The sequence below is a fragment of the Triticum dicoccoides genome, chromosome 3B (genome assembly GCF_002162155.2).
Source record: "Triticum dicoccoides isolate Atlit2015 ecotype Zavitan chromosome 3B, WEW_v2.0, whole genome shotgun sequence".
NCBI lineage: Eukaryota > Viridiplantae > Streptophyta > Magnoliopsida > Poales > Poaceae > Triticum > Triticum dicoccoides.
The window spans coordinates 433,805,931-433,875,262 of NC_041385.1; the positions used below are offsets into that span (position 1 = coordinate 433,805,931).

Here is a 69,332-nt window from a genome sequence, read left to right on the forward strand (position 1 = left end):
GTTTGCTCTTCACTCGGTAGGATTTTTGATAACTTAGGCGAGTACTTAGACTGCAGCTAAGCCTCCGAGTGAAAGTCTGGCTTACCACTCGGTAGGATTTTCATAACTTAGGCGAGTACTTGGACTGCAGCTAAGCCCCTGAGTGAGAGGTTTGCTCTTCACTCGGTAGGATTTTTGATAACTTAGGCGAGTACTTGGACTGCAGCTAAGCCCCCGAGTGGAAGTCTGGCTTACCACTCGGTAGGATTTTCATAACTTAGGAGAAACGGATTCGCAGCTAAGCCTCCGAGTGGGAGTCTGGCTTACCACTCGGTAGGATTTTCATAACTTAGGCGAAACGGATTCGCAGCTAAGCCTCCGAGTGGGAGTCTGGCTCACCACTCGGTAGGATTTTTTACAAACTTAGGCGGAACGGATTCGCGGCTAAGTCACCCACTGAGGGGGGATTTTATTGGACAAAATAAAAAGTGACAAAAATTATGGAGGAACTATGACACTATTATTTTGAGGTCCATGAACTACAGAAGTACTTTATTGCAACTCATCCGAGTGATAAAACTTAAGTGTAAAATGGGCGGAGTAGTTCCGCGTTCCAAGCACGGGGCTCGTCGATATTATGCTCGACGTTGTAGAGACGGTACGCCCCGTTGTGGAGAACTTTGGTGACGATGAAGGGTCCTTCCCAAGAAGGAGCAAGCTTGTGTTGTTTCTTCTGATCCACTCGGAGAACTAAATCTCCTTCTTGGAAGGCTCGACCTTTCACATTTCTGGCGTGGAAACGGCGCAAATCTTGTTGGTAGATGGTCGACCGGATCAGAGCCATCTCCCTTTCTTCCTCTAAAAGGTCGACTGCGTCTTACCGCGCTTATTCAGCTTCTGCTTCGTTGTAGATTTTAACTCGAGGAGCATTGTGGAGGAGATCACTCGGCAAGACTGCTTCAGCTCCGTAGACCAAGAAGAATGGAGTTCTTCCGGTCGACCGATTAGGTGTGGTCCTCAGTCCCCAAAGCACCGAGGGAAGTTCGTCGACCCAAGCTCCAGCTGCATGCTTGAGATCACGCATCAGTCGGGGTTTCAGTCCCTTGAGAATCAGGCCATTGGCTCGCTCTGCTTGTCCATTCGACTGCGGATGAGCGACTGAAGCGTAGTCGACTCGTGTGCCTTGAGAGTTACAGAAATCTCTGAATTCCTCCGAGTCAAAGTTCGACCCATTATCCGTAATGATGCTGTGCGGGACTCCATATCTGAATATTAGTTCTCTGATGAAGCTAACAGCAGCACCGGCGTCAAGGTTCTTGATTGGTTTAGCCTCGATCCACTTGGTGAACTTGTCGACTGCCACCAGTACATGCGTGAAGCCACTTCGCCCTGTTCTCAAAGGACCGACCATGTCCAACCCCCATACTGCGAAAGGCCAGACGAGTGGAATGGTCTTCAGGGCTGATGCAGGCTTGTGCGACATATTCAAGTAGAACTGACATCCCTCGCACTTATCCACTATCTCCTTTGCCATCTCATTCGCCTTTGGCCAGTAAAATCCGGCTCGGTATGCTTTGGCCACGATGGTCCGAGAGGACGCATGATGGCCATAGGTCCCCGAGTGGATATCATTGAGGATGAGTCGACCTTCTTCTGGTGTTATGCACTTCTGACCAACTCCAGTCGCGCTTTCTCTGTATAATTGTCCCTTGATTACGGTAAAGGCCTTAGATCGACGGACGATCTGTCGAGCCTCTTCCTCATCCTCCGGAAGCTCTTTTCTCAGGATATACGCGATATATGGAACTGTCCAGTCGGGAATGACCACCAAGACCTCCATGATCAAGTCGACCACCGCTGGGACTTCAACCTCAGTCGGATCTGTGGCACTCTTGGGCTGTGGAGCTTCTTCGGTGAAAGGATCTTCTTTGACTGACGGAGTGTGTATATGCTCCAAGAACACACCACTCGGAATGGCTTCTCTCTTGGAACCTATCTTTGCTAGATCATCAGCTGCTTGATTTTTCAGTCGGGGTATATGATGGAGCTCCAACCCCTCGAACTTCTTTTCCAGCTTCCTCACTGCACTGCAGTATCCAGTCATGGCTGGGCTTCTCACGTCCCACTCCTTTATCATTTGGTTGACCACTAAATCCGAGTCGCCATAAACCATCAGGCGACGGACGCCGAGTGAAATGGCCATGCGCAACCCATATAAGAGGGCATCATATTCTGCCTCATTGTTGGAGGAATCAAAGTGAATCTGGAGCACATATCTGAGCTTATCTCCTCTAGGGGAAACCAGGACAACCCCAGCACCGGAACCATTCAACATCTTAGAGCCATCAAAGAACATGGTCCAGTGCTCCGAGTGAACTTCAGTCGGCTGCTGCTGTTCAATCCACTCGGCGAGGAAATCTGCTATTGCCTGGGACTTAATGGCTTTCTTTGCTTCAAACTTGATATCAAGGGGAAGAAGTTCAATCGCCCATTTAGCTACTCGACCAGTTGCATCTCTGTTGTGCAAAATCTCTGATAGTGGAGCGTCGCTGACGGCTGTGATGGAATGATCAGAGAAATAATGAGCAACCTTCTTTGTGGTCATGTATATTCCATACACAAGCTTCTGATAATGAGGATATCTCTGCTTGGATGGAGTCAAGACTTCAGACAAATAATACATTGGGCGCTGAACTTTGAGAGCTTTTCCTTCTTCTTCCCGCTCGACCGTAAGCACAGTACTGACGACCTGTCCTGTGGCTGCGATATAGAGCAGCAGAGGCTCTTTGCTGATTGGAGCAGCAAGCACCGGCTGGGTGGAGAGCAGAGCTTTTAGCTCGGCAAACGCTGCATCAGCTTCTGGAGTCCACTCGAACTTGTCTGCCTTCTTCATCAGTAGGTAAAGAGGCAATGCCTTTTCACCGAGTCGTGAGATGAATCGACTTAATGCGGCCAAGCATCCAGTAAGCTTCTGGACATCGTGCACTCGCATAGGGCGTTTCATTCGGAGAATAGTGCCGATCTTCTCTGGATTAGCTCGATTCCTCGTTCGGAAACGAGAAAACCGAGTAACTTGCCACCAGGAACTCCAAATGTGCGCTTTGATGGATTGAGCTTGATATCATACCTTCTGAGGTTGGCAAATGTTTCGGCGAGGTCAGCGAGCAGGTCGGAACCTTTTCGTGACTTGACGACGATATCATCCATATACGCTTCCACATTCCGACTGATTTGAGTGAGTAGACACTTCTGAATCATTCGCATAAATGTGGCTCCGGCATTCTTGAGGCCGAATGGCATGGTGATATAGCAGAAGCACCCGAATGGAGTGATGAAAGCTGTTTTTATCTCGTCGGGTCCATACAGACGGATCTGGTGGTACCCGGAGTAGGCGTCTAGAAAAGACAGTCTCTCGCATCCCGCGGTCGAGTCAACAATTTGATCTATGCGAGGGAGAGGAAAATGATATTTCGGGCAGGCCCGGTTGATGTGCTTGAAACCAATGCACATTCGGAGTGATTTGTCCTTCTTAGGAACCATGACGACATTAGCGAGCCACTCGGAGTGGTATATCTCTCGGATAAATCCTGTCGCCAACAGTCGAGCCACTTCCTCACCAATGGCTTTTCTCTTCTGGACGGCGGACCGCCGAAGATGCTCTTTGACTGGTTTTGCGGATGAGTCGACTCTTAGGCGATGCTCAGCCAGTCCCCTGGGAACACCTGGCATGTCAGCGGGCTTCCATGCAAAAATGTCCCAGTTCTCACGGAGGAACTGGATGAGCGCTTCTTCCTATTTCGGGTCGAGTGTTGTGGAGATGTGGGTCGGAGCTGCATCGGGGTCGGTCGGGTGAATGTGAACAGGCTTCGTCTCACCGGACGACTGAAATGCAGACTCTGTGGCGGGTTTCTTGGATCGCAGCAAGTCACTCGGATCTGCGTTTTGCTTGTATTCTTCGAACTCGACCGCTGTCACCTGGGAATCAGCAATCTTTGAGCCTTTCTGGAAGCACTCTTCTGCCTTTTTCCGATCACCGGTGACAGTGATCACTCCTTTGGGGCCGGGCATCTTCAATTTGAGGTACACGTAACATGGTCGAGCCATGAACCGTGCATAAGCTGGTCTCCCCAAAATGGCATGATATGCACTCTGAAAATCCACGACCTCGAACGTCAACTTCTCTTTGCGAAAATGTTTCGAATCGCCAAACACCACGTCCAGAGCTATTTGGCCGAGTGACTCGGCTTTCTTTCCTGGTATAATTCCATGAAAGCTCATGTTACTGGTGCTTAGTCGGGACATTGGAATGCCCATTCCTTTCAGTGTGTCTGCATACAGCAAATTCAGCCCACTACCACCGTCCATAAGCACTTTTGTCAGTCGAGTGCCTTTAACAACTGGATCGACCACCAAAGCTTGCCTCCCAGGGGTGGCAATATGAGTTGGGTGATCAGATTGGTCGAAGGTGATGGGTGTTTGGGACCATTTCAGATAATTTGCTTTTGCTGGGGCAACCATGTTCACCTCACGGTTAATAACTTTCAATCGACTCTTGCTCTCCACATCTGCAAAGATCATCAGAGTAGAGTTGATATGCGGATATCCTTCCTCACTGTCCTCCTTGTCTTCGGCCTTGTCCGACTCCTTCTCCTTGTTATTAGACTGTTTTCCCTGAAACTGCTGGATCAGGAGTCGACATTGGCGAGTGGTGTGCTTCGGGTAGATGATATTCCCCTCTTCGTCTTTCTTCGTGTGGATGTGACACGGCATATCCATCACGTCGTTCCCTTCTTTATCTTTTACCTTCTTAGGGTTCCAGGATCCTTTTGGTTTCCCTTTAAACTTTCCCTGAATCACGGCCAGAGCCTCTCCAGGAGCTGCCGGTTCAGCCTTCCGCTTCTGTTTCCGACTGGTGTTTCCCTTTTTCGACTGACTCGGCTTGTGCTTGCCGCTTCGGAGTCGGTCTTCTTCTTCACCGTTGGCGTACTTGGTAGCAATCTCCATCATCCGACTCAAGGTCATGTCACCAGTTCGACCAAACTTCAAACTCAAGTCTTTGTTCTTGACGCCATCTTTAAAGGCGCAGACTGCCTGATGATCAGACACATTCTCCACAGTATGGTGCAAAGTGATCCATCTCTGAATATACTCTCTGAGAGTCTCATTGGTCTTCTGCACGCAGACTTGCAACTCTGTCAGTCCAGCTGGTCGCTTGCAAGTTCCTTCAAACGTTCTGATGAACACTCGGGACAGATATTCCCAAGTGTAAATGCTGCTAGGAGGTAATTGAGTCAACCATGCCCTGGCAGAACCTTCCAGCATGAGAGGCAAATGCTTCATGGCCACCTCGTCGTTTCCACCACCAATCTGAACTGCCACTCGGTAGTCCTCGAGCCAAGTTTCAGGCTTAGACTCACCAGTGAACTTGCTGACTCCTGTTGCCAACCTGAAATTGGGAGGGATAACTGCGGCTCTGATAGCTCTGCTGAAACATTCAGGACCAGAAACATGCACTCGACTGCTTGTGGGCGCATCTCTGTCGAGTCCACCTCGATGGGCTCTGTTTCGGTCGACCAAACCTTGCACGATAATGGATCGCGCGTCGAAGCCTGGTTCTCTGGGGTCGACTGGAACTCTTCGCCCCGCACTGAGCTGACGCCTGTCATCTTGCTGCCGAGGAGTGTAAGACCCACCCCTCGGAGGGGAATTGGGCACTCGACGCCTATCATCTCGGTCGAGTCGGTCACCATATTGGTCTCGCCGATTCTCGCGCCCTTCACGCCGCGGAGGCGATCTGGGGCTGTGAGCCGACTGAACCGTATTCGCAGCGACGGATCGACTGTGAATTCTGTTGCGCGACTGCGACACGGCCGAATTCTGATCTCCTGCTGCCCGGAGCAGATCCCTGATCTGCATCAAGCCTCTGCCAGCTTCCGACTGAGAAGGCTGGATAGACTCTGCTATACGGGTCGCAGCTGCTAAATTCTGGATTGGGGTTCGATATACCTGAGTCGGCGGGAAGAGTTGACGTCGACTATTGTCGGGAACTCGTTGCCGCGCGCGCTCGTCGAGTGCTCGCTGAAGATTCTCCAGTCGAGTGCGTTCGGCCAAATTGGCCAAGCGTGCCTCCTCCAAGGCGCGAGCCTCGGGGGTTTCTCCCGCGATGGGAGTACGTAGGGCATCCACGTCCCTGCGGCGAAGCTCCTCTCTTTGCAGAGAGTCGAGTGGCTCGGGCTGGTACTCTTCATGGTCTCGTGCGGGGTCGCCTCCGTCGACTGCTCCACCATCACGGGCGAAGCCAGGGGGACTGCGGGGCCCGTCGACCATCAGGATTTCCGCCGCTGGATCACTGCTATCGCACTCGGATGCGGTCTCTACGGAGCCAGTCGACAGATCGAACAAGTCGTAGAGAGATTCGTCGGGCTCGATTGCCGCAACTTGGGTGGTGGCCGACTGGCGAGCCACCGCGTGCCTCGCCCACCGCTGAAGCCTCGACCGGCCCGAGCGCTTGCGCTGGCGGAAGACCGGGAGGGTGGCCGATGGGGGAGTCGACCGATACGGGGTCGACGGTTGCCGCAGCAGGACGTCGCGGACACATGCGCGAAAATGCGTCGCACCGCGGACGGGGAGCGCATCAACGTCGAGTGGAGCCTCCTGGAGCCAGGCGGAGTCGTCGGCGATGAAGGTGAGAGCGCCGAGACGGATCTCTCGACCCCCGACCAAAACTCCAGCAGCCACCATGATGAAAGTACTCGGAAGAATCGCAACTTCCCCACAAAATCGCTAAAACACCTGCCCCACGGTGGGCACCAACTGTCGTGGTTCTAAGCCTGACAGTAGAGTGGGGGGTAGGTATGGAGAGGCAAGGTCCTAGCTATGGAGAGGTTGTAAACACAGGGGATGTACGAGTTCAGGCCCTTCTCGGAAGAAGTAAAAGCCCTACGTCTCGGAGCCCAGAGGCGGTCGAGTGGATTATATGTATACAAGTTACAGGGTGCCGAACCCCTCTACCTGTGGAGGGGGGTGGCTTATATAGAGTGCGCCAGGACCCCAGCCAGCCCACGTAATGAAGGGTTTAAGGGACATTAAGTCCGGGGCGTTACTGGTAACGTCCCACATAAAGTGTCTTAACTACCATAAAGTCTACTTAACTACAGGCCGTTGCAGTGCAGAGTGCCTTTTGAACTCCTGGTAGTCGAGTGAGTCTTCGTGGTCGAGTCCTTCAAGTCAGTCGAGTGAGTCCCTCGTTGGTCGACTGGAAGGTGACCTCTTCTAAGGGTGTCCTTGGGCAGGGTACTTAGATCAGGTCTGTGACCCTACCCTAGGTACATGACTCCATCACCATCACCTCCCAATTGCATTGGAATGTGTACAAGGACAAAGTAGATGCATCACAAGACAAGTCTCTTGAGATATTTGCCACAGAGGTTGATCCTCCTCCTCCCTTGCAAATTTATTTGAACCGCAATGTATCCTCCCCAATACATGATGGTAGTGCCGAGGTGTATGTCCCCAATTGTTCTAGCCAACCACCAAGTAGCCAACCCAATGAAGATCATATCAATGCTAGAGCCATAGTACTTCGACTTGATGCTATTTCTCTTGTTCAAGAAGATGCTAGTGGTCATGTTGATGATGATGCTATTGTTGCTCAAGAGGATGCTTACGCGGAGAATGAATAGATTCATTACAATCCCATACGTAACTTGGATGTCATTGTGCGGCAACAAGACATGGACCGTACCCTCCCTTATAACCGTATGTGTGGGTATGGCTCGGATGACGAGGGTCCGGAGGAAGAATTGGATGAGGATAGGTTGACGGTGCAAGAAAATCAAATCTACAAGAAAAGGTGACCGGCAAGGAAAGAGGGTCGTTGTTGTTTAGGGATGTGAGTCTCGCGGACAAGGCCGTTGTTGACGGTGGGATGATATTGGGGTTGTTTGAGCCAACACCGTGCCCCAAGGTCGATGATCCTCGACCACAAAATGAGGATGAGAATGCTCAGTTGAAGAAAGGCATCAAGTTTGGTTCTTTGGTAGAGTTCAAGATATGGTTGTGTGACTACACCATTAGGAACCATAGGCCATTTGTTGTTGGCCATTCCAATCAAAATGTTTGGTACACAGTCATATGTGACCAAGAAGGTTGCCCTTGGAAGGTCCGTGGTAGAAAAATCAAAGAAACCGGGCAGTGGGTGTTGAAGAGTTGTGTTGCCACTCACACATGTGGTTCATGGAGTATGTGAGGACAAAAGTGATTGTCAAGAGAGAGGCATGCATCATCTCGGATCACCATCATGGGATTCTCAAAGCAATAGACGTTGATATTCCAGGTCTTCCAAAGCTTCAACACCGTTGGTGCATGATACACTTTGTGGCAAACTTTTACCGGGCATGCAAGAGCAAGGAGTTTTGCAAAGACCTTACCCATGTTTGTGTTGCATTCAACACCGACACATTCAAAAGCCGATATGATAAACTCCTCAAGGAATTGGGGAAGAACAAAGGGGGGAAGAATTCTTTACTAGGCACGAGCCGGATAAAGAAAAGTGGTCACGCGCTTACAATGAAGGAGGTATGTGATATGGGGACATGACAAGCAACATGGTGGAATGCTTCAACAATGTGTTGAAGGGTGTCCATTCCTTGCCGGTCACCGCAATACTCAAGTACACTTTCATCAAGCTCAACGAGTACTTCCTAAAGCATTCCAAAATCGCGGCCAAGTGGATTGGCGAAAAGATGGACTATCCATTCAAGGTTCAGGATTGGTTGTTGCATCAAGCGCGCAAGTCTTCCCACCAACAAGTGATCAAATACAATGAAAAGAAATGATCTATCAAATGGATGAGCCGGGTGCGACAACAAGGGACGGTGCATCCACGGTGGAGTTGCGTACGAGGTGCACATCAAAAAATGGTGGTGCTAGTGTGAGAGGCTACACAAGTATCATTGGCCTTGCTCGCATGTGATGAATGCAACACGGGCGAGAAGCTTGCCCGTATCCGATGGTACAACAGTGCGGTTGCACGAGTTCACATTGGAACGAATGAGGTTGACGTGGGTGCCTCGGTTTAATCCTTTCCTTGATCCATCATAGTGGCCTGAGTATGATGGCGCACACATTGTGCCAGATCCCGCACTAATGGTGCCTATGAGGGGAAGAAGAAGAAAGAAGAGATTCAGGAGTGACATGGATGATCTAGCTGGTACACCGGAATGAAGTAATTTGGTACTGGTCATTTAATGGAGGCACCGAACACCAACAATTGGGGAGAATGCAATGAGGCGGAACACAATGTTAGGAGATGCACGAAAAGACCCAAAACCAACACGAGCACTAGTCAAACACATGGCGGTAGAGGAGGTTCCGCCGACACACGAGGAGGAAGGACTAGTCTTCGAGGGGGCCGTGGAGGAAGGACTAGTCTTGGAGTGGGGCGCAGAGGAAGGACTAGTCTTCAAGGGGGCCGTGGAGGAAGGACTAGTCTTAGAGGGTGTCGTGGATCGGGTGGCTCAAGGACACGTCGGGTTGATAGAGGAAGGCCTATTGATGTGTTGCTAAATCCGGATGGTTGAAATAATGTGAATGGTACTACTTGTCTTCTTTCATGTCAATTTATTGATATATTTGCTTAACATCTTTAATTGTTTGCTTCTTTACATTTCAATGTGTTCATATGTTTGACTTATCATCTTTAATTGTTGTAGGCATGGCTTCATCCGTTTCCATGACGAGGCCACCGTGTGCTAATCAAGAAGACATGCCGAACAAGTGGGACAACGCATCTTTGGACAAGGTGAAGGAGAAAGATGTGAAAATCCCACCATGTTGGTGTGGAGATGTTTGCAAGGTGAAGGTTTCCACCGAGCGAAAGAAGTCATGGACGGAGGGAAGGAGAGGTTTGGGGGCATGATATTGGTCCTTTTGGTCATCGTTTCGAAGAGGTTTGGAGGAGGAGCATCGCCAGAAGGAGAGGTTGGAGTGGAAGAAACGAGAGGAGGAGAGGGCACGCCAAGCGAAGCTTGCTCGTGAGGAGGAGAGGGCAAGAAGGCTTGCAAAGGCTCACGAGGTGCAAGAGGAGGATGAGGCACATGACAAGAAGGGGAAATGGCCTCGTATGACTCAGTAGGGCCTTCGCTTCGGTGGACTTGTCATGTAACCGGATGAAGCCATGCCACATTTATCATGAACTATGTACTACTAAGGCAAGAAGCCATGTGTCGTGAACTACCTCGTAAAACTAAATTTGATATTTGTAATGAATTTGTCATCAAAACTATCTCGTAGACCAAACTTTGTCTTGAATTTCTTTGTTATTTGTCATGAATTTATGTCATAAACTTTTTGTGCACCGTGTGAAATCAACAAAGAACGAAAAACAGAGTGGCTGCTTTGCTTTCTAACCTACCGCCAGGCCGTCTGGCGGTAGGGTTCTCCCCTTTGCCTGTAGCTTCCTGTGACCGATCTTGGGGGTTGTCTGGCGGGGGTGCAGCAAATTGTTGTGGCCGATATGAAGGCTTTTCTGGCAGTAGGGTTGGCTACCCTAGCGCCAGACCCCCTGGCGGTAGGGTTCCAACCCCCCTCATTTAGATGTTGTGACCGGTCTTGGGGGTTTTCTGGCGGTAGGGTTGGCTACCCGACCGCCAAACCCCTTGGTGGTAGGGTGCCAACCCCTCAAAGTAGGGTTATTTCACCCCTTTTTTACAAACTTCTATGAACTAAACATCCACAAATGACATCCAGAAATGATCAAGTAGCAAATACATACATAATTGAGCATAGTTCATTACATCCACAAATGACACTTGTTCAAATGACTTAAAACATCTACTGATTCAAATGAAACTTGTTCAAATGACTTAAAGCATCTACCGATTCGAATGACATGAGTTCAAACTACAAGCTCAAGCTCGAGCAATACATTTTCTACACCTAAAAATAGCTCTAAAACGTATAAGACGTTCAATTTGTTCGCCACGCTCACGATTAGGCTTCAGTTGAAAATGCGAGGATCCCGCCCAATTCTCGAACACACCATTCGTTTCGCGGAACCAGCCCCATCGAGCACGGCGGTCCGGAATCTCTGACACGCCTTGAGTGATTGCCCATCCAATGACATGTCCGGGTTTGTCAAGTCCAGCTCCCGAAATTCTTCTTTGTTGACAGAGAACCCAACCTCCATTGCCAAAACATGTCTGCAAGCATATTCCATCTCATGGAGCTCATGAAGCATCTTCTTTTTTTCTTTCACAAGCCTCCGGTAGACTTTTTTCTCCTTAGGAACACAAGGTTCCTTGATAATGTAATACTTGCTAAAATCCATCATGGCCACATTTGCATCATCATACTTTAACCATGCTTCAAGCTCCCTCGTCATACCATGCTGTCGCTCCGGTACAACTTGCTCACACACTACACCCAGACTCATAGCTACAATGTCCATACCAAATATACGGGTTTAAGATGACAATCAACAAAATAAATCAAATGGACCACAACACTTGGTTACTATTAAGGTGATCTTGATCTTCATTATTTTCTTAAGCCTAACCATAACCCCAAAGATGACCACTAATCATAGCACTAGATCTAGATACACAAACAATTCTACAAACAATTCCAGGCACATAATACATAAGCAAACATAACCCCAAATGCATCATACTAATTGATTTGACCACACCAAAATGATGAACTAGGGTTTGAGAGGTTATGAGCTAATGCGCACAAAACCAAGATTTTAACCAATCAAAATGAGGGGAACTGAGAGAGGTACCTTGGATGATGAAAGTGCTACGAATCCAGCGGAGAAATGTCAAGCAAATGAGAGAGATTTGAGAGGATCTTGAACTCGGTGGAGAGGTGAGGTGTGGGGTGTGTTGAATGAGTGTGTGTGGATGGGTGGGGGGCAAAGGTCCCTCCTCCCAACCTTATCCACCCTAGAAGCCTACAATCAGGACCCTGGCGATAGGTGTTAGAAGCCTACCGCCAGGGTCCCTGGCGGTAGGCCCCTTTTTCACGTCAGTCAGAGCTAACGGCCGTTAGGCGCCGTGCCGTCACCTACCGCCACGGCACACGGCGGTAGGTTGTGGGGCCTACCGCCAGGACCCTGCGATAGGCAAAAGAGTCATATTTCAAAAAGAAAACATGGGTCAGATCCTTAAATAAGACAAAAAAGTCAAAACACGAAATTTTGCCTATCAGTGACAACACGGACGGCTGGATGATGACGAGGGGCAAGGTTGGTTCGACAGCGTGGGCGTCCGATTCGACTCGACGTCTGCCGTCTGCCCTGTTCCACAGAAGCAGGAGGGGCGAGCAAAGGACGGCACAAGAGGAGAAGGAAAGCAAAGCCGCCGCCGCCCGCCGATTCCTCCGCCTTTTCCACTGATCCCCTCCAACCCGGCGACCGCGCTCCCTCCGATGGCCGTTAGCTCGCGGCTACCCGCCCCTCCCGCGCGCGGCCTCCTCCGCCGCTCACCGCCGCGTATCCTCCCTCCGAGGCGCCTCGCTTGTGGTGCCCGCGCTGTCTCCGGGAGCCCTGGACCAGGCGGATCGCCCCTGCCCAGGCGGCCGCCGGCGCCGCTAGACGCCGCGGCAGTCGCGCCGCCCTCGCCGGCGTCCTCCGCGGCCTCGTCCGCCGCCTCGGCCATCGATTTCCTCACTCTCTGCCATAGCCTCAAGGTAAACCACGCCATGCTTGCTCCTTCCTTTGCTGGCATTACGTGCTGTACCATCAGATTAGTGATACTCCTAGGTCCTAGCCAAAAGAGTATACCTATAATTTTGATACACCTTTGCTAACTTGAGCTAAATACCGGGGAGCACACAAAAACGATACTCGATCCGAGCAGGGCTTCATATATGCAATTTTTGAAACGATCAACTCGTATAGTGAATTGGTGATTCATGAAGTCTCACTATGGCTGCTCAGCTAACAATGTCTAATAAGCAGTATATGATGTGTAGTGCCTGAACATGGACTCCGTTTTCAGTTCATGCCTTCATGCCCCCAGATCTCCAGCAGATCACCTATCCACTACATAAAAGCTCTCAATAGTCGAGTATTTCTTCCTCCAACAGATCCCCTATATGGCTGCCAATGCCTAAAAAATTTAGGCGGCCAACTAAAAACCAGGCCCAACCTCCTACATGTAGGGGTGCCCCCTCCCTTGGTGAGCTGAAATTTCAGCCCCTAGTGGCTGAGGGCCATTGCTGCCTCTTGCTGCGCGCTGCCTTCCCCAGCTATCTGCCACCACCAGAGCTCCGTCCACCACTGCACCATCCCCTCCTCACCCCTGCCACCTGTTTCTCCAGGGTGCACCGCCTTCTGTCCCCTCTGCACAGCCACCGCCTATCCGTAATGTGTGCGCTGCCGTCCTGTGCCCGCTGCTAGAGCTACTTCATGTGCTATTATGGCTCCCTGTCCCCACGTTGCCTCCCCTCCACGTGGGCCGAGCTTGGCTGCTGCAAGTGGCAACACGGCTGCTTCGAGCTGCAGCGCTGTTGAACGTGCTCCAGAGCATCCCAAAGGTAGGGCAGAGCAAGGCGATGGACAACCGGAAGGTGGTGCAGGGCACTGCTAATGGAGTGGGTAGGAAAAATAATAATTCACCCCCTGACATGTAAGTGTGTATACACAAAAGAGGGGTGGGTTTTATTAGGTACTAGTCTGTTCGAGGAGGTGCACGAAAAAGGCTTTACCTGAACAGAGGGAGCCCCAAAGTGAATTTTTAGAAAGGGGTGGGGTGGGGTGGTGTTTTTAGGGATCTGCTGGAGATGGTATCCATCATATTGCACTATTCTGAGGTTTATTTGGTTGTTCCTTGCTCTGCTCTTACCACAGACCACTAAAAGGAAAGGCTGGATAAATCACAGCATCAAGGGTCCCGAGTCTATTGCTGATCACATGTATCGTATGGCCCTGATGGCTTTGATCGCTGATGACCTACCTGCTGTAAATCGAGAAAGGTTAAGTTTTCTATGTTTCCCCCTTTTAATACTGATATTAAAGTGACATTTTTAGGTGCCATTTTCATTAATCATTACTACTCTACCTGCTGCTGAAGGAACATTTATTTTGCTGTAACAGGTGTATCAAAATAGCTATCGTTCACGACATTGCTGAAGGTAGGCCAATAAACATATTTATATTTACTTGTTGATTCTGTGTGCTGTCCTTCACCTGCTCTTTTGTTAGCATCTTTCAGTTTTCAACCAAGTGCTTTTCAACTATTCATACCTTATACCTTATTTTATTAACAGCTATTGTTGGCGACATCACTCCATCTGACGGCATACCTAAAGCAGAAAAAAGCAGGCGTGAGCAAGAAGCTCTAAATGAAATGTGTGAAGTTCTTGGTGGTGGATCAACAGGTATGTCTCCATTTGTGACAAGAATTTTCAGCTCTTAAATGAATGTTCGATAACATTGTGTTAATATAATTGACCGTTTTCTAGCTGAGGAAATTAAGGGGCTGTGGGAAGAATACGAAAACAACTCCTCTGTTGAAGCCAATCTCGTAAAGGACTTTGATAAAGTAAGCCTGCCATTATTTTCTTAACTTCATTCTTTGTTAATAAATATTGGTTCTGCTTTCCTTTACACGTGTTGTCTAATTTGTATCATATATATCAGGGTTATCATTTCTTGTTGCCATGCAAGTTTCTTTAGTTTGGGTTTCCTTCCAGACATGCGAAGCACTTGAAAGCATTTAAGTTATTTAACGGATTTTCTCCAAAAGTTTTGTCTGATGCAAACATGTTCATGTGTATTGTTATGGTTTACTCTGATGCACATTCTGTTTTGTTTTCTTTGTTTTTATGTTCTGTTTGGTCCAGCTTATTTCATCTGTTGCTATTTTTTTTTTGTTTCAGGTGGAAATGATTCTTCAAGCGTTAGAGTATGAGAAGGGTATTAACTTCTGCCATAGTTGATTTGTCTACATTCAAAGAATGAGTCACTTGCTAATTTTAAATAATTTTCCCATATATACGAACTCTGGCACGGTGTGCATTGGTTCTTTATTCTGAAACAACCTGCCCTTATCAATAATATGCGTCTAAATCATCATGTTCTTATTGCATCTTTGTGATCCTTTGATATTGATAATAGTAAAGTCTAGCTAAACTCATGTATACCTAGCTTCGGCAAGAACATAGTTCGAATCTGTTGCTACCTTGTGGACAATAACAGGAAACTACTTGATTCATACGGCCAAACTTGTTTTTGCTTCCAGCACTGTGCAATGTATCAATCCTGCGTGCATATGTTGCCATCTTCCTCTTCTGCACATATGTAATGTACTGATCCATTTATGCTGACTCTGCACATCTTGAAAATTGCAGAGCATGGAAAAGTGCTAGATGAGTTCTTTCTCTCGACTGCTGGTAATGTGATTGATCAACCATATAGACCGTAAAAAGTTGAAATTGCTTCCTTTTGCTAAATATACTTTTCAAACATGTTATTGCAGGCAAGTTCCAGACAGAGATTGGCAAGAGCTGGGCTGCTGAAGTGAATTCAAGGAGAACCAATGGATGTGGACAGAACTAGGGGTAACTTGATGTTTGGTGCTCGATATAGACTATGAAATTTTCATGATGGGGTGGTGTGGTGAATCTCAGACTCCAGATTCAAGCCCACTTCGGGGCAAACATAACCAATTTGCCTCAGCTATCAAGGTGTTGGTAAGGAATAACGGAATGGCATTGACGAAAACTCGGGGATCTAAATTTGGTTAAGAGCTCAGTGGGCTGAATATGCACTGAGACTAGTAGTATGTAGTAAGCAGTTTTTATGTATGCTGTTGGTTAGGAACTTAGATCCAGGAAACACGTTTTTGTTGAGTCAGGAAATAAAAAGGCTGGGGTCGTTCTTGATTACCACCTTCCTTCGGTCGAAATTGATCTCTCTTATCGCTCTGGCCAAGTCATTTCACTCTAAACTTTTTGTGTGATGGATGCGTCTGATGGAGTGAGGGCACATATCCGGAGCCCAGACTAACCAATACAAGCTCATGAAAGTGAATCATCAGCAGTCACTTTGGTTGTCTAATTTACAGCAAATAAAAGAAATTCCAACTCAAAAACGAATGACTTTGACTAAAAGCTCCCACAGTCGCCTTCATAGTCCACAGGAACGTCTCCTCCCACTGAATGCACATCACGGAAGGACCGAAATAAATCCAGAAAAAAGCAAGCACCAATGCCTGGTAATCACAGATTGGTCATAGTGTAGGTGAATACTATTGGTTCCACAAGAGATGAATTACACAACAGTACGTCACTTCCGCTTTTCACTTCATGGCAGACAGATTATAGTCTCTAAGATCTTGACTAAGTTCTACAATCACGGAGTAAATTACAAGAGTTACTACTCATCACTAGCTATCATCAGCTCAATATCGCAAAAAAAGAGACTAATAACAAGTCACTCACAAGCTGCATCTTTGCTAAGAAAAAGAAATCTCTTGGGTTAACTGTGAAACGTCACCAAAAACATTTATATTCCTTTACATGACCACCGGCACCATATCCAGTCTACCTGAACCACCATCTCATACCAGCGTTTATCGGGTCATGAAGAAAAGGGGTGTAATTGCTGATGTAAGGGTTAACTGTCCGGCCAATTTTTAGCCAGATAGCTCTGTGATAGCCAGCAGTGAAAGGAGAATGATACATTAGCTTCAACAACTGCAATTTCCGGATAACCAGAGTGAGATATGAATTCACCAAGACAAGTATTCTGTTAATATAGTAATAAGTTCGTCTATAATCTGAATTACAGGTGAAATATCATGCAAATTCCTCTTTTGTCCTTAAACAAAACAAAATGTTACTTGGGCTAAGTAGATGAATACTAATAGGGCCTTTATGAAAATATTATAAAATGCAGCTGATGGTACCACAAAAGACATTGTCTGGCTCTATTAACATGCAAGTCTCGCAGCCTAAGATGCTGGGTTACCACTTCCCAGGTTTAAAATTCACTAACCAAAAGCAGTTACGCGCTATACTGCTATTTTTGGGCATACAACAGTCCTGACTATACAACCAATCTAACTGAGTTTTCAACAGATTAACAGAAGCAACACCCATTGCCTAGGTCCTTTTCTAAAAGGAAGCGGCAGTGTTTAGTCAAGTTGGTGGCTTAGTGCAGCCATTGTAGAAATTTCTTGACTAGTCTCTTTAGATTGCTGGAAGATATTAATTCTGGACTATTTCCCATATATTTGTCATGTGTGTACCCTTACATGGGCTTCAGCAAGCCCCATGCTCCAGAAGGATGGGCGGCAAGAGAGATGCCTTAGGCTTTGTACAATGCTAGGTGCTTAGTAAAATAAACCGGGTTTTTCTGGAGCACCGGTGCCTATTTGTATAGGAGAGACGCCTAATTAAGCGTCTACCCTGTACAAATAAGCACCGGTGCTTAGAGAAACACTGGTTTATTTATCTAAGCACTTCCCCTAAGCGTCTTGCATTGTACAGGGCCTTAGAGGCTTAGACAGCTGATAAAGCCTAGTTATTTCCTTTCTCAACTAAGAAATTAGTAAAGTAATTTCCTATTGTTAGAGCATGTCCAACCCGAATGGGCTAATTTGGTCCGTCCCCGGACGCGCCTGCTTTGAACCCTCAATTGTCCGCCCGAGCAATCGTGTCCCTCAAATTGTCCGGATGCATGCATATGATTGGTGGGGATGGAGAGAGAAAGAGAAAAGAAAGAACAAAGAAATAGAAAAGGTGGTCCAGTGTGACATCCTGGCTTAATAAGAATGATAGACTACTTATATCAACATGGTGCGCTATCTTTTCCGGGAGCCCATTCTCAAAGTTAAGCGTGCTTGACTTGGAGCAATTTGAGGATGAGTGACCGACCAGGAAGTTGATCCCTGGTGCGTGACAAAGTGCACAGGAAAGACTAGTGTTGGTCTGTGAAGCCAATCTAGATCCTAGGTGGTAGCCAGGCACAACGGACAGGAACCGGTGGGTTTGGCCGGGGCGTTACATCCAGGTTGGGCCATGGTGGACAGCTCGGACATGCCCGGACACCCTCATATTGAGGGTTCGCAGACAGCCCGGACATATGAGGGCGATTTGAGGGGTGCGGTTGGGTGACGTTTTTCCTTCTCTCTCCTGTCTGGGCTGTCCGACCGGACATATAGGGACAAAATGGAGGGTCCGGTTGGAGATGCTCTTAGGCCATCTCTAGCAAATCCCGTAAAAGTGGTCAAACCTACAGATTTACGGTACAGGCTGAAAAAAACGTACCGAATAGATCCTGTAAAATAGCATATCCCATAAAAAAATTGCAGGTTACCGTATATTAGAGCTTCCATCCATCATATATGAAGGATTTGAGCCGTTTTTTGAGGATCCTGTAAAACCGGTCAATGCCGGAGCAGGGGGCCTGCGACGCCGCGCGCGAGCAGCGAGCAGGCGGAGGAGCTCGCCGGTGGCTGGCCGGAGTGTCACCGGAGCAGGCTACGGGCCGGAGCGGCGCCGTTCTGGCCGGCCAGAGTTCGAGTTCGCCCATACGTGCGTCTCGGGTAAGAAGAAGCGTGAGGAGAAAAGGAAGAAAAAACTTTTACGGTACGAGTTTACGGGATCTGTTCTGCCCAATGCCTCGAGGTACCGTAAATTCGTTTTAGAGGGTCCTGTATACTGTTTTTACAGGTGATCTGTTTATGGGATCTGCTAGAGATGCTCTTAGGATTCCGTGTAATCAGCTTCCCCTCCCTTATATTAAAGGAGTTTGTGGACATCCCTACGTAATAGGACGTGGCCATGAGGAACAACCAAACAAAAAATAAACCAATCTAATCCCAATTCTCCCTCCTTGAGTCCTCCTTCCCCTGAGGCCCGACTGCCGACGAGGTACCATCCCCCCTCCTGCGGTCCAGGCCAGTATCCTACTGTAATTATACCAGTATAGGTGATATGCGGGTCAATACAAACGCATTACAAAAGTAAGTGTGATAAATGTTTAATGTGTTGTAGAACTCAGTGAGAGCTTACTATTGTCAAAAGCTGATTGGACAATTTTAGTGTGATGGTAGAATTTACAGATCATAGTATTATGTGTGAAAAAGCCAACAACCCAGTTAACAGTAAACAAGAAAGATCATTTGGCGAAGCCAATCGATGTTAATCAGAAACTAACCTGCCAGTACATGAATGTTTGCATAGCATTGCGTTGTTTCCTACAAAAGTAAAAGAAAAATATAAATGCAAGGTTAAGTGGCCACTGGAAGGGAGTTAATGACAATGAACAAGGCAGGCCTACTGACGAGAACAGGGATAAGATCATAAGAAAGCCCAACAAAATCTCTGCATTTGCAATCAGAAAGTTGACTGCAGTTGTGTTTGCCTCCACCCATGTGCAAAGCGGCTCCAGGTATGCCCTACAAATTAGCAACACGACAGTTATAATCCATTTTGCCAGCATGTTCAACGGGCAAAATATTGTAAACTGATAGCAGATTCAGTTCATACAAAATGACTATTCTGCATTTATCGGCTTGTTACCATGCAATTTTAATACAAACAAAACATTTCTATTTTGTGTTTGACTACTGATGGACCAGGGCTTGCTCATGTGGTCTGTTAGCCATTGCACAAAAAGGCAACAAAGAGTACTTTCAGGGGTTGAGGCTCAGAGAGATGAAAGCATATAACAAAAAAAGCCAAGATAATAACCTAATGGGTATGGAGATCATGCCTAAGCTATTGATTCTTTATGCGCAAAGCTGGAATGATAGCATGCACTGTGTATGCATAGAAGGCAAAACATGTTGTGCCTACAAGTCTGTCAGGTTCATTTTACCTGTAGAGAGAGGAATTGGTAAAATGGCGCCGTAGAAATCTGGCCACATGTTCAAGTGCCCAGCAAATTACCGGTACCAAAACAACTGCCACAAAGGGTTAACTCATCATGTGCAGGAAAGCTGAGACGTTTGGGTAGTAACATGAAAATTTTGATCTAAAAGATTAAATACTTCATATGCTTACGCTTCAAGTGTAGTTTAGATGTAACAAACATAAGGCAGTACATGAATGGAATAAAATCCTTTGATGAAGTTACATGGTGGCACCAGGCCTGAACAGCCTGTGTGTTCCCTACTCTGGGTAGCTGATAGGAAGGGTAAATGTTAGTTAAGTTGTGCAGGGTATCTGAAGTGGGAGGAAGAATAAAAAAAAGTAAATACCACACTCGATTTCATGTTACTGACCCCATAAAGAGCAAATATGGCATAACCTGTGGTACAGGTTGTGCCAAGAAGTGACAAACGATATCCCTTGAGTTGCAGTTGTCGTGTTGCCAGTGGAATGATGCCGATCAACGCAACAATAAGAACCTATAAAAAGAAGTGTGTATGATAAAGAAAATGTGATTTGCACACATCAACAAAAAATCTCCCGTTGCTCATCATAATGCATGCAAGCTAAAAGAAAGCATACAAGATTACACGTTCCACAGACTAACGTAGGTACTATCAAAAGTTGGGAAACTGATACTATAAAGTATAAAATGGATGGTTTAGTTCAATTTACGCAGGGAGGGCACTAAGATCTTGTTTGTACAAAAACCAAGGACCAATCATCCTTGACTACTGGTGTTTTGGCGAAACAAAACTTAAAACACTGTGTTAATCTGCTCTAACATATGCCTAATTCTGTAATAATCCTGACCATCCATTCGCTTATGATTTTGTTTGAAACTAAACTTCCATTAGGCAAATGAAGGGTCAAGATGAAGGTATTTTCATGAAGACCAGCATGCAGGCTTGGCTAAAGCAAAATATGCTCGGACTAGCAGTTAGTCTGATTAATCTCACTTACAGAAGTGAGCTGTTGTTTTACACTCCATTCAAGTAAGCCTAAAAATAGTTATCTGGTGGAGTACAAGATTGAGATGGATCTGACACTTTTAAGAGATGCACCAACTTAGACAAGACTAAGATATTCAGCAAGGATTGATGTTGACATACATATAGAAAAATTACATGTGATACAGTAATTGCTGACAAAGTACATCTGTCCATTTAAGCCATTTACCCAAGCATTAACAGAAAAATGTAATGACCGCTGATCCAACTGAAGCGAAAGTCTGCTTTGTGCTGGTCCAGCAGAATCAGCACCTACAAAATCCACGAAGATCAGATTGACAGGTGAAGATGGCTACAACTTACTAGGTGTTCAGTGTAGAGAGATGATACGATACGAGAATATGCTTGTTATCACCTGGATCATGAGGTATTGCATTATCATTAGCAGCTGTAGATTCTCGCTCTGTTGATGCTGGAAACTGAGAAGAGCTGGCTGAGGACATTCCTCCAGCAACAAAATCAGGACCCTATAACCAAACACAGGATAAGAAACAAACCTAAGCTCTTATAAAACCACGTTATGCATATAAAAATAGAAGTATACCCCAAAAAGGAGACAGAAAAAACATATTAAGGCAGTCACCATCACAGCTTTAATAGCAGTGGAATAATAAAAGGAAGATGGTTTGTGAAATTACAGCAGATATCAGTGACATGATTTGGTTGGAACAAAATAAAAAGATACATGGGAAAAACGTTACAGAAGGTCTTCCTTAAAGAAAGAGGCCGTATATAGATACAACGATTTCAACAATGTAGGTAGTCCTAAAACAAATAAAGCCCCAATGTAGAACTTCAAATTTTATTTTACTTTTTTGCGAGGAAATGTAGAACTTCAATTATTTTGCCCTGCTCCCTATTTCGTACTGCAATAATTTAATCAATTCCTTGCCATTTACAACTTTGATGGCCGTATGTACAATGTTCTAACTAGCACACTGGCAGAGGCCATAGAGTCAAATTGGGCAGAGATCAGGATCGCTCAAATAGGCAGAAACAAATTAGAAGCACAAACAGCTAGACCAACTACGCGGACTGATTACTGAGCATTTGAAATAGAACTAATCAAGCTTGTATGAATCTCAAGGAGTGAAATCCAAAAGGTGGGAACCGTTTGGCAGCTGCGGTTTTGTTCTAGACAAGTTGAAGGGCGAGGTTAGGTCTGAAACAAATCACCGAGGAGGCAATAATGAGGTGAATTACTTGAGGGGAAGAAGGAGGCGAATCTTGGCGACATTGCTTAGCCACAAGCTGAAAACCGGCGGTAAAGGAAGACATGAGCGCAAGGAGGCGAGAATCTTGAGAGACCCTAACGAATTCCACCATAAGTCAGGCACGGCCTAGTCCCACAGCACTCAGTATCCCCCTCGCATCGCACATGTTCATCATCTATTGTCTCTCTCGCCAGTGAGCTGAAACTTTGAGCTCATGGCCAAACAATCTTGGGGGGTCATGTGGCGGGGGCGGCAGCAAGCGGGGCGGTTGTGTGCAATGCGGGGAGCCAAATCGGGTGTGGGGATTAGCGAAGTCAAATGAAGTAGAGCTCCACTACAGAACAGAAGAGAAGAGAACACCAAGGGAGATGAGTAGTACTAGTAACTGGTAGAAGCAGAGGCAGCAGCAAAACCTAACCTGCGTAAAATAATCCAGGGCCGCTTGGAACGGAGCCGGTCGCGGATTCCGATACAGTGGAGCCACGGGAAGGGGAGAGAGAGGGAGGGAGGGCGAGGGAGCCAGCCCTCCTCGAATCTAGACTTGGGCAATCTCCGACGCGAAGGCAGCAGCAGCACAGGGACAGAGGAAGAAGACTGACCCCCTCCCTGCCTGCTGTCTCCTTCTCCTCCCCTTCTTTTTTTTCTCCTCTGATTTTTTTTCTTTTCTTTTCTTTTGCAATGCAAGCCATTGGTTATGTCGTTATGACGAACGCCCACTGCCCCACACGCCACGAAAGCGACCAGTGCGGGGGGCCCGCGACTATCGACGGACAGTTCAGGGGCGACATCGCAACAATGAAGGGTTCCGTGGTGCCAAGTGCCAAGATGCCCCTTTTTCCTTTCTTTTCTTTTCTTTTTCTGTGACCGATAAAAAGACGTACACCACGAGTAAAAAGGGGGGAAATTCGAGTGGGGAGGAGGAGCTAAAGCAAACCGCACCAGATCTCTCTGCAGTGCGACGCCAGATCTGCGCACCCTCAATTAAACTTTCGACCTATTTACAAATGTTTCACGGGACGCGTTTGCGGGATCTATTTCGTGTTGGAGGACTCGCTTTCTCGCAAATACAATAATAAGCACATATTTATCAAGTTCGTTAAGACAAGTTCATCATCATATATATACATGACTAATTGATCATCATACTAGTTCATCACCTCCAAAATCATGCGCAACAAATGAGGTATCAAGTTTAGGTTCATGAATGCACAATAGAACAAGGCAAAATATGTTCAAACGACATAGATCAATCAAGCAACATTCTCAATGTTGCGAAGAACGTCGCCACCAACACCGCCCCTAACACCTTCATCACCATAATTCAAATTGACCGGAGAGCTCGCACCACCATCTTCATGAACTTGAACCGGGGAGCTCGCACCATCATCTCCATGAACTTGAACCGGAGAGCTCGCACCACCATCACCATCATTCTTGGACCAGAAAATTGAGCACGACCACCATCACCACCATTCACTTGGCTTGCCAAAGCACCACCTCCCATGCCGAAGCCACCATCACCGCCGCCACCACCCATGCCGAAGCCACCACCACCATTGCCGAAATAAAAGCCCCCTACAAACCCAACACCACCACCGGCCATAAGATTTTGGAGCTCCGCCTTCCTCTGGAGCATGATCTCCATTCTTTTCAGCTCCCAAAATTCTCTTACCATTGCGTCCATGCCCTCCGGATTCATCATCATGAACCGTCCTCCTCGGCGGTCATCTCGTCCTTCCTCTTTTGCTCCTTAGGAAGAGCTTGCGCTCCTCGAAGGCACATCTCTTTTGCCATTTCTCCTCCTTGTGATTCTCTTTCTTATCGGCCATGGCAACTTTTGCATCCCAATGCTTGGCTAGCATAGCCTCCTTCATCTTCGCCATCTCATCAATTTGATCCCTCAAACCGATTGCCTCGGAAGTCTCGTTGACTCTTGCTTTCTCCTTCTTGTTTCCATCTGTCTTGCCCTTGTTTCTTCCTCCTCTTAGTGCATCATCACTATCATCATCATCCACAACCTCCACTTTCATGCCTCTCTTTGGAGGGGATTCCTTGTCCCTCACCCTCCACTTCTCATTATCCCGGAGCCATTTCCAACAATGTTGAAGATTGAATGACCGGTCATTGGAGGCCGGGATTTTCTTGTAGTACTCATTGGCGATGCAATCCTACACATAAACATTGAGAAAATTGTGAGCTCATAATCTTCCTATGCACGCGACTAGGGACTTAAAGATGAAATGCTCACATAATCACCAATAGTGGAGCCACTTGGTTTTGCACTCCGCACTTGCTCCAAGCATCCGTACCAACGGGAGCAAGCATTGTTGATGGTGTCCCAACGGCCTTGAAGGCCCTTCCAAGCTCCGGCCGGATGGGAATGGCATCATTTGATGAAATTTGTGTTCGATCCTTTGCCAATAGTTTCCATAAGTATGATCTTTGCCGGTGATGGAGTCAAGAGAGACGCTTTCCCATGCTTTAACTAAGCACACATCCTCCGTCTCCGTGTAGTTGTCGGTCCTCCTGAACCGAGTATCATAGTCGGGCTCCAGGATCTCTTGCACATCATCTTCATTCTCATCGTGCACCTCCGCATCGACCTCAACATATGATGCATCAAAATCGCCAAGAGGGGCACTCAAATTCATCGTGCTCTAGGCCAACATCTCTGTATATGTGTAGGGCACATTTTGGCTACAGAAGTCGATGGCTAAAGCTCAATCAAGTGTTCCCAAAGGCCGAAAATGAAGATGACCGATGCAAAGCAAGCAAGAGATTTTTTTTACCCCCCGATCATTTCATCGAACACGTTGTGGGTGTGGCCGGCGGCTTGGCCGTCAATGTGGATGCCGGGGACGGCTGTAGGCGGAGGAGGTGACCGACCCCTTGACGCAATCGCCTTCTTCCTTGGAGGCTTCGCCCGCGCGCCGGTAGGGCTGGTCGAGGCGGTCTTCTTTCTCTTGAGCGGGGGACGTGGAACCGGAGCATGGGCGACACTCGATGCTGCCACGCCGGGTGCGTCGCTTTGAACGAGATGGCTCCCTTGCCGCTTCCTCTTGAGGGCGGCGGCGGTGGCGGGAATTGGAGAGGCAGCAGGAGGAGTGGGAGCCGTGGGAGGCCCAGGCGGGCGGACCAACGGCGGTGGCGGCAGAGGCGTACCATAGTATGGCGCACCCAGGGGCGATGGTGGCTCATCCGCCTGAATTTTGGCGCGGCGCGGCCGTACGGCGAGGTCGGAGGACGGATGGGCGGCGACATCGGGGTAGGAGACGGGAAATGGAAGCTGGTGGAAGTGGTTCGCGCCAACTGAAAGGGGATCCAGCAAAATCAAGGGGATTCCCACACATATGGAGGAAATGGGCTCACGAATGCAGGATCCGCCAAAAAAATCTGGGATGACCCGATTTGGCGGATCTGCTTGGGCCGGTGATAAAGGATGTATCCCGTAAATCGGCGGTTATTTTAGCGGACGACCTGGTTTGCGGGGTCTGCCAGAGATGCTCTAAAGCCCCATAGGACCAGCGTACCAGAGTAGCAATCATCGACGATGAAGAAAGTCATAGATCAGAAGGATCAAATATGTAAACACCCACACGAAGACAAATGAAGACCAGATCCGAACAGATCCACCAAAGACTAGCACCTACCGAATCCCGCGAGATTCGACAGAGACAAACCTTCACACGCCCTCCAGCGATGCTAGATGCACCATCTAGACGAGGGTAGAATGTGAGAGACATTATTCCTACTAAGAGACATTACCGCCACCACATAGCCCCAACCAAGACGCTGGATTTAATAAGCATGAGAACGGGGATCCTCCCATCCGCGGCCGATTCCTGCAATGACACTAGCAGTGGCTGAACTAGAATGCAAGCGGACCAGCAGAGATTTGAATGGCAGAGCGTGCACGACCAGGTGGTGGTACAACTTGTGTTGTTGGTATGCACGGAAGAGCCGGTACCGAGCAGTCGACGCATTTAAGTACTTTGAGAGAAAGTATAAGGTGCATCTGTTGGCATTCTAGGAACCAGGGTACCCAGACTTGCCTACATGCGGCCCACGGCGTGGCTCCCTTGACGGCCTGGTACATCCGATCTTCAGCAACGACGAGTCAAGACCCTCGCAAGGGGCCAAGCCTCGTGAGGCGGACGACACCAAGACCTCCCGAAGGAGCGGCTTCCCCAGGTGGCCTCCTGAGGAGCGGAGATTTCTATGCAAGCACCCACCTCATGAGGCTGAGGTGACGCCAGCCATGGCGACCAAGGCCAGGCGCGCGCCAGTGGGCGCAGAGCGGCAAGTTTCCTCTTTGGTGCTAAGGAGGCAAGCACAGGCGCAGAGTCCTAAGGAAACAACCAAAGGTTACCGTTTGCGTGCAACAAGACCACGACCGCCAGAACGGCAGGATGTATGTCATCGCTGAGCCCACCATTACGTCACGACCAGAAGCTTTGCAGGCGAAGACCACCTTTCGTCAGGATAAGATGTACTACTTGTCCCCCTTCAAAATTGGCCACTGTGGGATCCCTTCCCGCCTAAGTTTTGGGGGAAGAGGACCGAGGCCACTATAAGTATAGCCTAGCCACCACCATATGAGGGATTGGACCCCCGGAGGTCAAACCCCTTGAGCTCATTCCACCCATAGAGCAGACCTCGCAAGGCTGTTCGTCCTTGTACTAGTTCATCCTTAGCCCCCGCGAGGCTAATCCACCACAAAGCAGGAGTATGGTTTTACACCGCAAGGTGGTCGGAACCTGGGCAAACTGTTGTGTCCATTTCCTTTCCAGTTCATCGAGCGAGTTCGTGAGAGCAGTGAGTTGGCTAGCTAGAGAAGTTGAGTTCTTCACACATGCCCCAGAGTTCGAACCTTTCTTGGGTCTACGGAGCTCGGAATCCGACATTTGGCACGCCAGGTAGGGGGCATGTCGAAGCCTGTCTTCCGTCAGTTGTTTCGCCATCGCTCTGCTATTCTCATGGTGGACTCTCGTCGAGTTTGTGCCGAGCGTCGGGCAGCCCTCGCTGCACGCCTCGCTCAGACGACGCCTGCGGGCAATGGTGCTCCCCGCCCTTCCCCGTCGCTTGTGGCCAACGCTGCCACCGGCCCCATGAACCACGAGTAGCCGGACTCGTCACTGCCGCCCTCCATGCGACGCGACGGCCGCACCGCCACTCCATCGCTGACCCCGACGATCGCTGCCTGTGGTGGGGCGTCTCTGGGCGGATGCTGCACTATGTCCTCAAGCACCTCGAGGACGGCAACCAGCCGCCGCTCCAATACCCGGTAGCCTCGGCGCCTGTCCCCCACCGGAGCGGCAGCATTTGGCTGCCGAGGCGCATGGCATGTGGGTCGTCGTCCTCCTCCTCCCTCTCCTCCGGTTCGCCGGCGCTCGCCAGCATCAAGACCGAGCCCATGGAGACGTCGCTCGGGCGGCCATGGTTCCTTCTCCTCCCGTCTCGTGAAGTCTAAGACGGAGCCGGGGCTCGTTGCCGTGAAGAGCGAGTACGACGACATGGCCGCCGCCGATGAGACCGCCCTCAAGTGGGCGCGCGAGGACTACGTCTGGCTGGAGACGGAGCGCTAGTGCCGCGCCTTCGAGGAGATCGCCGCTCGGCGCCGCGGCCGCGACGAGGCCGGCGTCATCGTCCTCAAGGACAGTGACGACGATGCACCACCGCCGCCAACCAAACTCGTCCGCCAAGGCGCCCCAGGGCAGGTGTGTAGCAAGGACGGCGACGGCGTGAAGAAGGAGGAGGATGACGGCGGCGACAACAGCGCCTTCGGCGTGCTCTACGGCCTGTAGGAGGGGCAGCGGACGATGGCGCAATAGTTTTAGTTATGTTTTTAAATATGTTTTTAAGTTTTTATGTACAAATATCAATGAAATCACCTAGTTTGACCGAATATGTGTCGTGTTTGGCCGAATTTTGACCGAGTTTATTTTTCAAAAAACGTCGGCTGGGGTGAGCTTGGGGCGGCGGTTGGGAAACCGATCGCCCCATGCTGATAATTTCACCGACAGGGAGCGCCCCCAGGCAGCTCTATTTCAAGCCCTAGGGAGGCGAACGGCTGGAGACGCTCTAACCTAGTCGCCTTGGGAGTCGTCTGTGCATGAAAAAAATGCCACGAGGGCGTGCTCAATTGGTGGCCCAGCAAAGCCTTGATGGACGAGACTTGCCTGCTCCTTCCGCGTGTGTCCATCCGTGCGGTACGTGACTTAATTTGATTGGAACAAAATAAGAACCGTCTCACCCCCTTAAAATCATGGGGGGAAATGATTAGATTAGGAAAAAAAAAAGACAGCCGTAGAATAAAGTGGGAACACGGATGAAAGCATGAGGAGGGAGCAGGCAAGCCGGATCCCACTTTTGACGCCCTGGTGTGGGGCGGTCGATTGAAGTTTCGAAGAAACCAGTCACCTGGTTAAGGGGTCGCATCCGTGGTCTCCACGTGGAACCTACTAATCTCCTTTGTGAAGTTGCAAACACCGATCACAGCGAATGGTCAATCATCAATCCCCATTCCAACCGACCTTGCGTTTTTCACGACTCCTCCATAGAAACCAACTCAAGCACCTGATTAGAAGATCGAAACCTTAAGCAAACCCCCACTGCTACAGCGTCAGTTGGAGCCGACCATGGCCATGACATCCCCGAACAGCAGAGCACTGGAACGGTACAAGAGCGCCGTCACGACGGCAACTTCCGTGCTGGGCGCGGCCATGCTGCTGCGCCGGGTGCTCGCCGACGTCCTCCCAGGCACGGCCCTCGGCGCGTTGCTCCTCCTGCCGCCAGCCTCCGCCCGGCGCCACGCCGTGCTCATCGAGGAGTTCGACGGCACCCTGTACAACCGTGTCTTCTTGGCGGCCAAGGCGTACGTTTCCACGCTCCTCGCCGCGGCACCGTTCGTGCCGCTGATGAAGGCCAGCCTGCCTCGCGGGGCTGGTGCGGAGCACGTCCTGCTCGCCCTGCGCCCCGGCACGGCGGTCGTCGACGTGTTCGACGGGGCGAAGGTCACGTGGCGCCTAAGCAGGAAGCACGACGGGGGCGCCGGCAGGCGGCGGGCCACGGAGGACGCGCGCGAGGTGTTCAAGCTCAGCTTCGACGCGGAGCACAAGGACATGGTGCTCGGCTCCTACCTGCCGGCCGTCATGGCCCGCGTGGAGGCCATGTCCCAGGAGCAGAGGCAGACCAAGCTGTACAGCAACGAGTGGGGCAAGTGGCGGACAGTGAGGCTCCGCAACGCCTCGACGTTCGCGACGGTGGCCATGGACGACGCGCTGCGGCAGGCTGTGGTGGACGACCTGGACAGGTTCTTGACCCGGAAGGAGTACTACCGGCAGACGGGGAGGGCGTGGAAGAGGGGCTACCTGGTCCACGGCCCGCCCGGCACCGGCAAGTCCAGCCTGGTCGCCGCGATCTCCAACCACCTCCATTTCGACGTGTATGACCTCGACGTCGGCGGCGTCAGGTCCAACACCGAGCTGAGGAAACTGCTGATTCGGATGAAGAACAGGTCCATATTGTTGGTCGAAGATGTCGACTGCGCCATGGCGACGGCGCCACGGAGAGAGGCGACGGGAAGCTCCGACGGGGGCAGCCCTGCTTCCAAGAATCACAAGGTTAGTTTTAGTACTAATCCAACTCATGTTGCAAGTTGCAATGGACGACGAACAAACTGCTTTAGTCCTTTAGACTATTCTTACCAGTACTATTTTCTTTTTCTTGAATCGATTCTTGCCAGTAGTAGTACTACTCTGTACTCCGACATTGAAACAATCAAACAAAACTCTGGGTGACTGTGTATCGCACCCTCACTGAACACGAAAACGACAGCACTGATTTGGTTTGCTTCAAGTACCAGCAAGTCACTGATCTGGGTCACTGTACAGGCGACAACTCTATAGTCGTTGCCGTGCTACTGTTGTTTGTCCAACAAGAGCAGTTGCCACTTCATTTCCTGTGGTTTCCAAATCGATTGTCACCTACTCCTATTAACTAAGCTGTGCGTTGCCTTGCCAGGTCACTCTGTCCGGGCTGCTCAACATGGTGGACGGCCTCTGGTCCAGCAGCGGCCATGAGCGGATCCTCATCTTCACCACCAACCACAAAGACCGGCTAGACCCGGCGCTGCTCCGGCCTGGCCGGATGGACATGCACGTCCACATGGGCTACTGCGGCTTCGTCGCCTTCAGGGAGCTCGCGGCCAACTACCACGGCATCCAAGACCACCGGCTCTTCCCGGAGATCGAGGCGCTTCTGCGGGAGGTGGAGGTGGCACCGGCGGAGGTCGCCGAGAGGCTGCTTATGACCGACGATGCCGATGCCGCTGTCGAGATGGCCGCGAAGCTGCTGAGAGACAGGAAGGCGGGGACCGGGGAAGATGGCGGGTACATCAAGCAGAAACTGCACGTAGGGCCTAGGCGCCCGCGTCGGCCCCCGGCTGCAAGACGGGCGGTGCTTGACGAGGGAATTGGTGGGTCCTCACGACGAGGCCAGGGGCGTGGACCAGGGGCAGGGCGACGTGGCCGGGGTGAGGTGCGCGGACGAGGACGGCGATAGACAATCGTACTCCCTCTGTTCAAGTGCACAGGGGTCTAAATAAAAATTTTGTATCCAAATATATATATAGTGGAGTAAATCACTATGCATGAAAGAAACTTATCATCTTCGCGACCATTAATTTGAGCGGAATATGTTGTAGTTTATTAAAATGTTCACGGCCGACTCAGTCTCTCGAAGGTGCTCATAGGTGTAGGCTGTACGCAGGAGCAGAGCCAGAAAATTTGGCCATTGGGTTTCACTATTTATGAGAACCTGATATTAATTTATGAAGATTAAAGTCTAATTGCGACAAAAATTATAGCACCCATAAACAATATAACAATAAGAAATATAGTATCACATATCACATATTATGTTCAATTAAAAACTGAAAAGTGCAAGACATACCTACGTCTAATGGGTGACATTGAGATGCCTGTATCAAATATTTGGATCTGATGACAGAGTTGTCTTTGAAAAATACTGTTTGATAGCCTAGATCAATCAAAGTCCATCGAGAAAAACAAATAAAAAACCTAGGGCAAAAAAAAAAACACTATCGTACTAGGCAAATAGTCTAGATAGAACATGTACAAAAGGGAAGATGTGGCGACGTAATCTAGTTACCATAATTTTTGGGCCACAGCTGTAGTTGTTATGGATCTGCAGCAGCCTGCTTGCTGGCGGCGTGCGGCGGCCGAGGCGCGGAGCAAGAGGAGAGTCGATCAGGAGAGATGTGAATTGGAAAACGAACGGATGAGGGATTATGCATTCGGCTGCGTGTGTTTTTTTGTTAGGCTAATCATGGTCTAGGCCGGAATGGACTAATCGACATTTGCTTATGGGCTTTTTGGGCCCTTTATTTAGCCATCCACGTGAGGCCCTTTATTTGATGGGGTCAGCGACCATTTTTTACCGGGTTCAAGTGATCAAATAAGTACCTACACGCACGTAGCAGGCAAATTCCGTTGGGTTCACACTTATAGGATGGCTCCGCCGCTGGTTGTGCGTGTGTACGTCCATAAGGGTAAGTGTATGTGCATATATATATGAGCGTTTGCGAATGTACTGTGTTTAAAAAAAAGGTACGTGGAACCTCCCCTCATAAAAAAAGAAGGTATGTGGAACCATAAAGATCGTCCACGCCGTACCCTTTTGATCCTGCGACCCAAGGCGTACACCTAGGGTTTTCACTGCCTCTCCCGGGCACCGCGGCTAGTCCGCCTCACTCCTATGGTCCTAGGACCATGGAGACACGGGATCTCGGCCCTTATCTGCAGAAGGGCTATGTTTTAGGTGTTTTTTTAGTCCTGTTAGAGTTTGTGCCATGTTCCGGAAGACGAGGCAGCGACGTTCTAAAGATGGAATAAAGTTTTCCCCGTCTAGCCCCCATCCTGGCGGTGTTTCTAGTGTCGTCGAAGGGCGTATGCAGGTGTGTCTTCGGTGGATCTCTTGGGACCCGGTCAACGTTTGTGTTTGGTGGATCTGCTTGGATCTGGTCTTCGTTCACCGGCATCTGTGTGTTTGCAGGTTGGTCCTTCTGATATACACTTCTCTTCATCAGTGGCAGTTGTTGTTCTGGTGCGCTGGTTCCTATGAGGCCTTAGCACGACAACTTTCCCACTGTCTATTACAACAATGTTTGCTCGTCTTCGATCAATGAGGAGCGATGACGGCGGGGCGCCTTCGAATTTGCTACACTGCTTGTAGCCATCGCTAGGTGTTCTACAAACCTGAATGTAATTTCTACTTTGGGTACTCTTTTGTACTACCTTGACAACTGGTGAATAGATCAAAAACTTTCTTGCCAAAAACAGGAGGTACCTGAAACCACGTTTTACAGAGTTTATTCCTGCAACCTTCCCTAGCTAAGACGTGTGCGGCTTTATTCGCCGACCACCACACCCAGTCAACCCTATAATCCTAAAAGGATCATAGTAAGTCCTTCACCACTACCACTAATGGCCCATGAGCTGATAGGTCCTTTATTTCGTCGTTGATCTTCTTAACAGTTGATTGGGAATCAGTCTTCAATGCCAACTTTTGGATATCATGTATTTTTTCCCTCGCACCCGTGCCACTTGGGGAGCGACACCGGGGGCGCCCTAACACTATAAACCCTCGGCCCCACCTCCCCTCTCCTCCCCCGTCGTCGCCAGCATGGGTTGCAGAGGCCCCTGTGGTGATGGCGGCGGTGAGACTGCTCATAAGCGACGACCGGTTCCCTTGCGTCGCAGATATGCAGGCAGGCACAACTAGGAGTGGATCTGGCGCGACATGCGGGGTGTTTCCTTGCGCTTCGTTGCGCTCTCACGGTGGGGTGGCTCCCACATGTTCTACGATGATCTCATCGGATGAACCACAATGTCGGGGATTCAATCAATCCCGTATACAATTCCCTTTTTCCACCGGTATGTTACTTGCCCGAGATTCAATCGTCGGTATCCCCATACCTCGTTCAATCTCGTTACCGGCAAGTCTCTTTACTCATTCTGTAATGCATGATCCCGTGACTAACTCCTTAGTCACATTGAGCTCATTATGATGATGCATTACCGAGTGGGCCCAGAGATACCTCTCCGTCATACGGAGTGACAAATCCCAGTCTCGATTCGTGCCAACCCAACAGACACTTTCGGAGATACCTGTAGTGCTCCTTTATAGCCACCCAATTATGTTGTGACGTTTGGTACACCCAAAGCATTCCTACGGTATCCGGGAGTTGCACAATCTCATGGTCTAAGGAAATGATACTTGACATTAGAAAAGCTCTTAGTACACGATCTTGTGCTATGCTTAGGATTGGGTCTTGTCCATCACATCACTCTCCTAATGATGTGATCCTGTTATCAACGACATCCAAAGTCCATGGTCAGGAAACCACAACCATCTATTGATCAACGAGCTAGTCAACTAGAGGCTTACTAGGGACATATTACGGTCTATGTATTCACACATGTATTAAGGTTTCCGATCAATACAATTATAGCATGAACAATAGATAATTATCATGAACAAGGAAATATAATAATAACCATTTTATTATTGCCTCTAGGGCATATTTCCAACAGTCTCCCACTTGCACTAGAGTCAATAATCTAGTTACATTGTGATGAATCGAACACCCATAAAGTTCTGGTGTTGATCATGTTTTGCTCGTGGAAGAGGTTTAGTCAACGGATCTGCGACATTCAGATCCGTATGCACTTTACAAATATCTATGTCTCCATCTTGAATATTTTCACAAATGGAGTTGAAGCGACGCTTGATATGCCCGGTCTTGTGAAACCTGGGCTTCTTGGCAAGGGCAATAGCCCCAGTGTTGTCACAAAAGAGAGTCATCGGGCCCAAAACATTGGGAATAACTCCTAGGTCGGTGATGAACTCCTTCATCCAGATTGCTTCATGTGCTGCCTTCAAGGCTGCCATGTACTCCGCTTCACATGTTGATCCTGCCACGACACTTTGCTTGCAACTACACCAGCTGACTGCCCCACCATTCAAAATGTACACGTATCTGGTTTGTGACTTTGAGTCATCCAGATCTGTGTTGAAGCTAGCATCGACGTAACCCTTTACGACGAGCTCTTCGTCACCTCCATAAACGAGAAACATATCCTTAGTCCTTTTCAGGTACTTCGGGATATTCTTGACCGCTGTCCAGTGTTCCATGCCAGCATTACTTTGGTACCTCCCTACCAAACTTACGGCAAGGTTCACATCAGGTTTCGTACACAACATGGTATACATAATAGACCCTATGGCTGAGGCATAAAGGATGACACTCATATTTTCTCTATCTTCTGCCGAGGTCGGGCATTGAGCCGTGCTCAATCTCACACCTTGCAATACAGGCAAGAACCCCTTCTTGGACTGATCCATATTGAACTTCTTCAATATCTTGTCAAGGTATGTGCTTTGTGAAAGACCAATGAGGCGTCTCAATCTATATCTATAGATCTTGATGCCTAATATGTAAGCAGCTTCTCCAAGGTCCTTCATTGAAAAACACTTATTCAAGTAGGCCTATACACTTTCCAAAAGTTATATATCATTTCCCATCAATAGTATGTCATCTACATATAATATGAGAAATGCTACAGAGCTCCCACTCACTTTCTTGTAAACACAGTCTTCTTCATAAGTCTGCATAAACCCAAACGCATTGATCATTTCATTAAAGTGAATGTTCCAACTCCGAGATGCTTGCACCAGCCCATATGTGACGCCCCCGATTCAATCGTACACTAATCATACACGCAGATGTGTACGATCAAGATCAAGGACTCACGGGAAGATATCACAACACAACTCTAGACACAAATTAAAATAATACAAGCTTTATATTACAAGCCAGGGGCCTCGAGGGCTCGAATACATAAGCTCGAAAACACAAGAGTTAGCGGAAGCAACAATATCTGAGTACAGACATAAGTTGGACAAGTTTGCCTTAAGAAGGCTAGCACAAAAGCAACATCGATCGAAAAGGCAAGGCCTCCTGTCTGGGAACCTCCTAACTACTCGTGGTTGTCGCGGTCTTCATGAGGTTGTAGGCACCCTCGTGGTAGTAGAAGTCGTCGTCGAAGGTGGCGTCTGGCTCCTGGACTCCACCATCTGGTTGCAACAACCAGAAAGAAGAAAGAAGGGGGAAAAGGGGTAGCAAAGCAACCGTGAGTACTCATCCAAAGTACTCGCAAGCAAGGATCTACACTACATATGCAACATTATCAAAGAAAGGTTGTATATGTGGACTGGGCTGCAGAAATGCCAGAATAGAGAGAAGACCTAGTCCTATCAAAGACTAGCATCTTCTGGAAACCACCATCTTGCAGCAAACAGGAGGGAGTAGAGTGGCATAAAGTGAAGTAGTACTAGTGTTATCAACCTCGGCCAGAGATCCTTTCTCAACTCCCTGCGAGAAAGAAGTCCCAGAGCCGTACTATCCAATTCTCATCACCATCCAATTCTATCGCAAGTATCCAGTTCTAGTTGTATCGATCGGGATACAACTCCGAGTGTCCATTACCGTAGGACATGCTATGGATAGAGGTTTTCTTCCCTGCAGGGGTGCACCAACTTACCCACCACGCTCGATTAACTCCGACCGGACACACTTTCCTGGGTCATGCCCGGCCTCGGCCAAACAATACGCTGCAACCCGACCTAGTCTTAATAGAGAGGTCAACACGCCGGACTAAACCTATGCCCCCAGGGGTCATGGGCCATCTCCCCGGGAACTCTTGCACGTTGCGAACGCGGCCGGTGAGCAGACCTAGCTACCTCCCTAAAAAGGCAGGTGCTTACCAGTCCAACCCGGCGCGCGCCGCTCAGTCGCTGACGTCTATTAAGCTTCGGCTGATGCATATGCCGCAGAGCGCCCATACTATGCCCACGTGATGGTTAGTGCTATCAGGCCAGAGGCCGCTCGGATCAAATATCCAAATCGTAGTGGATTAGGAATGCGCGGTAACAAGCAGAGACTCACGAAAGATGTGACCCCGTTGCCCCGTCTCGAGGACTTGCGGCAAGGGCTAGGAATGCCCCGCCACGCCTCGTAATTATCTCTCGGGCACCTTCCAAGTCAACCCGTCTCCACATCACTCGCAATTATGCTCGCGTGGGTACCCCTCAGGGTCGACCCGTCTTTAGTAACATGATTCAGTGTAAAGTCATAGTAATCATAGTAAATGTGTGTCTAAACATCAAGGGGAAAACCCGAGGAATCACCCCCGGTGGATTCTACTCGATGTAATCATCAAGGTGAACTTAAGAGGAATCACCCCCGAGGTTCACACTTGAGGGGTTGCACAACAGAGTCGTATCGGAAGTGGTTAAGGCAGAATCACCCTCGATGACCACGACCGAATAGCTACACTACAGGGTTAAAATCATAAGTGCTGTAGAGGTCTCACCCTCATCACTCGATAATAACCCAGCAGTGTCGAGCAACTAAGGGGAAAGTGATGTGCGGTGTCGGGGCCTGGTCTTCGATCCCGTTGATCGGGTCTTCAATGATGAAGCAGGGGCAACAAGGACAAGGTGGGGGTCACTGATGGATCACTAACTAACCTATACTAAGCAGTCTAGGATAAGCAGGTAAGGTAACAATAAGCAGGTTACAAAAGCAGGCTATGCATCATAATAGGAGCAAACAATAACAATAGCAAAATCTAATGCAAGCATGAGAGAATGGAATGGGCGATATCGGGATGATCAAAGGGGGGGCTTGCCTGGTTGCTCTGGCAAGGAGGGGTCTTCGTCGACGTAGTCGATCACATGGGCATCATTGGTGTCGGGGTCTATCGGAGAGAAGAGGAGGAAGAAACAATAAATACATAGCAAGCAAGTGTATAACAGGACAACAGGCAGAGCTAGACGTGTTCTAACGCGGTGCTATACGTTACCGGCGAAGGGGGTAACATCCGGGAATGTTTCCCCGAAGTTTGGCATTTTCGGACCGATGAAACGGGGGGAAAGGTTGCATGTTCGCTATGCTAGGGACGTGTGGCATTCAAACGGACCGCGTATTTGGATTCGTCTCATCGTTCTGAGCAACTTTCATGTAGAAAACATTTTCATCTGACTTACGGTTGAATTTAAAATGATATTTCAAAATTTAACAAATATTCTAAAATTTCTGCATTTAATTAATCCAGATTGACCAAGTCAATTTGACTGGTCAAAAAGGAAGGCATGGCCCACATGACATAGACTGAACCTAAAAAAATAAAATAAAATCTAACTTAACTAAATGGGGTCCACCTGCCATAGGCTAGTAACTAACCTAACTAGTGATTAACACTAAACTAATTGGACAGGGCCGTTCTCACATCTAGTGGCTGTGCCACGGCCAACACTCATGGGGCAGAACCACGGCGGCCATAGTCATTATCAGCAACAAGCAACAACATAGTAGCACGAAGATAGAGCAGTAGTAAGCAGCACTAGAAGAGCAGCAACCGGAGCAGCAGTAGTGCAGTAGCAGGCGCCAACAGCAAGGGCAGCAGTAGCGGCGAGGCAAGCAGCAACGCAGCAGGCGAGCAGCACGGCTGAGCGCATCTACAGCGAACGGGGCACGACCCGGGCGTGTGTGACGATGCAGCATGCGCCGGTGGGCGCGGCCGAGGCAGCTAGGAGCTCGCGACGAGCGCGGCCAAACCGAGGAAGGGGAGCGGCGGTAGGCACGGCGCGAGCGAGTGCGCAAGCGCGTCCGTGTGTGGACGGTCAAGCGCGTGCGTGGACGGGGCGAACTCCCATCTATTGCGACTAAACGGCAGCGGCCGGAGCATGGGATAGACGGGGTCAATGCTACAAGTGGGGATGGCAGCTACGGGGAGGAATCGAACGGGAAACATGGGGCTTTTGCTGTGGTGCTCACCGTGAGGTCATGCGGACGGCTCGTGGACGCCGGGGTGGACGAACGGCAGCGGATCGAAGGAGATCGCCGACGGCAGAGGTTGAAGGAGGTGGTCGATGACGGCGGCCAGCGGGCGAAGATGAGGAAGACGGGGCCGATCCACGTGGTGGTGATGTTGAGCTCGAACGGGTAGATGTAGACGACGTAGGCAAGGACGAGGATGCTCTTGGACACACCGGCGAGACGAGAGGCGGTCGGTGGCTGTGTGGACGACGGCGGGCGGCGACGAAGACGTTGGGGAAGAAGACGTTGGGGGAGGGGTGTAAGGGGATCTGGTGGGGAGAGGGAAAGGCGGAGAGGAAGAGCTGGGTGGAGTGGGCGAGTGGGGAGGGAGCCCGAGGCGTCGGGGCTGCCCTTATCCCCTCGCCGCCGACGTGGCAGCGCGGGGCGCCACGCCTGGTCCAGTGGGAACGAGATGGGGGGAGGGGCTCGGTCGCGTGAACAGAGAGGAGAGGGATGACCGGGGAGGGGGAGTGGGTCGGCCTAGCTGGGCCAGCTGGCTCGGGTGGGCCGAAGTCCAGGTGAGGCAGGGGGCTCTCTTCTTCTTTTCCTTTCTTTGCTTTCTGTTTTTAATAAACAGAGATGGGTAAGAAAATATTGGGCATGCTATTTACTTAGGAAAAATATGGGAAGTGCCCCTTTTATTCCCTGGTGATCTTAGACAGTGCCACAATTATTTTGGAGACCAGAAGAATTCATTTGGTATTTTCATAAATAGGATAGCATTTAAAAATGCTGAATTGGTGCTGTTATAATTGCTAATGCTCATCTTTGCACAAAAGTGAGGTTGTGTTCCTTAACAAATAATTGTTACAGAATTGTTGACAGATGATGAACATTTTTCCAGCAACTTTTGAGCAACTTCAAACTTCACTTGAATTTGAATTGACCGGAATTTCAAATGGGATATTGAACAAAGTTGATTAAGCACTGTTTGGAAAAATGATTAGTTTAATCACAGAGGGTTACTGTAGCATGACACTGGGGGTGTTACAAATCTCCTCCACTTCAAGAATTCTCGTCCCGAGATTTAAGAGGTGGAGTAAGGGGAAAGACTCGGGAAGGGCGGAGCTCAACACAAGATAGGGACGGGGGTACTATGTAAGTGAACGTGGCATAGAGGCATCTCTCGAGTTGAAATTCAAGAAAGTCATCGAGAGCAAGGTGAGGTGCAATAAGAAGATTCAAACTGGTAGACAATCGTTTGTTGCCTGAAATAGAGGGTGAATGGGGTTCAGAGCATGGATAGGTATTGCATCTGTTACCAGAACAGATCACAAGAAGGTGGCTCGTGAATTACATACGAAGCCAAGCGCGAGGAATAACTTTGGAAACAGGGGTGTACAGTTGAGTCAGGTTTCTACCCTGTGGAACGGTGGGTTATAGGCCCGCCATGTGGTCTAAAAGTAGGAAGGGTGATGATAGCAAGGCATGTTAGAGCATAGACTGTCAGTTATGTTGGCAACAACGTTGGTACCAAGGGCGAGGGACGAAGAGAACCATTTTCCTGCTCGTTGAACGAGGCGGACCAATAGGCAAAGTTCTCGTCCATCGGTGGCTACTGGAATGCCACCATCAATAGAAACAGGGGTATTCTGACCAAGTTGTACATCGAGGTGTTTACATAAGCAGTGAATATTATCGCTTATATCATCTAGATTACCAGAAAGGTTAAACAAAACCATGGAAAGGAAAATGTGATTAGTATATTAATCAGAACAAAGGAAAGGAAAAGGTGATTATACCCGAGTATCAGGAGTATATCCTTCCCAAGGAAAGGTAGAGCATGATATACATAATAGGACTCCAAGTATGTAACCATTTAGGGAAAAGGGCGAGGGAACTCATGATGTTACCCATACAATAGTGTTTGGATAATTGATCAGGAAACATTTAGCATTGCGCCTCCAATGTTCTTAATGATGTTCGGAGTAACACAGTCATACTTTTGGGTAGCATTGACATGGTCATCAGGTAAAGGTCGGACCTTGGGAACACAAAGGAGCCCTCGAGAATTACTTGAAAACCTCATACAATTTTATCAGGGAAGAAGAGGAGGTGGCCGATGGTTTCAGCAAAAATCAATCGACATGTCAAAAAGGATGTATTTCCAAAATTTATATGAACAAATACGTGTTGGGGAAGGAAAGAATGTTGTCGATGATAACACAAATCATCGAGGGTCAAGGATGGTATTTGTCATCATGAATTCAATCGATATCCTGGAAGAGCTCAGAATGTTGATGATCACGACACATTTTCGAGAGATTTCATGAAGATGTAATCAATCAGCGATGACATCAATTCAAAGGAATGATAAAGCGAAAGGTTATTGAACCACGGGTACGACACAAACTCGAGATCAAGCTTGTTGTGCAAGGCAAAAGGATATGACGAGGAAGGTCGACATAAGCTTAGCTCATCATGAAAATTGTGCTCTGGGAAGGACCAGGTAGCACAGTTAAATTTAGCACGATAATGATATAGCCGACCAGGCTAGGAATGACTTGAAGGATTATTAAACTCGTAAGCAATGAAAATTACTTAGAGTTATTGAATCGGAGTGTGGAATCGATTCACTTATCGGTATTCTCGACTGACTAATAACTCAGAACCCGGGGAAAATTGGAATCGGTGAGAAGCAATACTAGAAGAAGACTCACACGAAGCAACACAGATGTTTGATATTCTCAAGATACCAGAGGGTAATACTCGAAGGTAGAGTAGAATAGATGCTTGATAGGTGAAACGATCTGCACAAGACAAGTACTTTAACTTGTTCGAGAAATGGGATCAAAGAAGAACAATATGGCGAGAACCATGATTGCAAAAGATCAAATCCCAGAGATCGGATGATATTATATGAAGGAAGTTATTATTACAAGAAGCTTATATGATAGGATCTACATAGTGTCCATGGGCATGAACAAAAAGTTCAAGGTCAACTCCCACTCTTCAATGCATAACCTCTCATTCACTTCTCGCTTTCGATGGAGTTGTAAGTGTTGGAATTTATCTGGCGAAACACCAGAAGAGTATGACTCGTGAGAACTCTTAAGTTCACACGGATTATGGAAGGCATAAGTTCAACCCAGGGGCATCTTAGCGACATATACCACAAACTTCAAGAGTAAATAACACAAGCTCGAAAGCCGAGCATGGTTAGCCAAAGCAGAGAAAACAATTTACCAAAGGCATTTTATATCGAGGGAAGAACTCACAAGGTTACTGCATATGAAGGACGTTGTCGGATAGAACCCCACAAAGGATCGGTGGTTCACAAAGGATCTGATGTGAGCATTGGTACTCAACCAGAAGAAGAAACAATTCAAGGACATCAGATTATAGAAAAAACTGACTAATTCTAAGCTCGAATGCAAAGGAATTATGATTTCCATATCAAGGGATCAGAAGCAAACACTCTGATAAAGGACGGATAAGTTGTATAGACTTAGGGGTAAATCGTCGGCAATTTGATTGGTTGAGAACCAGCTCATGTTCAAAATGACGTCTGAGCCAGAAGGATGAATCTAGGATCCGACTGAGGATTGCGAGCATTTGCAACATATTGAATCAACAGACTCAAAATGATAGTGACAAAGGATGCCAATAAGATTACTAGACTTATGGGATTAACCATAATGCAAGCAAGCAAGAATTTCAAGAACAACAGGTTGCTGAGGATTATCGAAAGATCGAATAGTATTTCGAAGACTTTTGTGAAACACATGAACAACTGGGAAAAAAACAAATCCTCAATATGTGTGAGGATTAGTTTGTAGGTGTATTCATGCGACAAGGAACTGCAAGGCAGTAAGCACAAAGGATTCTCGGAACAACGACGAGTACTTCGGGGTATCTTGTAATAACAAGAGCAACTGGGGACGAATGTAAGAATGGCAAGTGTATGTGGTTATCCATAGGGGTTGACGGTGGAAGGGAATTGCAAATGCGATGAGCACAAGTTATCAGGATAACATCGTAGAGTAACTTCGGGGTCTTCTGATGAATCAAGCCGTCATCTGGAATGAAGGGCCTCTCCAGGAAGAAGTAATTACGAGATCCTAGTGTTAGAGTTAGTAAATTCGTTTAACCCGAGTAGAAGAGAGTTCAGAGTCCCAGAGTATAGATGAGGAGTAAAAGATCCTAATACCACCCAGTGGCGACGTGGGCCCGTAAGACACACAACCAATGTTAGTAAAAGTTTTTCAGTGACTAGACTCAACTTCGGTCAAGGAGTTGGAAAGGGGGCTACCTACAGGCAGTCGGCTCTGATACCAACTTGTGACGCCCCCGATTCAATCTTACACTAATCATACACGCAAATGTGTACGATCAAGATCAAGGACTCACGGGAAGATATCACAACACAACTCTAGACACAAATTAAAATAATACAAGCTTTATATTACAAGCCAGGGGCCTCGAGGGCTCGAATACATAAGCTTGAAAACACAAGAGTTAGCGGAAGCAACAATATCTGAGTACAGACATAAGTTAGACAAGTTTGCCTTAAGAAGGCTAGCACAAAATCAACATCGATCGAAAAGGCAAGGCCTCCTGCCTGGGAGCCTCCTAACTACTCCTGGTCGTCGCGGTCTTCATGAGGTAGTAGGCACCCTCGTGGTAGTAGAAGTCGTCGTCGAAGGTGGCGTCTGGTTCCTGGACTCCACCATCTGGTTGCAACAACCAGAAAGAAGAAAGAAGGGGGAAAAGGGGTAGCAAAGCAACCGTGAGTACTCATCCAAAGTACTCGCAAGCAAGGATCTACACTACATATGCAACATTATCAAAGAAAGGTTGTATATGTGGACTGGGCTGCAGAAATGCCAGAATAGAGAGAAGGCCTAGTCCTATCGAAGACTAGCATCTTCTGGAAACCACCATCTTGCAGCAAACAGGAGGGAGTAGAGTAGCCTAAAGTGAAGTAGTACTAGTGTTATCAACCTCGACCAGAGATCCTTTCTCGACTCCCTGCGAGAAAGAAGTCCCAGAGCCGTACTATCCAATTCTCATCACCATCCAATTCTCATCGCAAGTATCCAGTTCTAGTTGTATCGATCGGGATACAACTCCGAGTGTCCATTACCGTAGGACATGCTATCGATAGAGGTTTTCTTCCCTGCAGGGGTGCACCAACTTACCCACCACGCTCCATTAACTCCGACCGGACACACTTTCCTGGGTCATGCCCGGCCTCGGCCAAACAATACGCCGCAACCCGACCTAGTCTTAATAGAGAGGCCAGCACGCCGGACTAAACCTATGCCCCCAGGGGTCATGGGCCATCTCCCCGGGAACTCTTGCACGTTGCGAACGCGACCGATGAGCAGACCTAGCTACCTCCCTAAAAAGGCAGGTGCTTACCAGTCCAACCCGGCGCGCACCGCTCAGTCGCTGACGTCTATTAAGCTTCGGCTGATGCATACGGCGCAGAGCGCCCATACTATGCCCACGTGATGGTTAGTGCTATCAGGCCAGAGGCCCCTCGGATCAAATATCCAAATCGTAGTGGATTAGGAATGCGCGGTAACAAGCAAAGACTCACGAAAGATGTGACCCCGTTGCCCCGTCTCGAGGACTTGCGGCAAGGGCTAGGAATGCCCGACCACGCCTCGTAATTATCTCTCGGGCACCTTCCAGGTCAACCCGTCTCCACATCACTCGCAATTATGCTCGCGCGGGTACCCCTCAGGGCCGACCCGTCTTTAGTAACATGGTTCAGTGTAAAGTCATAGTAATCATAGTAAATGTGTGTCTAAACATCAAGGGGAAAACCCGAGGAATCACCCCCGATGGATTCTACTCGATGTAATCATCAAGGTGAACTTAAGAGGAATCACCCCCGAGGTTCACACTTGAGGGGTTGCACAACAGAGTCGTATCGGAAGTGGTTAAGGCAGAATCACCCTCGATGACCACGACCGAATAGCTACACTACAGGGTTAAAATCATAAGTGCTGTAGAGGTCTCACCCTCGTCACTCGATAATAACCCAGCAGTGTCGAGCAACTAAGGGGAAAGTGATGTGCGGTGCCGGGGCCTGGTCTTCGATCCCGTTGATCGGGTCTTCAATGATGAAGCAGGGGCAACAAGGACAAGGTGGGGGTCACTGATGGATCACTAACTAACCTATACTAAGAAGTCTAGGATAAGCAGGTAAGGTAACAATAAGCAGGTTACAAAAGCAGGCTATGCATCATAATAGGAGCAAACAATAACAATAGCAAAATCTAATGCAAGCATGAGAAAATGGAATGGGCGATATCAGGATGATCAAAGGGGGGGCTTGCCTGGTTGCTCTGGCAAGGAGGGGTCGTCGTCGACGTAGTCGATCACATGGGCATCATTGGTGTCGGGGTCTACCGGAGAGAAGAGGGGGAAGAAACAGTAAATACATAGCAAGCAAGTGTATAACAGGACAACAGGCAGAGCTAGACGTGTTCTAACGCGGTGCTATACGTTACCGGTGAAGGGGGTAACATCCGGGAATGTTTCCCCGAAGTTTGGCATTTTCGGACCGATGAAACGGGGGGAAAGGTTGCATGTTCGCTATGCTAGGGACGTGTGGCATTCAAATGGACCGCGTATTTGGATTCGTCTCATCGTTCTGAGCAACTTTAATGTAGAAAACATTTTCATCTGACTTACGGTTGAATTTAAAATGATATTTCAAAGTTTAATAAATATTCTAAAATTTCTGCATTTAATTAATCCAGATTGACCAAGTCAATTGACTGGTCAAAAAGGAAGGCATGGCCCACATGACATAGACTGAACCTCAACAAAATAAATAAAATCTAACTTAACTAAATGGGGTCCACCTGCCATAGGCTAGTAACTAACCTAACTAGTGATTAACACTAAACTAATTGGACAGGGCCGTTCTCACATCTAGTGGCTGTGCCACGGCCAACACTCATGGGGCAGAACCACGGCGGCCATAGTCATTATCAGCAACAAGCAACAACATAGTAGCACGAAGATAGAGCAGTAGTAAGCAGCACTAGAAGAGCAGCAACCGGAGCAGCAGTAGTGCAGTAGCAGGCGCCAAGAGCAAGGGCAGCAGCAGCGGCAAGGCAAGCAGCAACGCAGCAGACGAGCAACACAGCTGAGCGCAGCTGCTGCGCGCGGGGCACGACCCAGGCGTGCGTGACGACGCAGCACGCGCCGGTGGGCGCGGCCGGGGCAGCTAGGAGCTCGCGACGAGCGCGGCCAAACCGAGGCAGGGGAGCGGCGGTAGGCACGACGCGAGCGAGTGCGCGAGCGCGTCCGTGTGTGGATGGTCAAGCGCGTGCGTGGACGGGGTGAACTCCCATCTATTGCGACTAAATGACAGCGGCCGGATCATGGGATAGACGGGGTCAATGCTACAAGTGGGGATGGCAGCTACGGGGAGGAATCGAACGGGAAACATGGGGCTTTTGCTGTGGTGCTCACCGTGAGGTCATGCGGACGGCTCATGGACGCCGGGTGGACGAACGGCAGCGGATCGAAGGAGATCGCCGATGGCAGAGGTTGAAGAAGGTGGTCGATGACGGCGGCCAGCGGGCGAAGACGAGGAAGACGGGGCCGATCCACGTGGTGGTGATGTTGAGCTCGAACGGGTCGATGTAGACGACGTAGGCAAGGACGAGGATGCTCTTGGACACACCGGCGAGACGAGAGGCGGTCGGTGGCTGTGTGGACGATGGCGGGCGGCGACGAAGACGTTGGGGAAGAAGACGTTGGGGGAGGGGTGTAAGGGGATCTGGTGGGGAGAGAGAAAGGCGGAGAGGAAGAGCTGGGTGGAGTGGGCGAGTAGGGAGGGAGCCCGAGGCGTCGGGGCTGCCCTTATCCCCTCGCCGCCGATGTGGCAGCGCGGGGCGCCGCGCCAGGTCCGGTGGGAACGAGATGGGGGGAGGGGCTCGGTCGCGTGAACAGAGAGGAGAGGGATGACCGGGGAGGGGGAGTGGGCCGGCCTAGCTGGGCCAGCTGGCTCGGGTGGACCGAAGTCCAGGTGAGGCAGGGGGCTCTCTTCTTCTTTTCCTTTCTTTGCTTTATGTTTTCTTAATAAACAGAGATGGGTAAGAAAACATTGGGCATGCTATTTACTTAGGAAAAATATGGGAAGTGCCCCTTTTATTCCCCGGTGATCTTAGACAGTGCCACAATTATTTTGGAGACAAGAAGAATTCATTTGGTATTTTCATAAATAGGATAGCATTTAAAAATGTTGAATTGGTGCTGTTATAATTGCTAATGCTCATCTTTGCACAAAAGTGAGGTTGTGTTCCTTAACAAATAATTGTTACAGAATTGTTGACAGATGATGAATATTTTTCCAGCAACTTTTGAGCAACTTCAAACTTCACTTGAATTTGAATTGACTGGAATTTCAAATGGGATATTGAACAAAGTTGATTAAGCTCTGTTTGGAAAAATGATTAGTTTAATCACAGAGGGTTACTGTAGCATGACACTGGGCTTCTTGGCAAGGGCAATAGCCCCAGTGTTGTCACAAAATAGAGTCATCGGGCCCAACACATTGGGAATAACTCCTAGGTCGGTGATGAACTCCTTCATCCAGATTGCTTCATGTGCTGCCTCCGAGGCTGCCATGTACTCCACTTCACATGTTGATCCTGCCACGACACTTTGCTTGCAACTACACCAGCTGACTGCCCCACCATTCAAAATGTACACGTATCTGGTTTGTGACTTGGAGTCATCCAGATCTGTGTTGAAGCTAGCATCGACGTAACCCTTTACGACGAGCTCTTCGTCACCTCCATAAACGAGAAACATATCCTTAGTCCTTTTCAGGTACTTCGGGATATTCTTGACCGCTGTCCAGTGTTCCATGCCGGCATTACTTTGGTACCTCCCTACCAAACTTACGGCAAGGTTCACATCAGGTTTCGTACACAACATGGTATACATAATAGACCCTATGGCTGAGGCATAAGGGATGACACTCATATTTTCTCTATCTTCTGCCGAGGTCGGGCATTGAGCCGTGCTCAATCTCACACCTTGCAATACAGGCAAGAACCCTTTCTTGGACTGATCCATATTGAACTTCTTCAATATCTTGTCAAGGTATGTGCTTTGTGAAAGACCAATGAGGCGTCTCAATCTATATCTATAGATCTTGATGCCTAATATGTAAGCAGCTTCTCCAAGGTCCTTCATTGAAAAACACTTATTCAAGTAGGCCTTTATGGTTTCCAAAAGTTATATATCATTTCCCATCAATAGTATGTCATCTACATATAATATGAGAAATGCTACATAGCTCCCACTCACTTTCTTGTAAACACAGGCTTCTTCATAAGTCTGCATAAACCCAAACGCATTGATCATTTCATTAAAGCAAATGTTCCAACTCCGAGATGCTTGCACCAGCCCATAGATGGAGCGCTGGAACTTGCACACCTTCTCAGCATTCTTAGGATCGACAAAACCTTCCGGCTGCATCATATACAATTCCTTCTTAAGGAAACCGTTAACGAATGTTGTTTTGACGTCCATTTGCCATATCTCATAATCATAGAATGCGGCAACTGCTAACATGATTCGGACGGACTTCAGCTTCGCTACGGGTGAGAAGGTCTCATCATAGTCAACCCCTTGAACTTTTCGATAACCCTTAGCGACAAGCCGAGCCTTATAGACGGTCACATTACCATCCGCGTCAGTCTTATTCTTAAAGATCCACTTATTTTCTATGGCTTGCCGATCATCGGGAAAGTCTGTCAAAGTCCATACTTTGTTTTCATACATGGATCCTATCTTGGATTTCATGCCTTCAAGCCATTTGTTGGAATCTGGGCCCGCCATCGCTTCTTCATAGTTCGAAGGTTCACCATTGTCTAACAACATGATTTCCAGGATAGGGTTGCCGTACCACTCTGGTGCGGAATGTGCCCTTGTGGACCTACGAAGTTCAGTAGCAACTTGATCCGAAGTTTCATGACCATCATCATTAACTTCCTCTCCAATTGGCGCAGGCACCACAGAAACATCTTCCTGAGCTACGCTACTCTCCGATTCAAGAGGCAGTACTTCATCAAGTTCTACTTTCCACCCACTTACTTCTTTCGAGAGAAACTCTTTCTCCAGAAAGGATTCGTTCTTGGAAACAAAGATCTTGCCTTCAGATCTGAGGTAGAAGGTATACACAATGGTTTCCTTAGGGTATCCTATGAAGACGCATTTTTCCGACTTGGGTTCGAGCTTTTCAGGTTGAAGTTTCTTGATATAAGCATCGCATCCCCAAACTTTTAGAAACGGCAGCTTAGGTTTCTTCCTGAACCATAATTCATACAGTGTCGTCTCAACGGATTTAGATGGTGCCCTATTTAAAGTGAATGTGGTTGTCTCTAAAGCATAACCCCAAAATGATAGCGGTAAATCAATAAGAGACATCATAGATCGCACCATATCCAATAGAGTGCGATTGCAATTCGGACACACCATTACGCTGAGGTGTTCCAAGCGGCGTGAGTTGTGAAACACTTCCACATTTCCTTAAGTGTGTACCAAACTCATGACTCAAATATTCTCCTCCATGATCTGATCGCAAGAACTTTATTTTCCTGTCACGTTGATTCTCTACCTCACTCTGAAATTCCTTGAACTTTTCAAAGGTCTCAGACTTGTGTTTCATTAAGTAGACATACCCATATCTACTTAAGTCATCAGTGAGGGTGAGAACATAAGGATAGCCACCGCAAGCCTCAACGCTCATTGGACCGCACACATCAGTATGTATTATTTCCAACAAGTTGGTTGCTCGCTCCATTGTTCCGCAGAACGGAGTATTGGTCATTTTGCCCATGAGGCATGGTTCATACGTGTCAAATGATTCATAATCAAGAGACTCCAAAAGTCTCATCTGCATGGAGTTTCTTCATGCGTTTGACACCAATGTGACCAAGGCGGCAGTGTCACAAGTATGTGGGACTATCATTATCAACCTTACATCTTTTGGCATTCACACTATGAATATGTGTAACATCATGTTCGAGATTCAATAAAAATAAACCATTGACCAGCGGGGCATGACCATAAAACATATCTCTCATATAAATAGAACAACCATTATTTTCGGATTTAAATGCGTAGCCATCTCGCATTAAACGAGATCCAGATACAATGTTCATGCTCAAAGCTGGCACTAAATAACAATTATTGAGGTTTAAAACTAATCCCGTAGGTAAATGTAGAGGTAGCGTGCCGACGGTGATCACAGCGACCTTGGAACCATTCCCGATGCGCGTCGTCACCTCGTCCTCGCCAGTCTCCGCTTACTCCGCAACTCCTGTTTTGAGTTACAAATATGATCACCGCACCGATATCAAATACCCAGGAGCTACTACGAGCACTGGTAAGGTATACATCAATAACATGTATATCACATATACCTTTGGCATTGTCGGCCTTCTTATCCGCTAAGTACTTGGGGCAGTTCCACTTCCAGTGACCATTTCCCTTGCAATGAAAGCACTGAGTCTCGGGCTTGGATCCATTCTTTGGCTTCTTCCCGGCAACTGATTTACCGGGCATGGCAACTCCCTTACCGTCCTTCTTGAAGTTCTTTTTACCCTTGCCTTTCTTGAAACTAGTGGTCTTATTCACCATCAACACTTGATGTTCCTTTTTGATTTCCACCTCCGTTGATTTCAGCATTGAATATAACTCAGGAATAGACTTCTCCATCCCTTGCATATTGTTGTTCATCACAAAGCTCTTGTAGCTAGGTGGGAGCGACTGGAGGATCCTGTCAATGACCGAGTCATCTGGAAGATTAACTCCCAGCTGAGACAAACGATTGTGCAACCCAGACATTTTGAGTATGTGCTTGCTGACAGAACTGTTTTCCTCCATCTTACAACTGTAGAACTTGTCAGAGACTTCATATATCTCGACCTGGGCATGAGCTTGGAAAACCATTTTTAGCTCTTGGAACATCTCATATGCTCTGTGCTGCTCAAAACACTTTTGGAGCCCCGGTTCTAAGCTGTAAAGCACGCCGCACTGAACCAGGGAGTAATCATCACTACGCGACTGCCAGGCGTTCATAACGTCTTGAGTTTCTGGGAAAATGAGTGCATCACCTAGCGGTGCTTCAAGGACACATGCTTTCTTGGCAGCTATGAGGATGATCCTCAAGTTTCGGACCTAGTCCGTATAGTTGCTACCATCGTCTTTCAGCTTGGTTTTCTTTAGGAACGCATTGAAGTTGAGGGCAACATTAGCGTGGGCCATTTGATCTACAACACATATTGTAAAGATATTTTAGACTATGTTCATGATAATTAAGTTCATCTAATCAAATTATTTAATGAACTCCCACTCAGATAGACATCCCTATAGTCATCTAAGTGATACATGATCCGATGTGTCCGATCATCACGTCAGACGGACTAGTCATCATCGGTGAACATCTCCATGTTGATCGTATCTGCTATACGACTCATGTTCGACCTTACAGTCTCTCGTGTTCCGAGGCCATGTCTGTACATGCTAGGCTCGTCAAGTCAACCTAAGTGTTTTGCATGTGTAAATCTGGCTTACACCCGTTGTATGCGAACGTTAGAATCTATCACACTCGATCATCACGTGGTGCTTCGAAACAACGAACCTTCGCAATGGTGCACAGTTAAGGGAAACACATCTCTTGAAATTTTAGTGAGGGATCATCTTATTTATGCTACTGTCGTTCTAAGCAAAAAGATGTAAACATGACAAACATCACATGCAAATCATAAAGTGACATGATATGGCCAATATCATCTTGCGCCTTTGATCTCCATCTTTGAGGCGCGACATGATCACCTTCGTCACCGACATGACACCATGATCTCCATCATCGTGTCTTCATGAAGTTGTCTCGCCAACCATTACTTCTACTACTATGGCTAACAGTTAGCAATAAAGTAAAGTAATTACATGGCGTTTTCATTGACACGCCGGTCATACAATAAATTAAGACAACTCCTATGGCTCCTGTCGGTTGTCATACTCATCGACATGCAAGTAGTCATTCCTATTACAAGAACATGATCAATCTCATACATCACATATATCATTCATCACATCCTTTTGGCCATATCACATCACATAGCATACCCTGCAAAAACATGTTAGACGTCCTCTAATTGTTGTTGCATGTTTTTACATGGCTGCTATGGGTTTCTAGCAAGAATGTTTCTTACCTACGCGAAAGCCACAACGGTGATATGCCAATTGCTATTTACTCTTCATAAGGACCCTTTTCATCGAATCCAATCCGACTAAAGTGGGAGAGACAGACACCCGCTAGCCACCTTATGCAACAAGTGCATGTCAGTCGGTGGAACCTGTCTCACGTAAGCGTACGTGTAAGGTCGCTCCGGGCCGCTTCATCCCACAATGCCGCCGAATCAAGATAGGACTAGTAACGGTAAGCAAATTGAACAAACCATCGCCCACAACTACTTGTGTTCTACTCGTGCATATAATCTACACATAGACCTAGCTCATGATGCCACTGTTGGGGAACGTAGTAATATTCAAAATTTTCCTACGTGTCACCAAGATCAATCTACGAGATGCTAGCAACGAGAGAGAGAGAGAGAGAGAGAGAGAGAGAGGGAGTGCATCTTCATACCCTTGAAGATTGCTAAGCGGAAGCGTTACAAGAACGCGCTTGATGAAGTCGTACTCGCGGCGATTCAAATCGCAGAAGATCCGATCTAGCGCCGAACGGACGGTGCCTCCGTGTTCAACACCCGTACAGCCCGGGGACGTCTCATCCTTCTTGATCCAGCAAGGGGAGAGGAGAAGTTGAGGGAGAGCTCCGGCAGCACGACAACATGGTGGTGGAGCTTGCGGTTTTCCTTCAGGGCTTCGCCAAGCTCTATGGAGGAAGAGGAGGTGTTGGAGGAGGGAGGGGCTGCGCCAGGGGAAGGGTATGGCAGCCCCCCCTATTTATAGGGGAAGGGGAGAGGGGGGCCGCCCCCCTTAGTGAAGGAAATATGCCCTAGAGGCAATAATAAAGTTATTATTTATTTCTTTAATTCATGATAAATGTTTATTATTCATGCTAGAATTGTATTAACCAGAAACTTAGTACATGTGTGAATACATAGACAAAACATATAGTCCCTAGTATGCCTCTACTTGACTAGCTCGTTAATCAAAGATGATTATGTTTCCTAACCATAGACATGTGTTGTCATTTGATGAACGGGATCACATCATCAGGAGAATGATGTGATGGACATGAGCCATCTGTTAGCTTAGCATTATGATTGTGTTAGTTTCATTGCTACTGCTTTCTTCATGACTTATACAAGTTCCTCAGACTATGAGATTATGCAACTCCCGAATACCGGAGGAACACTTTGTGTGCTACCAAATGTCACAACATAAAAGGGTGATTATAAAGGTGCTCTACAGGTGTCTCCAAAGGTGTTTGTTGGGTTGGCATAGATCGAGATTAGGAGTTGTCACTCCGTGTTTCGAAGAGGTATCTCTGGGCCCTCTCAGTAATACTCATCATTATAAGCCTTGCAAGCATTGTGACTAATGATTTAGTTGCGGGATGAAGTATTACGGAACGAGTAAAGAGACTTGCTGGTAACGAGATTGAACTAGGTATTGAGATACCGACGATCGAATCTCAGACAAGTAACATACCGATGACAAAGGGAACAACGTATGTTGTCATGCTGTTTGATCGATAAAGATCTTCATAGAATATGTAGGAACCAATATGAGCATCCAGGTTCCGCTATTGGTTATTGACCGAAGACGTGTCTCGGTCATGTCTACATAGTTCTCGAACCCGTAGGGTCCGGACGCTTAACGTTCGATGGCGATTGGTATTATGAGTTTATGTGTTTTGATGTACCGAAGGTAGTTCAGAGTCCCGGATGTGATCACAGACATGACGAGGTGTCTCGAAATGGTTGAGACATAAAGATTGATATATTGGACGACTATGTTTGGACATCGGAATGGTTCCGGGTGAGTTCGGGCATTTATCGGAGTACCGGTGGGTTACCGGACCCCCCCGGGGAGTGTATGGGCCTTATTGGGCCTTAGTGGGAGAGAGGAGGAGGCGGCCAGGTGGAGGGCGTGCCCCCCTCCCAAGCCCAATCCGAATTGGGTGCCCCCCTTTCCTTCCCTCTCTCTCTCCCCCTTCCTTCCTCTCCTACTCCAACTTGGGAAGGGGGAATCCTACTTCCATTGGAAGTAGGACTCCCCCCTTGGGCGCGCCATAGAGGGCCGGCCCTCCCCCTCCTCCACTCCTTTATATACGGGGGAAGGGGCACCCCTTAGAGACAGAAGTTGACAATTGTTTAGCCGTGTGCGGTGCCCCCCTCCACAGTTACACACCTCGGTCATATCGTTGTAGTGCTTAGGCGAGGCCCTGCGTCGGTAACATCATCATCACCGTCACCACGCCATCGTGCTGACAAAACTCTCCCTCGACCTCAACTGGATCAAGAGTACGAGGGACATCTCCGAGCTTAAGGTGTGCTGAACACGGAGGTGTCGTACGTTTAGTGCTTGGATCGGTTGGATCGCGAAGACGTTCGACTACATCAACCGAGTTAACTAAATGCTTCCGCTTTCGGTCTACGAGGGTACGTGGACACACTCTCCCCTCTCGTTGCTATGCATCACATAGATAGATCTTGCATGATCGTAGGAATTTTTTGAAATTACCGTGTTCCTCATCAGTGGCATCCGAGCCAGGTCTATGCGTAGATGTTATATGCACAAGTAGAACACAAAGAGTTGTGGGCGATAATAGTCATACTGCTTACCAGCATGTCATACTTTGATTTGGCGGTATTGTTGGATGAAGCGGCTCACACCGACATTACGCGTACGCTTACGCGAGACTGGTTCTCCCGACGTGCTTTGCACATAGGTAGCTGGTGAGTGTCTGTTTCTCCAACTTTAGTTGAGTCGACTATGGCTACGCCCAGTCCTTGTTGAAGGTTAAAACCGCACACTTGATGAAAAATCGTTGTGGTTTTGATGCGTAGGTAAGAACGGTTCTTGCTAGAAGCCCGTAGCAGCCACGTAAAACTTGGAACAACAAAGTAGAGGATGTCTAACTTGTTTTTGCAGGGCTTGCGGTGATGTGATATGGTCAAGCATGATGTGATATAAATTGTTGTATGAGATGATCATGTTTTGTAACAAAGTTATCGGCAACTGGCAGGAGCCATATGGTTGTTGCTTTATTGTATGCAATGCAATCGCCATATAATTGTTTTACTTTATCACTAAGCGGTAGCGATAGTCGTAGTAACAATAGGTGGCGAGACGACAACGATGCTACGATGGAGATCAAGGTGTCGCGTCGGTGACGTTGGAGATCATGACGATGCTTCGGTGATGGAGATCATGAACACAAGATGATGATGGTCATATCATGTCACATATTTTGATTGCATGTGATGTTTATCCTTTATGCATCTTATTTTGCTTAGAACAACGGTAGCATTATAAGATGATCCCTTACTAAATTTCAAGGTACAAGTGTTCTCCCTGAGTATGCATCGTTGCTATAGTTCGTCGTGCCGAGACACCACGTGATGATCGGGTGTGGTAAGTGTCGGTGTCAAAACCGGCGGATCTCGGGTAGGGGGTCCCGAACTGTTGATACATCTCCAATGTATCTATAATTTATGAAGTATTCATGCTATTATATTATCCTTCTATGATGATTTATATGCATTTATATGCCATTTTATATGATTTTTGGGACTAACCTATTAACCTAGTGCCCAGTGCCAGTTTCTGTTTTCTCCTTGTTTTTGTGTTTTCCAAAAAAGGGATATCAAACGGAGTCCAAATGACGTGCCAATTTTTGAGGATTTTTTCTGGACCAAAAGAAGACCGCAGAGCATCAGAGTTGGGCTAGAGGAGTCCCGGGCTGCCCACAAGAGTGGGGGGCGCCCCCCCTAGGGCGCGGCCCCCTATCTCGCGGACACCTTCGGGAATACAGAAACCTTCGGGAATTAACCTAGATCGGAAGTTCCGCCACCGCAAGCCTCTGTAGCCACAAGAAATCAATCTAGGCCCTCTCTGGCACCCTGCCGAAGGGGGCCATCATCACCGGAGGCCATGGAGGAGGATCTCGGAGGGGCCATCATCGCCATGAAGGCCAAGGACCAGAGAAGGAAAGCCATGGAGGAGGAAGCACAAGGGGGAGAACCTCTCCTCCTCTCTCTTGGTGGCACCAGAGTGCCATCGGGAGGGGAATCATCGCCGCGGTGATCGTCTTCATCAACATCACCATCATCATCACCATCCTCATCTCTTTTACGCGGTCCACTCTCCCACACCCCGCTGTAATCCCTACTTGAACATGGTGCTTCATGCCACATATTATGATCCAATGATGTGTTGCCATCTTATGATGTTTTGAGTAGATATCTTTTGTCCTTGAGTTGATTGATGATCTAGATTGGTACGAGTTGTATGTTTTATTCTTGGTGCTGTCCTATGGTGCCCTCCGTGTCACGCAAGCGTGAGGGATTCCCGCTGTAGGGTGTTGCAATGCATTCATGATTCGCTTATAGTGGGTTGCGCGAGTGACTGAAACACAAACCCGAGTAAGGGGATTGTTGCGTATGGGATAAAGGGGACTTGATGCTTTAATGCTATGGTTGGGTTTTACCTTAATGAATCTTTAGTATTTGCGGATGCTTGCTAGAGTTCCAATCATAAGTGCATATGATCCAAGTAGGAAAAGTATGTTAGTTTATGCCTCTCCCCCATATGAAATTGCAATGATGACTATCGATCTTGTTAACAATTGCTTAGGACAATTCCGCACACCGATCCACCATTATTCCACATTCGCTATATATATTATTTAGTAGTATATTCTAAGTTTATGATAACATCACCTACTTTTATATTTTAGCTCTCCGATATCATACAAAGTTATCCTCTTTATACCCGCAACACAGTTTTATTTCTTGTTTCTAGTTGGAAGCAAACGTTCGGTGCATGTAGAGTCATATCAGTGGCAGATAGGGCTTGAGAGAATATTGATCTTACCTTCAGCTCCTTGTGGGTTCGACACTCCATACTTATCGCTTCCACCTTTGGGAATTGCTATGATGATTCCCTGCACTTGGGGATTATCAAGCTCTTTTCTGGCGCCATTGACGGGGAGCAATAGCGTGGGGTTGATATTCTCGTGTGTGCTTGTTTTCTTTCTTCACTAAGTAGATTTTGTTTTTCCTTTTTTTTGTTTCTGTTTAGTTGTGGGTGAAACATACAAAAAAATTAAAAGAATGAAAATACAAAAAAAATATTTACTTGCCTCTGATGCTTAAAAAAGTTTTTCAAAAAGAGAAGTGATTGGAAAGTTATGCATTGAAGAAGTGAGGGTCGACCTTGAGCACTTGTGTTCATGCTCACGGAAACAATGTAGAATTTTTCATGGAAGTTTCTCTGTAAATAATTATCCCCTTGTATATATCCATTGTATTATAAAAATATTGTGCCAAGCTTTGGTTTTAGGATGATAAGATTGCTTGCTTACTATGTGCAGAACAAAAACAGAAACTTTGGCTGTAGTGCATGAATTTACATTTTTTACTGTAAATTCAAATGGGCCTGAAACTTTTTTCACATTACTTCTGTACAAAAGTTTCAAATTGTCAAATTTATTTTATAATTTTTGGAGTTACAGAAGTTTACTAAACTTCCAGATTACTACAGACTGTCCTGTTCTTGACAGATTCTGTTTTTCGTGTGTTGTTTGCTTATTTTGATGCATCTATGGGTAGTATGCAGGGTATGAACCATAGAGAAGTTGGAATACAGTAGGTTTAACACCAATATAAACAAATAATGAGTTAATTACAGTACCTTAAAGTGGTAGTTTGCTTTATTACACTAACGGACCTCACAAGTTTTTGTTTAAGTTTTTTGTGAATGAAGTGTTTGAAGAACGAGGAATTACCGATGTGAGAAGAATAAAGAGAGACAAGAGTTCAAGCTTGGGGATGCCCAAGGCACCCCAAGTAAATATTTCAAAGTATACTCAAGCATCTAACCTTGGGGATGCCCCGGTTGGCATCCCATCTTTCTTCTTCAACAAATATCGGTATACCTTGGTTTTTGTTTTGTTCACATGATTTGTGTCCTTTGTGTTTGTATTTTTCTTTAAGAATCATGCTAGTATGAGCTAGCTCTTCATTTATTTACAGAATGCTTCATGTGCTTCACTTAAATCATTTGAGTATGGTTTTATAGAATGCTTCGTACACTTCACTTATATATTTTAAGCTTGTATTTTGGCTAGTCTATATTAATTGTAGAATGCTCCAGGAACTTCACTTATATCTTTTGGAGGATGAATAATACTATAGTTTAAAGTGGGTTTGGAAGAGTGTCAACTTTAGGAATTAGTGATCCCACTATCTTGGAGGGTGTTGAATCTCTGTACGATATTTATGAAAGTGGATTTGGAAGAGTGTCAACTTTAGTTAGTATTCCACTATTTCGGAAGAGGTTCCATTTGAGTATGAGAACAAAGTTTCTATCCATGATGCTACTGAAAATTATTATGAGGGAGGAATATGTGCTTGTAGGAGTTGCAATAATATCAAGTTTCCTCTCTATATGCTTAAGGTTTTGAAGTTATACTTGTTTTGCCTTCCTATGCTAGTTGACTTTTGTTCCTAAAAATTGTGTGCTCACAAAATCCCTAGGCATAGGAAGTGTGTTAGATTTAAATATGCTAGTCATGTTCTTCATGATGCTCTTTTTATGTTTCAACTCTTATCTTTTATGCGAGCATCATTGAAATCATCATGCCTAGCTAAAAGGCATTAAAGAAAAGCGCTTGTTGGGAGACAACCCAATGTTTATCCTTACTGTTTTTGTGTGTCTACATGATTAAGCTACTGTAGTAATCATGTTTTATAGCTTTTGTTTCAATAAAGTTCCAAGTAAGACCTTTGGGAAGACTTGGGTGAAAGTTAATGTGATCTTGCTGTAAAAAGCAGAAACTTTGCGCTCACGAGATTAGCTGTCATTTTTTTACATAAGAGTGGTTTTGAGTTGATTCTTTTTGAAGAAGATTAATAGACAAATTCCTCATGTCCACTAATTTATTTCATAATTTTTGGAGTAGCATAAGTATGGTTATTGTTCAGATCATTACAGACTGTTCTGTTTCTGACAGATTCTGTTTTCATTGCATAGTTTGCTTGTTTTCTAGTTTCTATGGCTTATATTTCTCAATATAAATTGTAGAAATAATTTGGTACAGTAGGCATTATGTGAAAACAATCATGAACCTTGTCTTTTACAGTACCAAAGTGCATGGTTTACTCTTTATCATACTAACCTATCTCACGAAGTTTGGTTGAGTTTTGTGTGGTTGAAGTTTTCAAGTTTTGGGTAAAGATTCGATGGACTATGGAATAAGGAGTGGCAAGAGCCTAAGCATGCCCAAGGCACCCCAAGGTAATATTCAAGGACAACCAAGAGCCTAAGCTTGGGGATGCCCCGGAAGGCATCCCCTCTTTCGTCTTCGTTCATCGGTAACTTTACTTGGAGCTATATTTTTATTCACCACATGATATGTGTTTTGCTTGGAGCATCATTTCCTATTGTTAGTATTTGCTTGCTGTTATTTATAATAATGTTTTGCATCTTTAGTTTCAATAAAAATGTCAAGGATAGCCTTTACCATGCGTATTTTGCTAGTATACATGTTGCTGTTTCAAAACAGAAATTTTACCGCTGTTGCAAAAATTCCCTAGAAAAGTCAGAGAACGGTATAATGTTGAATCTTTTTGCATATTAAGCTCTCATAAATTTATTACATTGGGAATTTTCTGTTATAATTTTTGGAGTTAGGGAAGTGTTGATACTCTTGCATTCTTTACAGACTGTACTGTTTTGGCAGATTGCTATTATGTTTGCATTGTTTGCGTATGCTTGCTTGTTTAATGATTCTATTTGAGGATAGGAGTATTAAATATGCAGAGGCATTTAGTATTCAATGTTGAATAATAATTTAAGTGACTTTTTACAGTAGAAAATGATAAGGTTTTGTATTGGTTTATACTAACCCATCTCACGAGTTCTTGTTGAGTTTGTTGTGAATGAAGCTTATGATAAAAAGAGAAACCGTGATATGAGAGGAATTAAGAAGACATAAAAGCTCAAGCTTGGGGATGCTCAAGGCACCCCAAGATAATATTTCAAGAAGTATCAAGCATCTAAGCTTGGAGATGCCCCGGTAGGCATCCCACCTCTCTTGTTCAACAACTATCGGTTAGTATCGGTTGAGCCTAAGTTTTTGCTTCTTCACATGAGTTGTGCTATCCTTGCAATGTCATTTTATTTCAATTTTACTCGCTGTTTGAATAAAATCTTTGGATTGGATTATTGAATAAAAAAAAGGGAACCCTCCCATGGCTAGTTAATTATTTGACTACTCAGTGTCTTTCACTCGTATTTTTTGGAGTAGTTTTTCATTTACTCGTGTGCTTCACTTACATCCTATGAGTAAATTGTTGAATGAGTTGAATGTCATGAATCTGAATTTATATATGTTTCATTGGCTTATAACATGGATAGTAATTACTTCACATATAAAGAGTATGAGGCATAAAAATTGTTGAGAGTTGGCAAACGTAGTTTTGGTCATCGTTGCAATTAATAGGAAGTAATAAGGAAAGAGAGGTTCACATACAAATATATTATCTTGGACATCTTTTATGATTGGGAGAACTCATTAAGTATGACATGCTAAAAGAGTTGACATTGGACAAGGAAGACAATGTAATTGTTTATGTTTTCCGACATCTCAGTTAAAGTATATTGTCATTGACCTTCCAAACATGTTGAGCTTGCCTTTCCCCCTCATGCTAGCCAAATTCCTCGCACCAAGTAGAGATACTACTTGTGCTTCCAAATATCCTTAAACCCAGTTTTGCCATGAGAGTCCACCATATCTACCTATGGATTGAGTAAGATCCTTCAAGTAAGTTGTCATCGGTGCAAGCAATAAAAATTGCTCTCTAAATATGCATGACTTATTAGTGTGGAGAAAATAAGCTTTGTACGAACTTGTTATGTAAGCAATAAAAGTGACGGACTGCATAATAAAGGTCCATATACAAGGGGCAATATAAAGTGATGTTCTTTCGCATTAAGATTTTGTGTATCCAACCTTAAAAGCGCATGGCAACCTCTGCTTCCCTCTGTGAAGGGCCTATATTTTACTTTATGTTTTTACTTTATGCTTGAGTCAAGGTGTTCCTCACCTTTCCCTTTTTCATTTTATCCTTTGGCAAGCCCCTCGTGTTTGAAAGATCGTGATATATATATCCAATTGGATGTAAGTTAGCATGGGCTATTATTGTTGACATCACCTAAAGGTGAACGCGTTGGGAGGCAACACAATAAGCCCCTATCTTTCTCAGTGTCCGGCTGAAACTCCATAACCACAAGTATTGCGTGAGTGTTAGCAATTGTAGAAGACTATATGATAGTTGAGTAGGTGGACTTGCTGAAAAGCTCTATTCTTGACTCTTTCTGATGTTATGATAAATTGCAATTGCTTCAATGACTGAGATTATAGTTTGTTAGTTCTCAATGAAGTTTCTGAACCATACTTGACATTGTGAATAGATTGTTACTTGATCATGAAAAGTTTTATGAGATAAGCTACTATTATGACAAATATTGATGCTAGAAAAGGTGATTGAAATTATCTTTCATCAAACCTGTGCACCTACTAGCATTCACACTTCATAAATTATTTCTTTTATCATTTACCTACTCGAGGACGAGCAGGAACTAAGCTTGGGGATGCTGATACGTCTCCAACGTATCTATAATTTATGAAGTATTCATGCTATTATATTATCCTTCTATGATGATTTATATGCATTTATATGTCATTTTATATGATTTTTGGGACTAACCTATTAACCTAGAGCCCAATGCCAGTTTCTGTTTTCTCCTTGTTTTTGTGTTTTATAGAAAAGGGATATCAAATGGAGTCCAAATGACGTGCCAATTTTTGAGGATTTTTTCTAGACCAAAAGAAGACCACAGAGCATCGGAGTTGGGCTAGAGGAGTCCCGGGCTGCCCACGAGAGTGGGGGGCGCCCCCCCTAGGGCGCGGTCCCCTATCTCATAGACAGCCCGGAGGCCCCCTTGACGTGAAACCAACGCCAAAAATTCCTATAAATATAGAAACCTTCGGGAATTAACATAGATCGGAAGTTCCGCCCCCGCAAGCCTCTGTAGCCACGAGAAATCAATCTAGGCCCTCTCTGGCACCCTGCCGGAGGGGGCCATCATTACCGGAGGCCATGGAGGAGGATCTCGGAGGGGCCATCATTGCCATGAAGGCCAAGGACCATAGGGGGAAAGTGATGGAGGAGGAATCACAAGGGGGAGAACCTCTCCTCCTCTCTCTTGGTGGCACCGGAGTTCCATCAGGAGGGGAATCATCGCCGCGGTGATCGTCTTCATCAACATCACCATCATCATTACCATCCTCATCTCTTTTACGCGGTCCACTCTCCCACACCCCGCTGTAATCCCTACTTGAACATGGTGCTTCATGCCACATATTATGATCCAATGATGTGTTGCCATCTTATGATGTTTTGAGTAGATATCTTTTGTCCTTGAGTTGATTGATGATCTAGATTGGTACGAGTTGTATGTTTTATTCTTGGTGTTGTCCTATGGTGCCCTCCATGTCGCGCAAGCATGAGGGATTCCCGCTGTAGGGTGTTGCAATGCGTTCATGATTCACTTATAGTGGGTTGCGTGAGTGACTGAAACACAAACCCGAGTAAGGGGATTGTTGCGTATGGGATAAAGGGGACTTTATGCTTTAATGCTATGGTTGGGTTTTACCTTAATGAATCTTTAGTATTTGCGGATACTTGCTAGAGTTCCAATCATAAGTGCATATGATCCAAGTAGGAAAAGTATGTTAGTTTATGCCTCTCCCCCATATGAAATTGCAATGACGACTATCGATCTTGTTAACAATTGCTTAGGACAATTCCACACACCGATCCACCATTATTCCACACTCGCTATATATATTATTTAGTAGTATATTCTATCTTTATGATAACAACACCTACTTTTATATTTTAGCTCTCCGGTATCATACAAAGTTATCCTCTTTATACCCACAACACAGTTTTATTTCTTGTTTCTAGTTGGAAGCAAACGTTCGGTGCATGTAGAATCGTATCACTGGCAGATAGGGCTTGAGAGAATATTGATCTTACCTTTAGCTCCTTGTGGGTTCGACACTCCACACTTATCGCTTCCACCTTTGGGAATTGCTACGATGATTCCCTGCACTTGGGGATTATCAACTATGCATCTAAGGCTAATGGTAATAGGAGACTGGGGACACGATGTTTACCCAGGTTCGGGCCCTCTCGATGGAGGTAATACCCTACTTCCTGCTTGATTGATCTTGATGATATGAGTATTACAAGAGTTGATCTACCACGAGATCAGAGAGGCTAAACCCTAGAAGCTAGCCTATGGTATGATTGTTGATGATAATGATGATGAGTCCTACGGACTAAACTCTTCGGTTTATATAGACACCGGAGGGGGCTAGGGTTACACAGAGTCGGTTTACAGTGGAGGAGATCTACATCCGAATCGCCAAGCTTGCCTTCCACGCCAAGGAGAGTCCCATCCGGACACGGGACGAAGTCTTCTATCTTGTATCTTCATAGTCCATCAGTCCGGCCAAAGTACGTAGTCCGGCTGTCCGGATACCCCCTTATCCAGGAGTCCCTTAGTAGCCCCTGAACCAGGCTTCAATGACGATGAGTCCGGCGCGTAGATTGTCTTCGGCATTGTGAGACGGGTTCCATCTCCGAATACTCCAAGATAAATTCCGAACACAAGGACCGTGTCCGGCTCTGCAAGATAACATCCATATACCACCGTAGAGAGAATAATAATCCACGAATCTAATCTGCTGACAATTCTTCGAAAAGTGACATCACGCCACGGTCCGGTTTTTATTCGAACCATTTCGTACAACCCGCTTCCGCACACATCGCGAGGCGGTTTCTTTGTCACGCCTTGTCAAAGCAGAGATCATGTCCCCTCATCACGGGATCTCCATCAATGCTGGTATGGGTAACCCAACCAGCGCCAGTAATCGAGGCGCCTGGAAAAATAAGAGTTTTCGAGAGGCAAGTGGGGAGGCGCACATTCACATCGCCTTTATAAAGGGGCAGAAACCTCCCATTTTCACCCACGCCTTCGTCTTCCTTCGCTCATCCGTTCTCGCACCCTCGAGCTCCAGCGCCCAAGTTCTCACCTACTCCGTAAGACCGCAGCATGTTCGGAGCGGGAGGCAAGTGGATGGCCTCCTCTGTCACAGAGGAGAACATTACCAAGCTTCGGGAAGCCGGATACCTGCCCGCTAATATCGCGCACAGGCTTCCAACAGAGGGACAGATTACCCCCACACCGAAGTCTCGGGAGAGAGTGGTATTTCTCCCTCATTTCGTCCGTGGACTAGGGTTTCCACTCCACCCTTTCATCCGCGGGCTCATGTACTACTACAGGCTAGATTTTCATGATCTGGCCCCGAATTTCGTCCTCAACATCTCGACATTCATCATCGTGTGCGAGGCCTTCCTCCGCATCAAGCCTCACTTCGACCTGTGGTTGAAAATCTTCTGCGTGAAGCCGAAGATCGTGAGCGGCCAACAGGCAGAGTGCGAAGGCGCCATGGTGGGCAAAATGCCCAATGTTAAATGGCTCGAGGGCTCCTTCATGGAGTCCATAAAGGAGTGGCAATCAAGGTGGTTCTACATCACCGAGCCGCGCGACGCCAACTGGGTGGTGGCCCCCAAGTTCATATCCGGAATCCCCACGTGGCTCACCTCTTGGGAGAAGAAGGGCCTGGCCTGGGGTGAACCCACGGAGCTTACCGGACTCGAGAACTTCCTCAGAAGTATGAGGGACAAGAAGATCAAGCTTGTCAACATGGTCCAGGTCATGCTCATTCGCCGGATTCTCCCGTGTCAAAGACGGGCATTTGATATGTGGGAGTTCGACCCGGCCGAACACCAGATGCTGCTAGAGCTCTTCGACACAACGCACAAAGAAATCTGGAAGTTTCTATTCAAGACCGGCGAAGTCCCTCCTCCCTTTTCCGAGGACCGGGGGCTCAGCGCAACGCGCCTTGCCAGTCCGGTAAGTCCCTTGACTATTTACGAGACGTTCCCTTAGTACATTCGGGGGAGGATTTTTAAGTCACCTTGCTGACCGAACATGAGTGGGTGGAGACGGCGGAGCGGATCGACTGTCCGGCTCCATTGCTTGAGGATCCAGTAAGCGCATTCCTGGCGGAGATGCTGGTTCCGGCGCCTTACAAGGTGCCGGAGAAAAAGGCCGAAAAGAAGGCCACGGGGACCTGAAGGGGTCTTCGGCACGAGTCCACACCCGACGCCTCGCCAGAAGAGGATGAGGCGCACTCCTCCCATGAAGGGGAGGAGAGGAAGAAGTAGAAGGCCGCCTCAACTGAGGGGGCCGAAGGGTCCAAGAAGGTGGCCACGGGGACCAGAAAAGGTCACCGGCGCAGGGCCGTGATAGAGTCGTCATCAGAAGACAACGAGCAAGATTCTCCCCCGAAGACGGGGGAGAACATGAAGAAATGCCTCCTCCCCGTGCTAGGGAGGAGAATAAAAGGAAGGCCGCCCCATCGGGGGAGGCCGGGGTGCCGAAGAAGGGCAAGGCGTCCCTTTCGGATCAATCCACTTCCGCCGCTTTTAGTGAGGAGGAGTGGCTGCCCAGGGGCAAACCCCGGGCGAGGTCGTAAGTATCCACATTCCATAATATTTTTCGTACGACTTGTGACCTCATGGTTTGTAATGACGCCAAACACGTCCATGCAGTCCGGCCGGGTCCGATCTCGAGGAGTTCTCTTCGGAGGAGTCTCTGAATGAGTCGGAGATGAATTCACTCCCGACGGCGACCTCTCCGTGACCCGCAGATGACACCGAGGTGTTATCTCGGAGGATGCCCGAGCAGAGGGCGATGGTTCCGGAGATGCCCCAAGGCAAAATCTCGGGCACCGGACACATGGGGGATGAGAACCCCATGGATTGTGCTGACGGGAGCCACAGTAAGTCGGGCTCTCGGCCGGTTACTGCACCAGAGCCTACAAAGGTTCCGGATTCCGGTAAGCAGTCCCTCGCGAAGGAGGGCAAGCCGGCTGTGCCGATGACCTCCGCCCAGCCAGAGGCATCGGATAATTTGTTGGAAGTGCTTCGAGGTGCTTCCATCGAGGATGAACACCATACACTTATGAGTATGGTGATTGAGAAGGTTCGGTCCGCCAAGAGCGGATTGACCGAAGCTTGCACCAGCCTGCTAACAGGCTTTGAGGTAAAGAAAGTGTGAGGAAATATCACCCGATAGGTAGTAGCCCCTGATACTCTGGTTGGTGTTCGGAAAGAAAAGCCAAACAGAGGGTCAATTAAAAAACCACAGGAAACTAATAGTATTTGTTTGTATGAATCAAACAGGCACTGCTGCTGACCGCCGCTGCGTGTACGGCGGAGGTTGTCGGACTCAAGCACAAACCGGGGCAGGCCAAAGAAGAGCTCGACCTCGCGAAGAAGCAGCTCGAGGCAAACAGAGGTGAGAAAAACCCCATCCATATGTCGTATAGAGGATAAGAAGTTGGTGATGCTAAGAGAAAGCATCATGGCTTTTGATAGGGACCGCGACTGAAGTGGCGGCCCTGAAGGAAGCGTTGTCCGCGGCCGAAGCTAAGGCGGATACTAAGCGCACCGAGCGAGAGAAGCAAGATGCTCAGGTGGGAGAGGTACAGCAGGAGCTCCAGGAGCTCGGCCAGAAGTTCGGCTCCCTGGAGCATGACTACAAGACGCAAGCGTCTGAGCTTGCAAAGGCCCTCCAAAGCGCGGCCGACGCCAAGGCCGAAGCCCAAAAGGCCCTCCAAGAAATCCAGGCGGCCAAGAAGATAGCGGAGGGTAAGGCATTCTTTATGCAAAGCAAGCATGTGGAGGAGTCATTTCTTTTACTTACACGAATCCAGAGCTCTTCAGGGGCATTTGCAGATCTGCCATGCAGTATTTCGGATGTTGTGGAGTTCTATCGCGCTGAAGAGGGGAGCTCTACAGAGAAGTTGTTCTGGTCCCAATATACTGCGGCTGAACATTCGATGCCTCTGAGTGACCAACTAAAGCAGCTGGTCGAACTCCACAATGCGGCCGAACAGGCCATGGGGGACCTCATAGTCCGGATGTGACCTGGCGAGCCCCTGCCCGACAGCTATTTTGGCCTGGTGAAGCGGATGGTGCATGCCTGTCCACGGCTAGAAGTTATCAAGCAGTCCGCATGCATTGAAGGTGCCCGACGGGCCTTTGCCCGCGCGAAGGTGCATTGGGGCAAGCTGGATGCTGAGAAGCTCATGAAGGATGGACCCCCGGAGGGCAAGGAGCATCGTTGCCCCGAGAAATATTATGATGGCGTTATGAAAGGCGCTCGTCTTGTGGTGAATGAATGTCCTAAGAACATAATTTTTGAGTGAATGTACTCATGCCATCCGTGTAATATGGGAACGGGTTTATTTGTGCTATTCAACACTTTGTTTGATTTAAAATATTACCCTCTCTGTGGTCGTTTATCAAAATCTGAGAGTAGGCCAGTCGTCGGCTTCCGCCCCCTTATAACTAGTACTGGGGTGTTCGTGGAAACCCAAACACTCTTTATCCAAAGTTTTGGTCCTTTAAGGAGGTGTTTGGCACAGCGAACGAGGCAATCGAACTATTCGGCTTTATAACTCTCACTTGACTATAGAAGTCTACAATTTTAAATTTCGGTGAAGCCCCTAGTATTCGGAAAACCGAACTGGGGCGTTATACACGCCTAAATCGGACGAAGCCGATTCCTCCCCTTAAGCGGAAAAAATCTTTAGGGATTTTGGTACCTCGCGAACAGCGACCAGCTCTCGCTGCATCATGACGGTCACTTTTCGGCTTTCTCTACTGAGGTGCTCGTCCGGAAGAACCGGGACACAATCGCAGTAGTTCTCCCTGCGCTACCTTAGCCGATATAACGGAACATAAGGTACCAAAACAAGGGAGCCGGGCTAACCCAACTATTGACCCGAGACATGATTCGGAGCTGATGCATATAATGCTATAAGTTCGGGGTGCCGCACTGTTGAAAGTGTTCGTACTTTCCTTGCCATAGTATGGGGCTAGATAAGAAGCCCCTGGCAAAATGAACGTACCAAAACGTACGGATGCAGTATTGAATAAATATTCAACAGAAAATATGAGGATAGTGATAAGAAGCTGACGCTACATACTACTTCCCATTTATTTGGACAATACGGCAAGACGTAAATGTACAATTGACGCATTAAGCAGAAAGAAATAGGACTATTTGACATGTCCTATCCAAGGGCAGGCTACATGCGGGTATGTAAGAACAGGTATAACGATCATTGAAGAAGACCACCTGGGTATTCCCTTGTGTGCAAAAGCCTCTTGCCTTCTTAGTGCCTCCTCCATGATGAGTCCGGTCATCCGATCTCTTCTGGAGGAGCTGCCCGAAAGTAGGGTCCTGGAAAAAAAGAAAAAGGTATGCGGGCCTCCTGGCGGCTGAACCGCACTCTGGCTGCATTGTCATTTCGCCTCCACCTATGCCCATGGTATTTTGAGCACGTAATTGTGCACGCGTGGTATGAACGCCGCTTGAATGGGGCTGGGGTGGAGGCCGGATTGCTAATTGAGCTCCTGGCGTGCCTGACTGTCATGTTGCGGGGTACTCCGGACTCGCTTGACGGTGTTCGGAGATGTCATTGCCGGATTGGATGTTTGTCAGAGGAGGCTGCTTTGTACTTCTGCCGTGAGGGCCGCAGTATGTTCTTCCGTACGGAGGGAGCGGTCTGTATTTCCATTAACTGTTATGACCCTGTGAGGTCCTGGCATCTTGATCTTGAGGTACGCATAGTGCGGTACCGCGTTGAAACGAGCGAACGCGGTTCGTCCAAGTAGTGCGTGATAGCCACTACGAAAAGGGACGATATCAAAGATTAACTCCTCGCTTCGGAAGTAATCCGGAGATCCGAAGACCACTTCCAGTGTTATTGAGCCCGTGCAGCGGGCCTCTACCCCTGGAATTACACCTTTGGAGGTGGTTTTGGTGGGTTTGATCCGTGACGGATCGATGCCCATCTTGCGCACTGTATCCTGATAAAGCAGGTTCAGGCTGCTGCCACCGTCTATGAGGACTCGCGTGAGGTGGAATCCATCTATGATTGGGTCAAGGACCAATGCGGCTGAGCCGCCATGGCGGATGCTGGTGGGATGGTCCCTACGATCAAAGGTGATCGGGCAGGATGACCATGGGTTGAATTTCGGGGCGACAGGCTCCATCGCATAGACGTCCCTGAGTGCACGATTTCGCTCCCGTTTGGGGATGTGGGTGGCATAGATCATGTTCACCATTTTTACCAGGGGGGAAATTTTTTCTGCCCTCCTGTATTCGGACGCCGGGGTTCCTCGTCATCGTCGCTATGCAACTATAATGCCCCGGTTCCGATACGCCAGGTGTCCGCCAGTTATTCGCCTTAGTTGCCATGTCATTTGCTTGCGTGTTGCATTTTATCATGTCATCATGTGCATTTCATTTTGCATACGTGTCCGTCTCATGCATCCGAGCATTTTCCCCGTTGTCCGTTTTGCAATCCGGCGCACCTATGTCCTCCGGCGTCCCCCTTTTGTATCTTGTTGTGAGTGGGTGCTAAACGTTCTCGGAATGGCCCGAGACTTGCCAAGTGGCCTTGGTATACCACCGGTAGACCGCCTATCAAGTTTCGTGCCATTTGGAGGTCGTTTGGTACTCGAACGGTTAACCGCGTAGCCCGAAAGCCCCCTCTCTCTTTGCAGCCCAACACCCCTCCAAAGTGACCCAAAAACCCAGCAAACTCCCCTCCATGCTCTCGATCGTTCGATCACGATCGCGTGGCCGAAAACCGCTCCTCATTTGGACTCTCCTAGCTCCCTCTACCTATAAATATGTGTCCCTCCCGGATTTTTCGCGCAGACGAAACCCTAGCCCCGCTCCCCTCGCGCGCCGGACATGTCCGCCGCCGTTCGGACATGTCCACCGCCAGCCTCCACGTCGCCCGGACCAATCCGGGGACGCCACGTCACCCCCGCCGCCGCCCCAGCCTATCCCGCGCCGCCACGTCAGCCCCGCGCCTCC

At 47.6% G+C, this 69,332-nt stretch overlaps 4 protein-coding genes across 5 annotated transcripts; 2 read left to right on the top strand and 2 right to left on the bottom strand.

Moving 5' to 3' along the window:
* Window positions 1-12,408: 12,408 nt before the first annotated feature.
* Window positions 12,409-15,890, top strand: LOC119276367 (5'-deoxynucleotidase HDDC2-like). The gene is made up of 8 exons (XM_037557419.1): window positions 12,409-12,669; window positions 13,832-13,956; window positions 14,078-14,115; window positions 14,251-14,361; window positions 14,446-14,525; window positions 14,863-14,899; window positions 15,334-15,375; window positions 15,462-15,890. Exons 1-8 carry the CDS (start codon window positions 12,409-12,411, stop codon window positions 15,539-15,541), a joined length of 774 nt encoding a protein of 257 aa, XP_037413316.1. The 3' UTR covers window positions 15,542-15,890.
* A 330-nt stretch (window positions 15,891-16,220) lies between these two features.
* On the bottom strand, window positions 16,221-22,721 carry LOC119276366. Of its 2 annotated transcripts, none has more exons than XM_037557418.1 (9): window positions 22,506-22,721; window positions 21,229-21,340; window positions 21,043-21,125; window positions 20,217-20,342; window positions 19,996-20,116; window positions 19,811-19,895; window positions 19,275-19,388; window positions 19,148-19,187; window positions 16,221-16,680 (listed from the first exon to the last, which is right to left on the bottom strand). In XM_037557418.1, exons 2-9 carry the CDS (start codon window positions 21,314-21,316, stop codon window positions 16,528-16,530), a joined length of 810 nt encoding a protein of 269 aa, XP_037413315.1. In that variant the 5' UTR covers window positions 21,317-21,340; window positions 22,506-22,721; the 3' UTR covers window positions 16,221-16,527. The 2 variants fall into 2 exon arrangements, with proteins under 2 accessions (XP_037413315.1, XP_037413314.1); XM_037557417.1 differs by lacking the exon at window positions 22,506-22,721 and adding an exon at window positions 22,077-22,423.
* A 5,780-nt stretch (window positions 22,722-28,501) lies between these two features.
* On the top strand, window positions 28,502-30,795 carry LOC119276369 (AAA-ATPase At3g50940-like). The gene is made up of 2 exons (XM_037557420.1): window positions 28,502-29,709; window positions 30,110-30,795. Exons 1-2 carry the CDS (start codon window positions 28,726-28,728, stop codon window positions 30,647-30,649), a joined length of 1,524 nt encoding a protein of 507 aa, XP_037413317.1. The 5' UTR covers window positions 28,502-28,725; the 3' UTR covers window positions 30,650-30,795.
* A 4,244-nt stretch (window positions 30,796-35,039) lies between these two features.
* On the bottom strand, window positions 35,040-45,399 carry LOC119279565 (proline-rich protein 36-like). Its single transcript, XM_037560765.1, has 3 exons — window positions 45,270-45,399; window positions 38,010-38,476; window positions 35,040-35,245 (listed from the first exon to the last, which is right to left on the bottom strand). Exons 1-3 carry the CDS (start codon window positions 45,397-45,399, stop codon window positions 35,171-35,173), a joined length of 672 nt encoding a protein of 223 aa, XP_037416662.1. The 3' UTR covers window positions 35,040-35,170.
* Window positions 45,400-69,332: the final 23,933 nt, after the last annotated feature.

Excerpts from the sequence above, each read along its gene's own strand:
- LOC119276367 (XM_037557419.1), top strand. The coding sequence starts at position 12,409 with ATGGCCGTTAGCTCGCGGCTACCCGCCCCTCCCGCGCGCGGCCTCCTC. Across the intron at positions 13,957-14,077 it reads CCTGCTGTAAATCGAGAAAG|GTGTATCAAAATAGCTATCG; the intron begins GTTAAGTTTTCT and ends TTGCTGTAACAG. Across the intron at positions 14,116-14,250 it reads CGTTCACGACATTGCTGAAG|CTATTGTTGGCGACATCACT; the intron begins GTAGGCCAATAA and ends TTTTATTAACAG.
- LOC119276366 (XM_037557417.1), bottom strand. The coding sequence starts at position 22,199 with ATGGTGGAATTCGTTAGGGTCTCTCAAGATTCTCGCCTCCTTGCGCTC. Across the intron at positions 19,896-19,995 it reads ATCTAAACTACACTTGAAGC|TTGTTTTGGTACCGGTAATT; the intron begins GTAAGCATATGA and ends CCTTTGTGGCAG. Across the intron at positions 19,389-19,810 it reads ACCAATTCCTCTCTCTACAG|GGCATACCTGGAGCCGCTTT; the intron begins GTAAAATGAACC and ends GCTAATTTGTAG.
- LOC119276369 (XM_037557420.1), top strand. The coding sequence starts at position 28,726 with ATGGCCATGACATCCCCGAACAGCAGAGCACTGGAACGGTACAAGAGC. Across the intron at positions 29,710-30,109 it reads CTGCTTCCAAGAATCACAAG|GTCACTCTGTCCGGGCTGCT; the intron begins GTTAGTTTTAGT and ends TTGCCTTGCCAG.
- LOC119279565 (XM_037560765.1), bottom strand. The coding sequence starts at position 45,399 with ATGATCCGGCCGCTGTCATTTAGTCGCAATAGATGGGAGTTCACCCCG. Across the intron at positions 38,477-45,269 it reads ACCGCCGCTCCCCTGCCTCG|CCCCTCCCCCCATCTCGTTC; the intron begins GTTTGGCCGCGC and ends CACGCGACCGAG. Across the intron at positions 35,246-38,009 it reads GCCGTCCGCATGACCTCACG|ATGGTGGAGTCCAGGAGCCA; the intron begins GTGAGCACCACA and ends TGTTGCAACCAG.